A 72,089-nucleotide genomic window follows, 5' to 3' on the forward strand; every position below is an offset into this window, starting at 1 on the left:
CATAAAAATGAGGCCAATTTGTTGCAGAGGTTACATGTTCAGAAAATACTTATTCATAGGAAACCTACATAGCAGGTAAAGTGTAGGGCAATAGATTTTTGAAAGCAGAAATAATGTATATAGTCCTGTCTTTTGTATCTGTTAGTGTCGTTGAGAAGTAAAGGTGTGCAACAACATGATCACAGCTGGTGAGATGAACTCTCAATACGGTCACAGTAAAGTCAACACTTTACCCTATTCTCATCTTCTTAAATAGAAGAAAGAATGGAAAGTTCACTCTCCCTGACCTATTTTCTGAATCTTTTTTCAGTGGAAATATTCCTGCTCCTGTCCTTATACCTCACCCCTAAGGATACTAAATTGAATTTTTTTTTCTTCAAGCCTAAAGAGGTTTTTCTTCCCTTTTACAGAAGAAAAAATGTTAGATTCTCTGTACTAATGTTCTTCCTGGTAAGAAATCCCAAAAACTGAACCACAAACAACATTCCAAGGTAAGATGCAGTCTTATATGAACAAAAATGTCTGTCCTTACCTCGAAAAACAAAGCTTAATTTGGTCTGCATTATCTGACTGAATAAGAGCAAAGTAGGAGTCCACATCTGCCTAATAAAAAACAATGCTAAATAAATTTGTATAAGCCCATTCCTCTTTTGGAAAGAGAACCAAGCGAGTCTGAAGTCATGCCATCAAAATTACAAGACAAGCTATTGATACAACATGCTGAAGTGATTAGAAAACACCTCTCAGTGTATTTCAGCATTTTTTATGTACCTCAGGTAGACATTTTTTAAAGAGAAATCTGACATATCTTCTGAAGAAATCAACTTAGATATAACTATACATTTTCTTGAATAAAGGGGAATTTTCTGTAAACTCCTAAAATATAGGGGTTTTAATTTAGGAAATGGTATACTCCTTACTCTGTTGATTGTATTTTTTTCTACATAATGTGTTTATTTTTACGGTGACTAATATGAACCTTACATTTTTTAAAGTTACTTTCTAAAAATAAATGTCTGTTTGGAAATAGAAGCCAATAATGAGATCATTGGCAGGTGTGGGTTTGTGTCTTCTTCCCACTTTGACAGAAAGGCTGAAGTGGGTTCTGTAAGTAATAGATTGCATTTCTTTAATGTGCTCTATTTGCTCGGTGATAATAGTGTGAGCGGAGACAAAGAGTATGGTTACGTGGCAGAATACCAAGCTAAGAAAATATACTCAAGGTGGTAACTGCGTGTAACAGCACAGATCTGTCACACTTTTCCTGAGCTGTATCTGCGGTCTATACAGATTTTTCCAGCTTGTGTACTTACAATTAGAGCCCAATACTCTTGTGCTCTTTACTCATTCATGCAACATCTGCATCAGGGAACAGTGAATTTACCTACAGGCTTTTGGGAAATATAGCCAAAATAAGGAGTTTGGGGTTCTGCTTGCAGTTCTACCACTTCCTGAGAAGTCTGGCTACATGGATATGGTGTAAAAGAAGAAATGGCCACTAGGGATTTAGAGACAGGGAGCTTTATTGTAGCTCTGTGTTGTGGGTTAGCCACCTAGGCAGTTAAGCACCACACAGCCACTTGCTCACTTCCAATCCCTAGTGTCATGGGGAAGAGAATAGTAAGAGCAAAAGAGAAAAAAAGAGAGACTCTCACAGTTCAATAAAGAAATGAGAGGGGAAAAAGTATGTAAAAATAATCACTCAAAACCTCACATGAGTGGGCCACTGCCCATTTTCTCCCTGAGCAACAGGTACTTTCCCAAAAATGGCCCTCCCCTCATTTTTTTCTTTCTGAGCATCACACTATATGGTACAGCACATCCTTTTGGTCAGTTTGGGTCAACTGTATTTGTTGTGTCCCCTCTCAATTTCTTGCCTACTCCCAACGTTCTTATGGTGGGGCAGAGTTGGAAGAACAGGAATTCTTTGTATGGTACAAGTATTTCTCAGTAGTAGTAAAAATGCTGTCATGTTATCAACGCTGGTTCAGTCACAAATCTACAATATAACACTGTACGTGCTGCTGTGAACATCACCCCAGGCAGATCTGGCATACACTGGTACCTGCCATCTTAGGATAATTAAGTTCTAGAATCACAGTGAATTTCAATGACCTCCAGAATAGTGTGTTCCAAAGATTGGCATCTTAAGGTAAACAAGACAAATTAACCCAAATACGCCCATACATTAAAAAAAAAAAAAAAGATAATAGATCGATGAACTTGTACTTAATTAATGATTAAATTAATTTTTAGACTGAAAATTAGCTCACATCAATCCTGTATTGGGAAGGCAGAATGGTGAGAAGCATGCTACCAGCCATCAAGGTCTACTAGTCTGTTGAGCACTACTTATGACTTTACAGATCCAAAGAGTGTTCTTTGACATGCATGCTCACGTTCTTCAGTTCCTGCTTGATGTATTCAAAGCTTTAGTTCAGAACATTATAAAGGGTATACATTCTCAGAAAAAAAAAAAGATAAAATCTTTCTGAAAGCAGAGCTTAAATACTAATTCACTACTTCATTAAACTAATGCTGGGTCCATGAATCTTACTGTGTATATAGTACCCTCAAGAGAAAGAAATTGAATCCTGTGGCTACGTGCAATCTACAAAATACCAAACTTTATTGGCTGCTGGAGACTTTACTCTTCAGGTGTTTTTCCAAGTTGCCTGATATATTTTAGCTGGATTTGGTGGAATAGCAGTAGCATGTAATGTGCAATTAGATTAGGCACAGGCACACATTACCATGCATAGGCTTAGGCATAGTCAGAGTGTAGAAACTCATTTGTGTTTAACAGGATACTAATGTTAAATATCAATACATTATTCATAGAAAAAAGGAAAGGAAATTGTTTTATGCAGCAGTTTCAATATTTCGTTGTTTTCTTATTCATATTTATTGAAAAATAATAAAATAGGAATTTTGTAACACCAAAAAAAAAAAAATGGAAACATATGCAAATCATATCACATCTTCTGATTATTGATTGCTGCACACCCAGTGGTAATTTCTACTTCTCTTGAAGTACAGACGAAGAAAATGTTCCATTACTAATTTCAAAAGATTTACACAATTCTTATAACTTTGGGCTGCATTAACTATTGGTACTGAAATTATATTTTTTTTAAAGTTTTATGTGCTAGGCAGTCAGCTGCTCTCAGGCATAAAAGTCAGAAAATCTGACTATACTTCAATTGGAATGTTCGTAACTATAATTTGAAGCTGACTACTCAAAGGTGCAGTTGGTAAATAATTGGCTGACTGTAAGACACGGTTGAAAAAATAGGTAAGTAAAACATAACTAGCATATATAAACTTACAAGTATTTTATAAATGGACACTAAGTGGAAGCCCAAAGTGATCAGAAAAAAAGTCAAAGTCCACAGAAGTCCAGGCAAATTCTACAGGTTTCACACTAGGTTTTCTCTTCTACTTGGACAAAAGGTATTTACCCCATTCAGCTTCAAAGAAAGTTTTGAGTGGCTATGTGGTATTGGAGAGCATCACTTCAGTCTAGACCTACAGTAGCTAAGGTCAATGGACAACAGTGCTTCTGGGGTTTCAAAAATTACCGAGAAAAGGGAGTACAAATTGATTAGTAGGGATCTTTCTGTGCTATTAGCACTCTACACAATGACTCATTTTTTTGTGTGTATGTTTGTGGATCATTGGAAAGCAAAATACATTTTGAAAAATATGAAATTGATTCATCATAACTGAAGATTGCAAGTACTCAGGTGACTTTTATTATCTACAGATCAGTCATCTCTATACTTTTTTTTTTTTAATTGAAATTCAAATATTGCCAAGTTCAGGAGGAAAGGCAAGGAGAATCTGTCTGTTCCAAAAAGTTGATTCAGATCAAGAAATATTTCTCACTCCAATACCAGAATTTATGAACAAGATGAACAATCCCAGAATAGGATAGGATATTTTAACTTTGATATTAAACTTTTCTTATGTTATGTAGAACAGGAAGTTCTCTGTTGAGGGGTTAAAGAAACAAAAAGAAAAACCCAAAGCCAAACAAACAATCAAACAACAAAAAAAAAAAAATAAAGAAGATTCAAGACCTATTGCACAGATACTGAAGAAGGAAATTGAAAATTTTAGAAATGTTTACACATTTTCAGTGATCTGTCTGATACAACAAAAAATGATTACTAAAGAGGTACACAATGGAAAATACCTGGTTTCAGCTGTTTCCATTGCATCACATTTTATTGAATGACTAAGAATCCAATATATTGTAAGGAATCCTGCTCTAAAGTATAGCAGTATAAAATGGATTTTCACTCAAGCAGAACATTTAAAGTACCTTATGACTTCATAACTTGAAAAATAAAATTAAAATACTATTGACTTCAATATGCCTTTCTTTGATTTTTTTTTTTCAGAGAATGTGATTTTTGCATGATGGTAAATACCAGTGCATACAGTGGCACATATATGCAGGTGCAGCCTAGAAAGCCAACCATATCCTTGGCTGTATAAGATGTGTGGCCCTCAGGATGAGGGAGGTGATGCTCAAGGTGATCTTTAAAGTTTCTTCTAACATAAACCATTCTATGATTCTATGATTTTATGATTTTATGATTTGTATACTTATATATTAGGTATACAAATATGAGTCTAAATTAATTTAGTTAAAAAATCAATTTATTTAGAAATTAGGGGTAATAGACATTTGTTCCTTTAACCTGACTGTTTTCTTACAAATTGAAGATCTTTTTCAGCAGCTTTTTCAGAGAATTGCCTCTCAATAAGGGTCATATAAAGATGAAACTAAATGCTTAGAAAATAGCTGCTAGGTCTGTGTATCATGTGTAGGGGGGAATCCTGACCTTTATTTACACAATTGAGATGTGTTCATGACTGCAAAAAAGCCACACAACCAGTGTGTTCAGAGCAGAAGGTTTGGAGTAGGACCTATCTCAATAAGTAAAAAGGGACATTACTTCTGTGAGAGAAATAGTTGTTCTGTGTCTCAATTAAATAATATGGTAGGCACTGGTAACTTCCATAATTATAGCACATCATATTATTTGTTTTGTTTTGTTTTGTTTTGTTTTGTGTGTGTGTATGTGCATATGCCATGTTCTTAGTTAAGTCTTAGCCTTGGTGACAGTTCTTCCATATACAATTTTAATTTATAATATATGTATGAGTTTGGAGTTCCTCAGCAGACTCTGTCATGTGTGAATAGTCTGATGCTACTTAGTAGTTCCAGGAAAATGCTTCCCTTCAATATGGTATATTAAGCTGTCAGACCTGTACTTGTACAGAGTTCAAAGGGTTCATGTTGCAAGAAATATAGGTAAAGAGCTGTTGGTACAGATATGAAACTTCTTGCAGGCAGGGCAAGATATATTATTTATCTCCTACATCTTGTGTGTTATCAATGGCTCCTCATGTGCATTCTGACAAATGACAATGAGTTGTGAATGATGGGGAAAAATATTTTCTATCCATTAAAATAGCAAATGCAGATGCTTATTCCTCCTTTCATGTTTAAACAATGAAGTTAAGAATTAACTAGTCATCATGAAAATTAATATTTTGAAGACTAATCTGTAAATCATAAGCCTGCAGTAAACATAAGCCTGACAGTTTTAGATTTTATATATCCAGGGTTCACAGAATTTAAAATTGTTAGAGCAATTGATAAAGATTTGAAGTACAGGGTAAAAACCCTGTTCAATTGACATGAAAATGCTCTTGCAGAATCACATTCTTTATAATAATCTGCTTAATGATTCATAAAATTATGGTACAGAAACAATCAATAACTATTTTTATAAACTTGATAAAGATGCAGTTTTTGAATGACAAATATTGATAAACATTCATGTGGTTTTTAATTCTGTAGGCTTAGGTTAGGAAATCCTGTTCTATTTTTAGCAACTGATTTCTGGAAACACTTCTGTGATCATGTTTTACTCCTGTGGATGTCAAGTCAAAAGCAAAGAATGATGCTGTTTTCACTTTTAATGTGAATATCTATATTTAGAGATATTCTCTATCTCATGCAGCCAACCACAAGTGCTAACACTTGAAAAATGGTTAGTAAAAAATAGAAATAATATGACTTAAAATTCATAAATTCAAAACTAATAAATAGAATAATGATTTATTTGGCTGGTCACAGATAGCTGAGAACCTTTGAGCACTAACAGTAAAAACAACCTGCAAGCTGAGATTGAGTAATAAGGTTGATTAAAAATAGCAAACTGCAAAAAACAAAATAAAACAAAAGTATTGTGCTGAAAAGAATGGAAATCAAATTGCTGCTATTCCTCAGGAATATTTTCTATTTAAAAAAAATAATATATATAGCATGCATATATAAATATGTATATATATACATTTTCTGAATATATATATATAAAAGTTTATGTATATCTGTGTGAGTATAAATATAGAACAAGATCTTGATAACCTTCATCACATGGAACAGTATATTGTAATAGCCCTTTTAATGTCAATGAGGCCACATAGAGATCTATCAGTGCAAAAGAAGTTGCTGGAATCTGATTGGTAATGACAACTGATAATGAATTGGTAATTCCAAAAAAATTGGAATCTGATTGGAGGTTGTAGTAAACAGTCTGAGTAGCAATCCGAGGCACAATAAGAACAAAAACAGAAATGTTATGCTCTAGAGGGCAAATATGCTGCAGCACCTATTGTTGCTCACCAAAAGGTTTTGTGACTCTGTGGCAGTGAGATGAACAAGGAAGTAGCATTGCCACTTATAAAACCATCCCTTGCAATGCAGGAGGGATAAGGAAAATCCTCCTTGCATGGAATAAACATTTTCCTATAGTTGTATTTGCTAATTAATTGTTTATGAGCACAAAGTAAATAATAACTTAAGCATGATACATGCCTTTAAAAATGCCCTCCCCCAAGCCAGACTGTTTTTTATCGAAGCAGCGTTTAATGGAAATGCAATTCAATCTCACATGGACAGATACCAACACTGTGCTAACATCTGTAAAACAGAAAATTACAATCAACCCAGTCTTCTTCCTACAGAACATGATGGGCAGTTTTAAAAAGGGCTGACAGCAGTCATTGTGCAAGCATAAGCACTAATATTCCAAAATCTTATTTTCCCAAAAGTAAGTATGTACAAGTGTGCATACTCACCCCTACCCCAGGTTCACTGAGTGGACTGGATTAAAAGCTTTTTAGTCTCATTTATATATTTGAATAATTCTGCACTTGAACGTAACAGACATATTTTCCAGGGGACAAAGTTTCCCTTGTGGTGTGTTTTGTGGAGTCTGTTTGGACTGGAATGCTTTCAGGTTTCTAAAGCAAGCATTTGCAGATACAAACTAAGTGCAAGGTCTGCCCAAGAGAACAAACTGCAAGAGTGGATGTTTACTGTTTTGCAAAATCGGGCATTAAAAGTCCTTAAGCAATCTAGAAGATATTTAGCTGAATTTTACTTTCTGAGGCTCACTTAGATAAGGGGAAAAGGAGGTGAGAGAAATTGCAGGAGGAGGAGCTGATCTGTCTCAAGGTGGAGCTGTATCTTGTATTAAATGACATTGGCAGATTAAAGCTCTCTGGTGGGGAAGGGCTTAAAGGCTGAGTCAAAAGCCAAGAAGTCTCTTTATTTACGCCTACCTCCCAGCCCCTGGCAATCTGACTAATAACAAACTGAGCTAACAAGAAAGACTAGAAAGAACAGAGAGAACACAGGAGCAGCTTGCATCTAAAAATCTGACAAACCAAGTGATCAAGTCAAGCTCTGCTGAGCATCTTGTTTGTTTACCGCATCCAAATGCTTGCAAACAGTTAACTATATGCAGAAAAGTCAGCCTAGCTGTGAAGTATGCTGTGAATTTTAATTGAGGAAAAAGGACAACTGCTTACAGGATGGTCTGACGTGCACGGCTGCCTGGAAGATTTTTCAATCGAACGCTTTGTACTTTGTCTTCTGAGCAAGGATTTTAACTTTATGGAGCTGTAGTATTTACCGGAGCTTACAGCAAAGGGAAACTCAAAAGAAAGTGTGCATTTTTCAGAGGGAATAATTACATTGCATGGAAACAGCTGCTCCAACTGTGCATTACTGAGTGTATCAGGGAGTGCTGCTGCTGTACAGGTAAGAAAGACTCCAGTCAGTTAATTAGCTAAGCACATGAGAATTTCATTTCTCAGTATAAGTTGCACTTATTTTTCTGCATGATTTTGTATAACTTTTATGTTAAATGATGGCAGTTTATGCTGTATTTTAAACAGTTTGCAGGCACATTTATTCAAAGTGATTACTGTGTAGAATATGTGCATTAAGGGAGTGCTGTTTGTGAATCCCTTGGGGAAGAGGAATGGGTGTTTGTTTTTACTTCTTCAAGTGCAAAAGTGGTCTTAAATGCATCATCTGACTGTGATTCCCTTAAGAATTTAATAAAAAAATCCCAAAGGCTTTTAGAAATTGTTAATTCTTAGCCTGGGCTTTGAAAATCATCAACATATAAATATATATATATATATATATTTAACTAGCTGAATTAAAACATCCAAACAAATAAACCCCCAAGCATAAAGAAACAAGTTATTTCAATGTTTTAAAACCAAACCAATTATTACTTAGTAAGCATGAGATGCCTTTCCTGTAAGGTGACTACTTCTAAAAGTATTCAACTTTGCCTCATAGAAAGAACTGTGACATTTTTTAGTCTTTTAGAATTCTTACAGAGTTTAGTTTGATGCGGTCAGCAGTGACTTACATGAAAGCAGATAAAATGAAAAAAACCTTAAGTTACTATGTAGAATTTGCTGAAAAACCTCACCACATGAAAAGGTCAGTTTTTCAAGTCTTTCAAATTACATTTTGTTGTATTGCGAATTCTTTCAGTTAAATGTTAGACATCTGTTATATGAGAGCAGTTATTATTTTACAATAGTAGCCCACTGAGAACTTCATTACATGTTTCTGAGTGTTTAGAAAAAGAAAAGAAAACTGGAGAAAGGAAGAAAGAATACAACTCTCCTATTAATTTTTACTCTGTGTGTGTATATATATGTGTGTGAGAGAGTTCTGGCAGTGCTGCTTACAGAAGTATGACGATGATTAAACTATGAATGTTTTCCAATTGCTTACAAATGTTGTTACTTTCATCTCTGAGAGGAGGGCTTTCATTTTTATAACCTAATTTCTCCATATGAAATAGAATGCAGTATGCCTTGCAGATTTTTATTTTTTTATTTAATTTTGCTCAGGGAGTTTATAAGTGTTGTTTGAATTTGATGCAGATTGACACAGGAATTTCTAATGAGAAAAAGTGTACAGAAAAAAAGTTGAATTAGTCATAGTGTAGCTTTGAAGGCAGTATCTGTGTCAAGAGCTTGTATTTTTTTACCTTGGGTCACTGGAAAGGATAGTGATGCATGTAAAGCAAGAATAAGTCTCTAGCATAATATGATTCTAGAATTATTCTGCATACTTCAAAATAGCATCTTGACATGATATGTCTTATCCAATATTTTTTTGAAAAACAGACTTAAAGGCATATATATTAATCATAGGCAGCTGGAGTTCAAGGAGGGTTATATGAGACAACAAAATTATATTGCAACTACTAAAATAAAGATGAAAGCTCATGTGTTTAAGGACACTACTCACTCTGTGAATTGCACTTATTACTTCTAAACTCATATTTCTACTCTCACTTATCAGAAGCTAATAATGGATAAAAACAAAATTCACTGTGCACACATTTGTTGTTGTTCTTTTTGTATGTGTCTTTATGTGTGTAATACTCATGCCACAGCATTTAAGTGCCTGCATGTGTAAAGCTTTGCAATCTGTTCTCAGGGAAGCCTTGAAAAATAGTGTTTCTAGTAACCAAGGTGCATGATATTTAAAATATGCATTGATGAAATGCCAAATCATATGGCCACACTATAAAAATGTTCATTCATGTGGTTGAATTGATCCTTGTAAAAGGTTCTAATCTTTCAGAAACTAACACAGCTGGTTATGTAGTGACATTCTGTACTTCATGTTTCAATAGCTTAGTTTGAAACATTCTGACCTTTGTCAGAGAAATTACTTAGGAATCTTGCTTAGTTCAGTCCTCAAATAAATAGCACACCCCATAAACCTTACTGTTTTTTAAATCATCCACTGCATTTTAGATAGGTTATTTTTTTTGCTATTATTTACTTTTCTGGAAATACTTAACCTAAGATTATAAACAGTGATTTCACTCTACCTTATAGATCAAGAGTTAGCATTGGTCTTGCTAATTAGGTAGCCTTGACAGAAAGAAACAGAGAATTTTCTAATAGAATTTAGGATAAATTAATTCAAACCAATAATAAATAACAGATTTTAACACCTAAATTTTGCTTGAGACTCCATAGCTGTACTGTAATGATGCATTTATCAATTGTTTCAAAGTTTAAGATCAGATTGAAAGGTGATAATTATATTACATAACATATGGTTGATACTGGTGATAATTTCTAATTTGTAAAGCACAGTCAATTCTATATACACTTCACTGTGAAAATTGATGATTACAATCATTGAAAGGAGTCTAATATTAATCTCAAAAAAAGTTTGCCCTTGCTTTCTTCTGTCTTCTGACATCTACTGCATTGTCAGTTCTCTCTTTTTAGTATTAATTTGTATTAAATTTTTTTGTATGCATATTATATGCAAATATTACACACTATTGTGTTCTGTAGCCCCACTTTCACTGACAAACTAAAATATATGCATTAGAAATTAAGCAAAGAGAGATGAATATTTTGTCTACTTCCTTTTCTGTTTGTGGGTACAAGAATTTCAGAGGAAATACCCTCTGATTTCCATAGATAATGCAGAACCGTGGAGAGATTCCCTGTATCCTGACAGAATGAACTTTTTCTCACAACATATTACTGATCCAAATCAAATCTTATTTCTTCTCTTCAGCAGCTGAATAACATTGAGTTAATCTTAGCAAGGTACTCTTAAAATTGGCAGTGCTATGTAGTGACACAAAGCAATGATTCAAAATTAGCTTTGATATAAGTTGCTTGGGACAGTAAATTATTACTACTGTCCAGTGGCAGTCTATACAGTAGAGACATATAAATAAATAAGTATATAAATAAAGCCAACACTGATTGTTCCCTACGTTGGATATCAGCATGAACATACTGAAGATTTCCCCTTATGACTCTATTTTTTCATTCAGTATGGTAAACTAAATATATATTCTCTAAGTAGAAAATAATGCAAGTGTTTTACACAATATGATATTGTTTGGAAGGTGAAGTAGCTCAATGACAAGCATTAGGAATGTTTTTTTTCTCATTGTTGCCCCAGGGGGAAAAAAACAAAACAAATAACAAAACTCCCAAACCCTGTGAAATCATGACTATTATTTTTCTTTTTTTGTTCTTTTTTTTTGTTTGTTTTGTTTTGTTTTGTTTTTTGTTTTGGTTTTTTATAGAATCTGCTGGACAAGATGAAGCTTTGGATTTTTGTTCTATGGTCAATTGTGGTTGCATCTGATCCTTTCCAGTCACAGCCTTCTTTTTCTACAGTCAGAGGATCTTGTCAGAGTCTGTGTTCCTGTGAAGAAAAGGATGATACCATGATTATCAACTGTGACAAAAGAGACATCAAGATGATATCAGAAATAAATGTCCCACCATCACGGCCTTTCCATCTTAATCTGTTAAACAATGGTCTGAGTATGTTACACGTGAATGATTTTGCTGGCCTTGTTAATGCTGTTTCTCTGCATCTTGGTTTTAACAATATAGCAGATATTGAGCCTGGGGCTTTCAATGGTCTCAGCCTTCTTAAGCAACTTCATATCAATCACAATTCTTTGGAAACACTTAAAGAAGATACGTTTAATGGATTGGAAAATTTGGAGTTTCTTCAAGCAGACAACAATTTCATCACAGTGATTGAAGCAAGTGCCTTCAGCAAGCTCAACAGGCTTAAAGTGCTTATTTTGAATGATAATGCCATTGAGTATCTTCCTCCAAACATATTTCGTTTTGTGCCATTGACCCATTTAGATCTGCGTGGAAACCAGTTGCAGACACTGCCCTATGTTGGCTTTTTGGAACACATTGGAAGAATACTAGACCTTCAGTTGGAAGACAATAAATGGGCCTGTAACTGTGATTTGTTGCAGCTGAAGATATGGCTAGAAAACATGCCTCCTCAGTCTATAATAGGGGATGTTGTATGCAACAGTCCTTCAGTTGTCAAAGGCAGCATATTAAGCCGGCTGAAAAAAGAATCACTTTGTCCCACCCATCCTGTTAATGAACTTGAAGATCCTTCAGGATCACTGCCCTTGGTTGTAACCACCTCTATCAGTGATAACCATCTATCAACTAAGGTGATTCCTCTCCTGAAAGCTCCTACTAAAGAACCAAGTTTAGTGCTTCATACTTCCAAGCCTACTACGTTTCCAGTAATCTCTTGTCCTGTCCCTTGTCACTGCACCAGCCATATGCTCTCAGGAGTTCTTATGCACTGCCAGGAGCGAAATATTGAAAGCTTGTCTGATTTAGGACCCCCTCCTCCAAATCCTAAAAAGCTTATCTTAGCTGGAAATATTATTCAGACACTATTGAAATCAGATCTTGTGGACTATGCCAGCCTGGAAATGCTTCACCTGGGGAACAATCGCATTGAGATCCTTGAGGAAGGTTCCTTTATGAATCTGACTAAACTACAGAAACTGTATCTCAATGGGAATCATCTTACAAAGCTAAGTCAGAATCTCTTCCTTGGCCTTCAGCACCTTGAGTACTTGTACCTTGAATATAATGCCATCAAAGAAGTTTTGCCAGGGACATTTAATGTAATGCCAAAACTGAAAGTCCTCTACCTAAATAACAACCTTTTGCAGGCTTTGCCACCCCATATCTTTTCAGGTGTTCCCCTCACCAGATTAAATTTGAAAACAAACCAATTTGCTCATTTGCCAGTTAGCAATGTCTTGGATGAACTGGATATGCTGGTACAAATTGAACTTGAAGACAACCCTTGGGACTGTACTTGTGATTCTGTTGGACTGCAAAAATGGATACAAAAATTGAGTAAGAATACCATGATGGGTGACATTTTTTGTAAATCTCCTGGGCACTTAGCAAAAAAAGAATTGAAATCCCTAAACAGTGAAGTTTTGTGTCCAGGTTTAATAAACAGCCCTGCCCTACCAACTCATGCCAGTTTTGTAGTTGTGACAACTTCTTCTCCTACTGCCAACACAGCAGACACCATCCTGAGGTCCCTCACAGATGCTGTCCCACTTTCTGTTCTAATATTAGGACTGCTCATTGTGTTTATAACTATTGTATTTTGTGCAGCAGGAATAGTTGTTCTTGTTCTGCACCGGCGCCGAAGATACAAAAAGAAACAAGCGGATGAGCAAGTGAGGGACAGCAGCCCTGTCCACCTTCAATACAGCATGTACGGGCATAAGACAACACACCACACCACGGAGCGCCCAGCTGCCACTCTCTATGAGCAACGAATAGTTACGCCCATGGTTCAGGTGTACCACAGCCCCTCCTTCAGCCCCAAGCATACCGAGCAGCAACAGGAGGAGGGAAGTGAGAAGGAAGCTAATGATTCCAAATATCTTCGCCGAAGTCTCCTGGAAAGAGAGAACAGTTCACCGCTCACAGGTCCAAATGTCAAATACAAGGCTACAGATCAATCTGCTGAATTTCTGTCTTTTCAGGATGCTAGCTGTTTGTATAGAAACATTATTGAAAAAGAGAGAGAACTGCAGCAACTAGGGATCACAGAGTATCTAAGAAAAAATATTGTCCAGCTCCAGCCAGAGGTGGAAGTTCGTTATCCTGGAACACATGAAGAGTTGAAGCTAATGGAGACACTCATGTACTCCAGGCCAAGAAAGGTTTTTCTAGAACAAACTAAAAATGAATATTTTGAGCTCAAGGCTAATTTACATGCTGAGCCTGACTATCTGGAAGTCCTGGAGCAGCAAACGTGAAGTGATACATTGGGCTGGGGCTGAATTTCTGTGATTTTACTTTAAGGTGGAATCATTGTAAATGAAAGTGCCTTATAATAACATGTCAACAGTCAGAACTTAAGCACAGCAGTAATCCTAGCAAAGAAAAACTCAGGGATCACTGTGGGAAGCCATGGGGTTGTGTGCAGGCAATACGTTGCACCCGAAGTTAGACAAGAATTTTGTGTGATTGAAATGTGGGAGGAAGATTGCTTATTGCACTATTCCTCATCATTTTGAAAAGGTGTTTATGCCACTCTCTGTTCTGTTCTCTGTTTCCCAACCTATGGAAGAAAATGTTCATTACCTTAATCCCTTCTTTTTTCCCTCCATTTAATTGGATTCCTTTAAAAAAACAAAAACAAAAAAAAAACCAAAAAAAAGAAAACCCCGACAACTGTGTTTGTATTTATAACCTTAGAGTGTGTATGTTAGGTTAGTACATGCACTGCATACATGACCACTGTCTACAACTACACCTAACATACCTTTGTAATAAATATAAAAGGAGTTGAAAAGTTGTCATACTAAATGTCAGTTAAAAAGGAAAAAGGCTAAAATATTTTTTGTGTATTCACCCAGAGCCTGCAAATATTTAAGTATTTTACATGGAACTTCATGTGTATCAGTATGTGGAAGGAAAAATATGTAACTATGTTTACCCGACATCTTCAACAAAGAAAACTGCAAGCCTTTTGCTACTTTCCCTATCTGATAGCTTTACCTAAGTTTGGACAATCTTTTCTTGAGCTGCTGCTATAAAATATTGTGCATCACTGGTGTTTCAACTCATAATCCTGGGCAATTTGAAAAGCTACTGAGAATCAGCTGTAAATATGTTACTGTGTTGAATAAGTTTGATTTTTTTTTTAATCTATATATATACATATGTATATAAATAACTTCTGTGCTGGCTTTAAATATTCTTGAAGGAAATGAGTTTGCTGTGGCTAGGAATTTCCAGGTGCAAATACAGGTCCTTTTCCACCCTAACCAAAAGCAACACTCAGACAGAATAACAGCAACAATACACACATGAGGAAGAATAATAGTATTTAGCTATTTGTACAAAAATATATTTTCTGAAATTAGAAGAAAAATAAAGTGTTGTGGGAAAAATAGGTTACAAACACGTAGAACACTGCAGGTTTATTTTTGCAATGAATTCTCGCTAGATTTATATTTACTATTTATTCTGTATAATTTTGTATTTTTTTTCTTTCCAACTCACAAGAAAAAAAAAAGCTTATTCCTGGCTGATTTTCAAGCTAATCAAGGAACTGCTCTCTATTAATGAAAAATAAATAAAGAGTTTTTTAAATGTCTTTTTCTTAAAGATCACTTTTTAAAGAAGGCAGCAACTTCTGCATGCACAAGTTTAAAACTATTTGGGAATTAAACACAACTCTCACTCTTGTCATGTGGACAGAAGCATCTTATCCTGAGTGCAGTAAGGCCATTCAATTTCTGTGCATGACTGACATGGTGCCAAAACACAATTTATGACCTTCATTTATCTTCCTCCAAGCAAATCTTTTGTAAACTGACTATGCATGAGGTTTTCTAATTCTTATTTGTAAAGTGAAAAATCAGCTTAATTATTACATGTATACATATGTATGCTAAATTTAGCATTGAAGTCTTGATAAAGTAAAAAGATATATTCTTTGGTTCAAAATACTGTCCATGTCTTACCTATTTGTATATACAAATGAGAGTTCTTCATATTCTTCTACATAAGTTTCTGACAGAAGAATTTACTACATTACACATGAAAGTCAGATTCTCAGTTCTTTCAAATTTTCATAGACATAACAACTTCTATGGTGCTATACTAATTTCTGCAGTTTGAGGATCTGACCGCATTTTGTCTCTGTTAACAAATCTACTTCCTTATTAATATTTTTGAGGTGTTACCAGTTTGTTATGGAAGTAAAACTTGTTGGCTTACAAAAAGAAATATTTCAGTTATTAGAGAAGAAATATTATTTCTTCTTTCTATATCTGAGAATAATTTATTCAGAAAACCTGTCTATTTTGGAAGATTATGTGGTGACAACATATTTGTTTCATTGCTATCTTTATTCCAGACAATGAAAGACAATACTGAGTATTCCTCATGCAGGTAAGAGTGACAAAAAAGGAAATATGTAAGTGAAATAATTTTGCATTAGATTAGATATATGACATTATTTTAGATGTACTTGCACATGTAAATGTTGCACATGACTTGCTATAGAACCTATGGAAACCCATGCCTGGATCTGTAGGAGTAACTGGGGGCCAGGTGGGAAGGCTTAGAGCATAAAAACAACACAAGATGTCTCAATTTAAAGAATTTAGTTTCACACAGGAAAAATTTCAAATAAATTTATTATATGGAATAATTAAATGTAGTTTAAAAATTGAATTTATTTCATGGAAATAGCACTGTAAAGCTTTGAACACTGAATCAGGCCCATTAACTTGTTCTTTTTCAAATTCTCAGAGATCTCAAATTAGTGTAGAGAAAGAAATCAGAATACAAATGTAAATGGCACTTGATAACAGAGTTTGTTATTTCGGTGGCTTTGATTTCAGTAGTTATTTCCAAATAAAAAATGCGTGTAAAAATAACACCCTGCAATTGGCAAGACACGGGGAAATGGTGATTCAAGCCCTCAGGCTTAGATTTAAGAGAAATAGCTTCAGACTAAAGACAATTGCCACATGCACAGATGTCACTTTGCTTAGCTGCTAACAGTTATTTGGCAGAATGTTGAGGACAACTGTGTGGAAAACATTCTTTTCCCTTGCAGTCTGAAAGCATCAGAAAGAAGAGTGAGCTAAATTAGTGTCAAAGCAAGTCAGTTACACAGCTGTATTGGAGCCTCGCTCAGCAGGATTAAAGAGACCTTTGCCATTTAGCTTTCCTTCAGGAGGGAGAGTCATGCCTTTCACTTTATAAGGACAACTGTGCTCTGTGGCAGTCCATAACACTGCAAGTGGTGTGGCAGTATCCAGGAATCTCTAGGATGTGGCTTGCTGTCCACTCCGCTTTCCTATCATCATGTTGCCTACTGGGCTGCCATGTAGTGAGTTTTTATAATGAGAGAGAGGGGTCTGCCTATTGCCTTACATTCAAATTTTTCTAGCTATGAGGAAAGTTTACACTACCATAACAAAAAAGGACAAACATTTGACCTTATACGATCATTCTTCAGCTAAAGAAAATCATTGTCTGCCAATAAAAATAAAATCATGATAAAAGAAAAGCATCACACAAGAAAGAAGGTTGAGGTATCTATTTCTAAAAAGTTCTTCAGAATATTGTAACAACTGGAAATGTTTCATTAATGTTATTGACGTTTGCAGAAAGCTGTGAAGAGTATTCATAAATTTTCTTGTTAAAACCCTATTGTCATATATATTTATTTTTTTTTTCAGTGACAGGCACAGTTAAGTGGTTTGATACATTTTTACTTAGCTAGAATAATGGAGGTTGGAAGGCAACGCATGTTTGACAGTGTGCAACAAAGTGGATCCATTTTTCTCCTGTCAGCATGATAGTTTAATTGAGTGCAAGAACAGTGCTTCATCAAGCTCACTGGTGTAAGTGGCAGCTGTGTTATTGTTGCTAAGGTACCTCAAGGTAACCAACACTACCATTTTTTGCCTCATATTTGAGTGAAGAAAATATACTAAGTAACATGACAGACCTGTTCCCTAAATAAATATATTTAAACAATCAATTACACTTTTTTTTTAATTTTAAACTGTTCTTACCTTTTACACTTCACAAAAGACAAATGTATTTCCCTTTCTTTTTTTTTCCTGCTACAGGTAATTTTTCCACAGACTTTTAGTACTGGTACTTTATTATATTGCCTGCAGTGATGTCTCTCCAAGCTTTTTAAAAGAAAAAAACCCCAACCCACACTTCAAAAACCCTATCCAATGACTATAAATGCACACATCAATTAGTGTATTTGCCTGCTCAGAAATGGCCTGATATTTTTACAAATTCTTTTCCATTTGAAGGACAGATCAACCTTCCCATTATCTATTCCAGACTGAAAACTAGTCTATACTTATTTTCAGTGATGTGTCAAACCTATCAGATTTGAGTATAATCCTTTTTAGCTTGCAGTCATTGTTTCTCTGATTGAAATCTGAGGATCAGTTTTCAGGCCCTCTTTGCATGACAAAAAAGTTCCCTATATGACTCCAAATGGAAGATATTTGCCATGTACCACTTACCTACAAAGACCTTATTAATTGTACAGTACAATAAACTGAAGAAATCAGTTTGACCAGGATGGGAAACCACACCATGTTAGAACGATCCATTTCTTGTATATTAATAAAAAATTATATTTACCACAAATAAGATATTATTTCACAAGATAAAGTAATAGTGGCAAGAGCAAAATGGGGACTGATTCTCAAAGTCATCACCATAAGGAATTCTGGATTATCATTCTGAGGATGTCAGTGTCTACAGCAATACACTTTTTCAGTCACACCTAAACTGAATCTTCACCTAAATCTGCATGTTCCATGTAGATGTACTGAAATCAACCTGAGATTAAGGACCAATCAAACACCTAATTCAAATGATCAGAAACTTTCTTAAGACTGGCACATTTGTCTTCTGTTGTACTCCCTAACACAGAATACCTGCATTTCCATCAATGAATTTCATGCTCAGCCATAGACTGCCCTCTGACATTACAATCTGTTGCAATTGAAATCTACTCCTTGGAGAGTTTCTTCAGGGTATACATTGCCTTCAGTGGTGAGTTCCTCTTGGACCTGATGATTGGTGCACCACTGGGGATTTGAGACTGGGAAGATAATCTTGTTTTATAAGTCAAAAACTGCCTTTTATTTTTCAGTTTTCTGAAGTTTATGATATTCTTGATGTTGTTTGAGGAGCCAAATCCTTTTGTTCCTTAAAACAGAAGTGAACTGTAGCTGGAATCAATATGCTGAAGTTAATCTCCATACTGAAAAGATAAAGCATGGTGTTTTCTTTCCTGCACATCCCCTAACAGTCAGCCTTGGCTTTTTGACACAGCAGAACAAATTCTAAAGAGCCACAGTCTAATGGAAAGCAGCTAACGTCTAGGAAGAACATAAAAGGCCAGATGCTCTTCAGCTCTATGAATGCAAGATGTGATGAAGAATTTTTATTTTATTTATTTAACTTCACCAAGATGCAAGAGTGCAAGTACATGTGCACTGTACATTTCATAAAACATTTACCAAGTTTCATGTTCTAAGACATTAACTTCAAAACAGTATGTGAATTTTACTACTGGAAGGACTACTTCAACTTGATTTTTACTTATAGTCTGTGAAATGGAATGTTGGAATAGAGAAAAGAAGAAACAATATGGTTTCATGTTTCTAGGAGAAATGTTATTTATTGTAACTTCAGCTGTTTTTGTTTAAAAATTCATCCAGATTATTTCATCTTTGGATAATTGTTCTAAAAGTTGAGAATCATTAAAATTCTAGTTGTAATTATTTACCAAATAAACAACATAAGAGTAGATAATTAATTGTTCAAATAGAAAGAAATCTAAAACCTTTTATTTATGAAGAAATCCTATAGCATGCTAGCATAAACTTGCCTTTTAAAAGAAACTATGACTTTTTTTGTTAGCTCCTAAAAGTTATTAATATTTTTAGTTTTAAGAGACAGCTCAGCATTTTTTGCATTTTTCAAAATTCAAAGCCAACTTAACACTTCCAGGATGACACATATTTAAGTTGAATGCATATTAAACAGTTCAATTCTAAGACATATTAACAAAAAAAATGTTTTCAACTATATTCTGCTACTTTCCCTCTTTTTCCCTACTGAAATGGTGTAGTGTACTATGCAAAAAAGAAAGAAAAAAAAAGTACATTTCCTGATCAAGGAGACCAAACTAGACAAATTCTTTTGTATCTTTGCTATACGTCCTTTTTGGAAAGTTGAATATAATGGATTCCCATCCCTAAAGCACAGTGTGTTTACACAGCTCATATGGCATGTGAAACAGGATTTGGTCTAACTAGTAGTCTATGCAAGCATGCTCTTTTGCAAGTCGAAGGCTGTTGACACTGCACTTTTAAAAATTTTGTGTGTCAAATAACTTTTAGATATACATGTTAGATCAAACCCCATAAATATCAGATATTTATGAAACTTGGTACAAGAAGTTTCAACTTGATACAAACAAAATTCCAGGCTGACAATTCTGGGCTACTTTATTGGAATCCAGACACCCTGGGATTTTGAGTACTTGGAGGGGAGTGAAAAACATCCATGATTTTTTATAAAGGAAGGGTTCCTGAGCAACAGTTAAAGGCTTAGATTGTTTTTCTCATCTTGCTCATCTTGAGGTGTTCAATGTTCCACAATGTATCACATTACTTAAAAATGTAAAACATCACTAAATTGGAAATGCAGCATTTAGACGCCATTGTTCATAAAAAGTAAATATGAAAAATGAAATAATAATGAAATGAAGATTAGCATTTGGAGATTTTACTTGCCTTATGTGTTACACAAGTGTCTTCAAGTAATATATCACTTCAGGAGAGATGGGGGTAGATGGAATTGGTGTCTATTGATCATTCACACATTCAGATTTCCTGAAGGGAAATGTTTTGCAGAGGATATCTATTTTCATGCTGCCATACATGATAGTATGAAAGCTGAATCATATTTTATAGATTCTAAACTAATTGTTTATTATAGGCTTTAAGGACTGAAATGCCATCTGAAGTTTGACTACTTGCAGTCTCAGACTACATTATTATTTTTATTCATAAAAGTGATGATAGAATATACAGAAGCTTTATTATTTTCCCACATAAAAGCAATCATGCAAAGAAAAAAATTCCCCTCTGAATTTTTGATTAATGCCCTGATTAAAGGGCCATAAAAGCTAAGGAATTAGGTTTTTTAGATACAGAATGATGCAGAAGAATCTTAGAAGACTATTGTTTTGTCTGCACAGATAGATATAGAAAGAAAAGTGCTTACAAAAGCATTGGGGTGTTGCTGCACCAAATTTTTTTCCAAACAGCATAAGTTGGAACTGGACAAGACTAGCGCCTATTCTTAACTTAAGACCTGACCTGACCTGACCTGACCATATCCTAAGAAATACCTCACAAAATTTGTTCTGAAGACTCCCACAACACGGTTTCCTGAAAAACTGAAAGGTATGTGTCTGTTTCTTCCACTAATTTTTTTCTAACCCCTGAGTATGCTAAGAGGATCACAGCGTGGGTTATAAAGATAAATGTGATTTAGTAAACACCTAAAAGATATTTGAATAATAAAAAAAACTTTCTTCAATAGTGCAGCACTGAGATACAAAACCTAAAGTAGCCTTAGCCACTTGAAGCAGGAGGATGGACTAGACAGCCTCCATAGATCCCTTCCAGGGACAAAATCTGTGGTTCTAATACGATTCTGCAAAAGATTTTTTAGGGCAAAATAGTCTACAGACTTTCTTTTCTATACACAGGCTTCCTGAACATGGAATGAAGGAAGAAGGTAATATTCACCAAACACTCATGAAATAAAAGGTTTTCATGTAACTCTTGCAAAATGCAGAGATGCAGTAATATGAACGTTGAATCAAATAAACAGTACTTCTCCAATAATGCTATATTGATGATGGTGAGCTGTGGCTACCTAAGTTTATTATTAAAAGCACTTTCTTCCAGAATAGATGAGTTCAGGTTTCTAAATAAAATACTGAAACATTCTGAAACGCTTGAAGAGTGATCCATTATCTGTACTGGTTGAATTAATGATCCTTGTTTTCTTGACATACTGCTGGTATAATTCTTCACTCACTTCAAAGGTAACAATCTTAGTTTTTCAAAGGTTCTTCCAGGTTTTAGAAGTATTTAATATGTTCTGTTTGTCAAAAGGACAAATTATTAAGACATATATGAGTACTTTATGCTTTAAATTAAAAAATATTTTTATATAAAAATTCTACTTTAAATCTTTCAAATTATGAAGCAGCACTTGGAACAAGATTCTTTGGTCTAAAATCATTAAAATATTTCTAGTATGTATTCATTGCTCTCTGCATAACTTATATATTTCTCTTTATCATTCACCTCTTTTACTTCTTTCTTTTTCTTCTTTTTTTTTTTTTTTTTAACTTTCTTTTTTCATGTATGTAAAATAAAAATAAATTTAAGTTGTGGGGTTTTAGGTAGCAACTGTCTAAGTGTTTGTTGTTCACCACTGGCCAATGATCTCTATTATGGGCTTTTAAAACAACACAGATATTTAAGTTTCTAATAAACTTACAAGTGTATAACACCTTATTTTTGTTCTTTTCTCTTTTGGGGTAAAAAGATCACAATGCAAACAAGCAAATAAATATTTATATGAGGAGGGAGAGAAAAAGAATTATATCTCAAGTTGACTTGGAATTTTCCATTGAAGTACAGCTTGATGGGAAAATATGTAATCAAAACTCTCAATATTTCACACAGGAAGACTTCTCCAAAGCTAACACCTATTTCTTAGGTTGAATACAATTGTCAATAATTAAATATTTCAGTTTGTCAGAATGTTGTATTATGATATTGCTGACTTCTAATCTTTCCTAGAACCCTATAGAAATTTTACAAGGTAAGCTTATAATTAATTTTTTCCTCTTGAAAAAGTTTATTCGACACTTTTTATTGCGTCTTTAAAATTTTCCTTCTTGCTAGATTTCTGGAAGACCTGGTTGCATAGAAGTTATAAGAGATTGTGAAATACAGATTGCCAGATAGCAGATTATTATGGAAGTTCTGATATGAGTTTTAGTATCTCTTACAGAATAAATTTGGCAAAATTAAAATGGAATGTTTTGCTTTAGGAATTATATGCTTTTCTACTCCTTATAATTGAACATATTTATGAACAACTTTTAATAAATATTTTGCTATTTTACTTCCTATTTTCTTACAATCCTTAGCAAATTTGAAATTCCGACTTTTTTATTTGACCTAATGTGTGTAAAATACAGCAGCTCGTTTGCATAGCCTACTAATATTATCAGTTCTCATTACCCTAGTATAAGAATACAAATTGCTAGGTTTGTGTGCCAGACTCTTAAAATGCATTCCTGGATAGGATCTCTCATACCAACTGACTGCAAGCCCTGGGAGCCTCTGCAGGAGCTGCTTTTGGATTGGTTGCTGATGATTATTCCAACCTTCTAAAGGAGATTGTGAAGGAAATAAATTGCATCATATATTCAATGTTCACATGGCAGATGAAAGAGCTAAGGAACTTATTACCACAACCTGGAACTGCTGCTAGGTGTGGATCAAATTTTTTTTACTGCAATTCCCTTCTAACTAGTTTAGAGACATGAGATCATAACTACTGAGAAATGTTTTTTTTGGTTTTTTTTTGTTAATGTATTTAGGAAAGTATAAAGTCATCCTCTGTGTAAGATCTTGTCCTATTTCCTCAGGTTTTGATGGGTTTGATTTTTTTTTCCTTAAATATTAATTTTCTTTTCTTCTTCTTAAGTATCTAAGTCATAAAAAACTACTTACTTTTCCTTGATATGCAGAAATAGATATAATTATTTGAAGACTAATTGCTGTGGAGCAAGAGGAAACTGTCTAATATATTAATGTTGCATAATTATTTCTTCTTTTCTTTTTAAACATCATCCTCTGACTCAGTCTTCAACTTTGCCTATGAGACTTTTCCTAAAGAGAATATTTTTTCCTGTTTTCACCAGCAAAGCAGGAACAAACAATTGAGAGGAAAAGATTCAGAAAAGATTCACTCCTAACATATCTGTGGCAGAGGTTTGTGTGTTTTTCTACCCATTTACCTATTAATCTTTGTTGAGGTGTTGGTGTAATGATAGATCAGTTTTTCCACTCCAGCAGCCATTACATGTGTTTGTCAATCATTCCTATTAAATATGCATTGGAGTACACAACTGGCCCATTGACAGATTAAGCTTCAAATTCAGGAAGTTCAAGAAGTAATTCCATCTTTGGTAAAAGGTTTGAATTGTTTGTATGAGAGAAATGTGGCATATCAAGTATTTCCTTTATGGTTTGTAGTGAATATTAGGTGTATTAACAAAGATGAAATCCCAGTACATAAAAAAATTACAAGGTCCAGTGGACCTTCACTAAATCCAGAGAGGATCCTCCAGCTACTGATTCTAGAACCTCAACCTGCTTTGAAAATAAACCTGTGCTATTAGCAAGGATTTTCTGGACAACTAAACCATTAATTGAAATAACAATAAATGTTAGGCTTTGTGCTCATGATGGACTCCTTTTTGCCTGTAACAAAGTTTTAGTAGACACTTTCACAAAAATTTCTGGTGAATTAGACAGACAGGTATGATTAACAGGACTGAGTAATACATACAAAACAGAAAAAAAGGCTAAGGCTTAAGCACTGACACAATATTTAGGCAGACTGTCTTTTCCATTATTCCTTTAACAACCTCTCATCAGCAGAACACGAGGGTTGAACATGTCATATTCTGCACCATTTTAATTCAAAAACCACAACTTATAATAATCTTTCTGAAAGAACATTAGTTCGTAAGGCAAACAGCTTTTTTTTTTTCATTTTCATTGTTTCATTTAGTTTAAAATGTGGATTTTCTATGCTGGTATTGCTTTCTGAATCAGAATTTAATGGTTTCAAATTTTTTTCCAGAGCAAGAAATTTTCCCTATTACACATCCCACTTTTTAAATTATCAAGATAATGTTTTTTAAGAAATAAAAGATCTATATTTCCCTTTAATTTATACTGTTTATCTAGATTTGCTCCTAGAACTCTATTTTCCAATTAAGACTGTGACGTGCATTATTCAAATGAAGAGCTACTTCTTTCCATATATATGGAATGGAGTATAGTGAAAAGAAGGGTAATCCTTCTTAGTGGAGGCCGTGCAAGCGTTAAAACACAAGAAATAAAAAAATTACCTAAGGGACCTCTGTTCTGAAAATTTGAACATCTAAACAGTTTTAACAAAAGTTAGAAATTAAATAAGGTACAGAAATTGAGAAAGTGCAGGACGTATCATTTTTTATAATAAAGGAAGGATTAAAGATTTGCTGTTTCTGAAGTAGTCATTGAGAATTTAAGTAGAATAGTTAATAATTTTCCATAATTATTAATATTTTGCTCTTACACTAGTCATAGTCAAAGACTGTGTCACTTCCAGAGACATTGTAGGGACTGGATAGCCCTCTAATAAACACTTAATCAAAGATTGACTTAATGTAAAATGGACTATCTAAAATACATGGAATAAAAAAGTCCCTGGGATGATAGGATAAACCCTTTGTTTATCTTCATCTCTGTGTGGAGGTTGTGTCCACATGAACATGTTAGTGAGAAAGAAAAAGAGGCATTTATTTTTGGTGCTTGTCCCTTTTGACTTGCAGAACTGAATAGCATAATAAAAAAGCACCTGTAAATGTACATTGGGTTCTTCTTTATTTTGCCAAGGCCCTTTGATAAAACTTACCTAAATGACCAAAGCCACAAATGCACTGTTCATTTATTTTTTAAATATTTCCAGAGAGATTTCCTTATAGTTTATAGCAAATAGCTTAACTGTCATCCTTGTTAGCTTACTCTGGGATCTAACAGCAAATTACATTTTCTCTGATTTGTGGAAAAATCCCTTAGTAAAGTTTGAATTTAGCGTTCTAATACCAAGAATTTAACTCAGTCTCCCAGAGAGGTTATCACCTGTGTATTTTCTAAGAAAGAACTGTAACTTCATGGTCTTCAGAAGTAATAAGTCATTATATTACATAAAGGTATATTTGCAGAGAAAAAAAAAATAAATTAAACAATCTAACTCCAGGATGTATTAGTTTGTTTATCCTAGTGAAAAATCAGGAATTCCAAAACTTCATTTTCATTGCAAAAAAGTTTATGCTTGCATCTGCCCATATATATTGGCACATGACACATTTGTGTTAACATATCCTTTGAAGACATGAAAGAGAAAGAGGCTCATTCTTTGTGATAGAGTCTGGATTCTTCAGCAATGAATCACAGGTCTTTTTCACCATAGTTGAAGAGAGGTTAAGGCAGCACAAAGCAGCTGTACAGTGCCAAACCATTTATTTGAGTGTGATCACATGTACTCTCTAGTAACAAGGATGAAAATAATTTTGTTGATATTAAGGGTAAAACAACCAGATGTTTGAAAGAAATAAAACATCCTGGTCAAAATCACAGTCTAAAATATGCATATATACATATATAAAATATCCATGGTCTGAAGTATGTGTATATGGACATGCAGAAGCATGTATGCATGCATAAACTTCACATCTAAACAAAAAAAAAAAATTTTGAGCCACTTGGTGAAATATTAGAGGTGAACTGTGATTAAAGACTTCTGCAAAAAAAGCAGATGTGCAACAAGTAGAAATATTTCCTGTTTATTCAAAACCATTTTTTACTCAAAAAAGGGTTCAGCTTAAAACCTGCTGTCAGGTTTGTGCCATAGTTAAAGAACTATTTGGAGCAGCTGGAAAAAGACGAGACATCAGAATGACTGAGTGGCTAGGAAATATGATTTCTGTGAAAAGATTAAATGAACTGGAACTGGTCATCCTAATGAACACTATGAAAGAAGCAAGATGACAACCGTTTAAATACTTAAAATTATAATATAAGGATAAAAGGATTTCAAAAGTAATAATGGTCCTTAATATTTAATGAGGGAAATCAGATTAGTTGAAGCTAAAAAACCCCCATGAAACTTCATCAGAAATGTACAGAGCATGAAATACACCGAGATGCTGTTAAGCCTCTCTTATAAGTGTTTTTAGATGAAGCTGGACAATAATCTGAAGAATAGTGTGGGTACAATTATTCCATCTTTGGAACAGGAACTTTAGGCTGAAGGTTATAAGATTGATGGCTAGATTTTCAGTTTTGCATAGCAAACAATTATAATCATTGCTGCATTCTAAGACACAAAAGACCAGGAAAAAGGGTAAGTATTTTTTTCTTACAGTCATTGTGACTAAATATATGTGTATAATACAACTTGAATTCTTTAGATTGGACAGAAAGACACAGTATCATGGTTCAAGTACTATAAATCATAGAATCACAGAATAGTTTGGGTTGGAAGGAACATTAAAGATCATTTACTTACAGCCTTCATGGGCATAGGCAGTTTAATCAGAGCCCCAACCAGCCCCGCCTTGGACACCTCCAGGAATGGAGCAGTCACAACTTCTCTGGGCAACCTATTTCAGTGTCTCACTGCTCCCACAAAAAAAGAAATCTTTTCCTAATTCTTAATCTAAACCTACTCACTTTCAGTTTGATTCCATTCCCTCTTGCGCTTTCACTACATGCTCTTGTAAAAAGTCCCTCTGCATCTATCTTGAAGGCTTCTTTCAGGTTCTGGAAGGCCACAGTTAGGTCACGCCTAAGCTGTCTCTTTTTCAGGCTGAACAAACCCAATTCTCTCAGTCTTTCCTAGTAGGAAATTAAAAAAAAAAAGTGTATATGCCACATTATTATCAGGATTAGAAAATTCACATCTTTCTCTTGGAAGCAGACTTTTAACCCACAGCTCAGTACATTGTTGACTCTGAGTCAATTCCAAAAGCATTAGACAAAATTAATTAGGAGGGTTTTACTTATTCCATTTAACATTGTATTTTCATGGAAATGTTAAACACTTTGGTCAGTGGTAGCTGTGAGATTTTAATAAGGTTCAAATACTCACAAATTAGAAGTTGGAGCTGGAACTTGTGTTCACGTGCACAGAAACGTGTTTGTACTATAATTGCAGTCCCTTCTGTATTTAACACACATCTGTTTCAGTTCTGTCTTTTTGTACATGATGACATTGCCTTTCCAATTCTATTCAGAGGAGCACTCACTTTTTTCATGTCAGATCAGGCATCATGTTAATATGTGATTCATAAATAATACATTGAAATAATCTATTATAGAAATGGAATATTAAGGGTAAATATGAAAATATTTAAATCAGTTTTAAAAAGCAACTGAAATGTCTTTCTTTGAGGACTTTTTGAGTACTGTGACTTTTTCTTTGGCTACATATTCTTTTTTTATTTCAATCATAGTCAGTCCCTGACTGTTTTGAAAACATTTTTGAAACCACAACTGTCAAGTTCAAATTGTGCCATATGTATTTTTGTGACATTAAGTTTATAAAATTTGCGATATTTGACAATAATCATTAGATATTTTTGCTATCATAGTAAGATTTTTCCTGGAAATTTACATTTATGTTAATGATATGTTTTCTCTTGCATATAAATATGAAAGAGTGGTTCAACATCATTAAGAATGTTTGTTTGGACTTTGTTTCATTAACATATTCTCCTTTTAAAGAAAATATATATAAAGGTGATGGATGCTACAGGTTATGTATTCAGCTTAGAATAAATTTTGTGATAATCAGCATTATTTTGTTCCAAAAAAAAAAAACCTCTTGTACAGAGCATATTTATTGGAATGGAAATATAAAGCTTTGATGTAAGTTTCTTTAGAAAGTGAAAAAGAAGCTGAACCAGACACGGTGGTTTGTACCAACTGTGTGTTCCCAAATCTTTTTGACATGCTGTCCAAAAGAATCAACCAGACTACCAAGGGGTTTGAAAGGAGACTTCGTAAGTGATTTTAAAAAATAATACAGTTTCTTAATTCATCAACTGTTATTAAATTAGTGTGTTTCCTTAACTGTCACCTTGGGTTTCATCCAAACACAATTCTACAGTTATGTCTAACCACAGGGCATGTATTCACAAAACCATTTAAAATGCATCTATTTTTTTACAGATGTTCTCTGTGTATTGTTCCACACTACAACTTCTTCATAATGATTGCAGAACAGAAATACTGCTAAGAAGATAAAGTTTAATAGCATGTCACAGCTTAGAAATTGTTTAGCGTAACAAACGGGTGTCTTTCTCCTTCAAAGCAAGTGCTGCTGTAAAAACTTTCCCTCTGACTGAAAATGAGTGAACAACACATTTAAAGAAATTATTTGTGTGTAAAATGTGTAAAATATGCACAAATATTCATATGTTCATCTATACACTTCCACCCACTGGTTTGTCCCTCATGTCTTTTTTTGTAAAAAAGAGCTGCAGTCCACATCTCTGTCCTTCAGGTGACATCTGAAAATCCATTTTCCATTTTGCCTCACAAAAGTTTTAAAGGTTTTATTTCTGATTATGGTGAATAAACAACACAGTTTTTTTGGATTTAAACATTTTGAAAGAAGCTGATCCACATACAGGCCAGTGGACAAACAGGGTTCTTTCTCTCCGTCTTTGTTTTTCACACTCAATAAGCCACTTCATCTGCTTACCATCAAGAGCAGATTGATCTTCATTAGTGCTCACACATTCATTCACACACACTCACTCCAGTTTCTGAGACCACAGACACCAACCTTTATTGATCAATCATCATCTTAAAAAGAACTATCCATTCAGTAAAAAATTCAGGTGTTCAGAGGATAGAAAAGCTCAGGTTTGTGACCACCTGTGGAACCTGACTATACAATAGTCTACAGGATGTTATGAGATGAACCCCAGTGTCCTGAGCAGATTAGCTGATATAGTTGTCAAGCCATTTTCCATCACACTTTAAAAGTCGTGGCAGTCAGGTAAGGTTTCTGGTGACTGGAAAAAGGGAAACAATGCACTTATGTCTAAAATGGTCAGAAAAGAGAAGACCCTGGGAGGATCATGGAACAGATCTCCACAGAAGCTGTGCTAAGGTAAATGAAGGACAGGGAAGCGGCTTGAAATGGGCAGCATTGCTTCACCAAGTGTTTGATTGACCAAACCAGTGTCCTATGATGGAGTGATTGCATAGGTAGATGGAGGGAGGGCTATGGATGTCATCTATCTGAACTTATGTCAGGCCTTTGACATGCTCCCTCACAACATCCTTCCCCCTAAATTGGAGAGAGATGATTTTTATGGCTGGACTCTTTGGTGGGTGAGGAATTGGTTGGATAGTCACATCCAGAAGGTAGTGGTCAATGGCTCAATGTTCAGATGGAGATCAGTGGCAGGTGGTATCCCTCAGGGGTCTGTATTTGGATCAGTGTTTTTCATGTCTTCATTAGTGACATAGAGAGCTGGATCAAGTACACCCTCAGCCAGTTTGCAAATGACAAGTTTAGTGGTTCAGATGACACACCTGGAGGATGGGATGCCATTCAAAATGGACAAGTGGGCTCAGGTGAACCGTATGATGCAAAGTGCTGTATCTGTCTAAGGACAACCCTCAGTGTCAAAACAAACTTGAGGTTGAAGGGGCTGGGAGAAAACCTTCCAAGAAGGACTTGGGGATGCTGGTGAATGGAAATTGAACAGAAAAGCAAGAGAACTGTAGCCAGAAGATCAATGGAGGTGATTCTCCTCCTCTACTCTGTTCTTTTGAGACACCACCTGTACTGCATCTAGTTCTGAGTTCTTCAGCTCAGGAAAGAGGTGGACCTGTTGGAGTGGGTCCAGAGGAGAGCAACAGAAATTATCAAAGACCTGGAGCATCACTCCTATGAGAAAAGTTGGAGATGGTTTGGTTTGATCAGGTTGGAGAAGACTCCAGGATAACCTCATTGTGGCCTTGCACTACATAAATGGAGCTTGTAAGAAACATGAGGATAAACCTCTTATATGGACCTGTTGAGATAGGACAAAAGGTAATGAGTTTTAATTAAAAGTGGGTGGATTTAGACTAGATATAAGGAAGAATTTTTTTACCCTGAGCATGGTGAAACACCAAAGGAATGTCCAATCCCAGGAAAGATTCAAAATCAGGTCGGATGCAGCTCTGAGCAACCTAATCTAGTTGAAGATGTCTCTGCTTATTACCGGAAGGTTGGACTAGATGTTCTTTGAGGTACCTTCTACTCAAAACTATTGTATGACTCTGTGATCTTGAGTACTTTACCAACTCTTGTATATTTACTTTAAATTTATTTGTAGAAGAACAAGAATAGATCTGATCTTAGGACACATTTTTGGGACTGAGTTTCAGGTTCCTTTTATTTATGGTCCTATAAATCTGGCATTTCTCTCTGTCCTTTAAGCTATAGAAGTCGTCATGTCATGGATCATTCATTAGTGGATTGATATATCAGAATTATTGGTCGATAATGGGATCTATCAATTCTATATCTACATCCAGATATTCATATTTATCTCATTTAAACCCAGTTAAATTCACAATGCTTCAGATTTAAAATTCATTATTCTTCTGAGGAGAAAGGCAGGACTGCATTCTTCATTTTACAATTCTCAAAAGAAAGACATATAAAATGGGATTCTTCCCAGGGTCTTTTTTTTTGTGGCTGAGAGAAAGACATTGTCTCTTCACAATGTAGATATTTAAAGTAAATCAGATGAATCTGCTATAAAAAAGTTCTCTCATGATTATAATGGGTGACCAGGTGATGTAGACACCTTTATCATAGCTCCTTAAAGCTATCATGGAATTGTCACAGAGAGATGCCAGGACTTTTGCAAGTTCACAGGAAATATCTTACAAAGGCAATTCAGTGCAGGTCCTTTGGGTCTCATTTGTAGAAATTCTTTCCTGCCTAAAAGAATTGTACTGACAGTCTATAAATATAACATTTATGGGGTTTGGAGGGGAATTACTGAAAGTGTGTTGCTGGGAGGTAAAAAGGCTTTCTGTGATTTTATGGTCACTTCAATTTATTTCTTTCCCTTCTGTAATTATTTTCATACCTCTGATTAGTCATTAGGTCATTGCTTTCCTTTTTAAATGATCAAATTAATTTCCATACTGATTATCTATAATTTTTACCAGTTGCTCAATTTCCATTTACTGTGTTTCTAAGCTATACTTGTAAAACACTAAATGTGAATATCTATGCTAAATCTGCATTTGCCTCTCATCCTTTCAATGCAAATAGAGGAAAACAAGTTGTTTATCAAAATGTAAGGGTTACTTTGGCTTCATTCTGTAGAGACCTTTCACCAAAATATTTATTTTTAAGTACATACACAGAGTAGAAAATAATTCTGAACAAAGATTTAACATCCAATTTTCATGACTGCCCAATGACCTGGCAAAGAAAGAATTAGGACTATGATTATATGAGATACCTTTACAAATACAAAGCATTTTGGAAGACTGACTTCTCATATTCCAGGGTGTTTGTTTCCCTGTATAATGCTTCATGTGCTGAACCAAAGCATTAAATATTGAGTATAATATATTACATCTTTTGGAAAATAAATTCAGGCAAAATACCTTTTGAGAATACACTATAGCATATATTGCTTCGGTGTTATAATCTGAGTTGAACAGTTAAAGCTGGCTTGATGTATAAAGCTCAACTAGATTACTGAGCTTAAATCATGAGATTTTAAAGGTAATGACAGCCAAATCTTTATATTAAAACTGTGTATTAAAATATTCATCCAAAGCTAACTGCATCTTTAAAGGGAAGGAATATATATATATTCGTATACACACACACGCACACACACACACACACACACATATATATATAAAAATAGACATATCACCAAATTTTTAAAGATCTATATTATAGCTCTCTCCAAATTTATCTTCTGTCTCTATATGCTGCATCACTGCATTTCATGTAGCTGTATAATTGGTAATATTTGATTTGAGTTTAAGCATTATGGAAAATAAAAAGCAGATATTTCTATTGGGAAAAAAACCAAATCAATGACAAAGAAAAAAACATGTGCCACAGAAACAGGATAAATAATAGAAATGCTGTTTAAAAGTCCTGGAGCCTAGGACCATATATTTAAGTGGATTTGCCATACCAGGAGAGCATAAATAGCAAATTATTAAAACATATATATTTATAAGAAATGGTGTACTCTTTTGTCCTTTTCGTGTATTATTTTCCAAACTACTTTTGCAGTGAATATGTAATCTATCACATTTGCCTAACAGGCAAATCATGTGTTTATGCTTACAATTTTGTAATTGTTTTGACTAATTCAGGCAAGATTAAGAAGCAAAACCACACACAGAAATAAGGTGAGGCCACACAGAGAAAAAAAGTGTGTAATGGATCTGTTTCCCTCTCCTTGTGCAGGAGTACATTGCTCACTTTTCAGAGCAGTTCCCTGGCAAAGGACAGGTAAAGAAAACTGAGCCAGCCAAAGCTGAAAGGAACAAACTACTCCAATTGAATGTGCATTCTCCTAAAGCCATGACTGATCCATGGGCAAATCATCACAAAGTACTTTATACAGAAAGCTTTATACATTTATTTTAAATTATCTGAAAATCTCTTCTAAGTAGAAAATAAAAAAGATAAAAAATTAGGGGTTTTGAGCCAGTAACCGCAAAGTTACTCATGCTTTGGTAGCTGAAAGTGGGCAGCAGTGCACAATACAGGGACGTTCACACCACTCACCAGAGCATTGTCTATGCTTCAGTAAGCAAGGCGTGTGTAACTTTGAAAAGTAGTTTGAAATATTTTACAATATTATGCAGTGTTGCTTAATCTATATGCATTCAGCCTTAAAATCTTTCATTGTTTTTTGTTTTTCTCATATCTATCAAAATTACCAGCTCTTTCCTCTGGACTTCCCCAGATGTAACTTATAGAATCAAAATCCGTTTTTTATACAAAAGAAAAAAAAAAATCATAATAAGGTGTATTTTTTTGAAATGTTTTTTGTCTAGATCAGATGACTTGAAAGTCTGAATAAGACTCAGACCTTAACAATTAAGGTTAATAGACCTCAACAATTTTAGGTGTATAAAATATTTGCAAAAAACCCTTTTAATACAAGCCCTGGATATATCAATTACTGAGAATATAAACTTTGACCAAAATAATTACAGTCTTTAAAATTTTTTGATTCTGTACATGTTTGTCAGTTGACAAAATAAATATTTATTTTTTATCCGGAGGAATTTCCAAATACATTCAGCTCTGAATATGTTGCAACATAGTGACAGGGGAGATGACTTCAGACTTTGAAAGTAAACATGTATCATAATCCATTGAATGGACCCATTCTCCCACTATATACACACAAAGAGTCGCACAAACAGAGTGCTATTTCTGGTAAATTCACTTGGGGTTGATGCTACTAACAAGGGAAATATCGCAGTTGCTCCCCACAAGAGCATGTATGTTGGATATTCAGGAATAAGATGTTTGTTTTGTTCTTCAATTTTCTCTAATATAAAGTTTGTAGAAATATGGAAAACTTGTAATGGTTTTATGGCCACAGAGTATTCTAAAAAAAGTAATTTTAGGAGGGTGTTCCTCCTTCATCTGTTTCTCTTCTACTAGTTCACTATAGCATACTTTTTTAGTTATTTTTTTAATTAATAATCCATGAAAATTGATGCAGCATTAGACTAGAGAGACGCCAATTTAAGTATCTAAATGTAGTTGTCTGACCATCCATTAAGGTCAGTGAAGAGCTAGGTAAGAAAGCCCTTGGAGCCAAGAGACTAGTCTGTTGATCAAATGTAGGTGATTATCTTAACATGCTACATCCCTCTAGCCTCCATTGCCTGAATTGTCTTATTATCCCCTGACCGTAAAGTAGCCTTTGACAGCTCTCAAGGCTGCACATCTTCGCTTCCTCTTTCTCTGGTACAAAGAATTTCACCTTCTCTTCTGCCCACAGGGCAAGCTCAACACCAAGTGTGGAGAAGCTCACATTCATTATGTATTTTTCATGATAAAGCTCACAAAATTTACACCATTCTTTAGGAAAAATGAGGAAAAATTGCAGTCTAAAGAACTGGTCCATAACAAGGGGTGTGATTGCTTGGGCTTGTTTATATCGAAGATCAGTATGTCCTCCAGACTGATGTGGAGAAAGCAGGAAAGAATTGAGGTGAAGCAAGAATGGCTACTTCAGCTGTGGCCAGTGGCCTGAATAGCTTGAATTTAAGCTTAATATTATATGTCTTTTGGATCACCTGAATTTTTTTGGATGGGTTAAGTTTTAGTCTCTTCATTCATTATATTTACCTGTATTATATGTATATATATATATATATATATATATAGTATATATATTCTTCAAACAATGTTACATTTTCATTAAGCTTTAACAACTAACTAAAATAAGCATGAATGACAAACTACATCTGCTGCTTTCTGTCTGTATGTTTCATACTTCCTATGTTCATAACCCCTGTAAACAGGATATTCTAGTCAATATTCCCAATACAGCCAGAATAGCTTTCCACAGAATATGGGAATATGTGCTAGGATCTCACCTGCTGGTATTGATGTATTCTGGTTCATCACATGCTTTATGTGTTGCAGTTGTTTTGCCTGTCCAGACACAATCTGTCTCTTGAGTTATATAATTCACAAACAGTTGTTCCATTATTTCAGAGACATTAGTATTGCTAAATATGTTTTGTCATGTTATTTAAATCATTTTATATAAGCATTTGCTGTCAAATACATGCTTGAGATTTTCTGAATGATTCTAGCCTACAGAACAACTGTCAGCATCAACAAAGTTATCTAAAACATAGATGCCCATATTAAAAGTAAATGCCTTTCTTATTCTGTGGAATATGCAAAAAATTTAACCACATCCCGCTTATTAACTGATAAAAAGTGATGAATTTTTCTCCTCAGGATTCCCTGGAATATTGGTTCTGGTTTAGCAATAAAAACTTCATTCTAGTTATGGAAAAAATCTATTCATTACAGTTTTACATATACAGGCACAATGATGGCATTTGTAATAGTTTTGCTCTAGAGATTAGGAATTGCTGTGGACATTGCACCACATTGCAGTTAACTTACAAGTCTAAATTTTACATACATATGTTTAATATAACATTGAATTAGCATGTATTCCATGACGTATATAAATTAATCTTTTAAATGTTTTAAGTTTTGTAAGCAGCGGCATTTAAAGTTCTGGAATCCTTAACAAAGTTACTAGCAAATGCTTAATTTTCAGTGTTAACATTAAAATCGAAAACAGAATAGAGCAAAAGGTCGCTAAATGAAAAAGTTTTCTGATTTTCTTCATATTGGCTAAAATTACATAGCACACATTTCAGAAAAAGTCATCTAAATTTAAACTTAAGTTCTGAATCTGTACCCTGAATTTGCATTGAAATGACTGAACAAAGGTAAAATATATACGGGTTGTGGTAGTTAATGATGGCTATTATGAACATTTAATTTTCACTTCAATATTGTATCTTTTTGTTGTATGTAACATGTAACAAAATTCCCTCCCAGGAGTCTCATTCTAATAATTTCCAGTCTTATCTTTCACTGGCGAGCTTGAAGAAAATGCATAACACATCATATCAAATATCTCTTTGGTGGTAGGCATGACTACACCATTTTTATTTTATAGCTACATGATGTGATTTGCCTAAGGGGCCTCAAAAAGCCAGAGGCCATTCTGCTTTAACAATCCCTGGATGATTGAATAAAATAGAAAAAAAAGACTAATTATGGATTGAAGTTGTGTATTTGAAATTGAATTAATGTATTCAGAAAATTTCTGCTCTGGACTTAGTTTTAAAAGATTAAAAGGCCAAACCATGACAAAGTTGAGTACTTTGAAGGCTGATTTAAATGGTAAGGCTTAATCATCTTGTGGGTATGGAGGCATAATTCAAAATGGATTAACAGTTTAGTGTTTTAGTCTACATAAACTTTGCTGGATATTTTTCAAAGTCAATGAAGAGTGATGAGCCCTCTAGCACATTCTTTAACAGTGAAATGAGTTACGCCTAAATATTATGCCTGTCATTTGAAGGTTCATGTCTGAGAAAATGAAGTTTACCTTTTTTGATCCGCCACTCAGCTGTATCCAACCCCTGAGCATTCACTGTGGCAAGTATGTGTGTTTGTACATGTAAGCTATTAAATGTAAAAAGAAGAATGAGTGTCTCTGTGCTCAGAGTTATCCATTCAAGGGGGTTGAGGACCCTGTGTTAGAAACCAAAGGCTCCTACGCAGTGCACAAGAGGTACTTGTTTCAAGGTCTTGTAGTGATTGGAGAAGGGTGGATGGATTCAAACTGAAAGCATATTTAGGTTAGATATTAGGAAAGAAGCTTTACTGGGTGGTGAGACACTGGAACAGGTTGTCCAGAGAAGTGATGCCCCATCCCTGGAAGTGTTCAATGCCACATTGGGTGGAGCTTTGAGAAACCTGCTCTTATGGAAAGTGTCCCTACTGACAACAGAGGGGCTGGAACTGGATGATTTTTAGGGCCCTTTCACTACAAACCAGTCTATGTTTCTGTGAAAGTGTTACTACTCCTTCTCTTACCTAACTGACAACCTCCTGTTTAGTGCTTAAGTGACTGTCATGAGGATGAGAAATGTACATTTGCAATCCTTCATGCATGTAGGGAAACTGAAGTGAAGATTTTCATTGTACAAAAAAGATACTTCAGCCTGTCAGGTTTGTTTAAAGGCATTTCACAATCTTTCATCAAAAGCATTGTAGAAGTATACAGAAGGCTCAACCACATTTTATGTATCATATTATTTCCTAAACTAGGATTTTCAGGAATGATTGGGCAGATGCTATGATGTTCAGGATTTTTAACTTGGAAATGTTTAGTAATGCTATCTGTAAAGTCTGCTTTAATATAAACTCCTTTCACTTCAGTAACAGATGAGCAGGCATTAAAATTTTATATTTAGGTACCTACTTCCTGTTTAATTTAAGTGCTTTGGTATTTTCTTTCTGTTATTTCAAAATACATATATAAAACACAGAAATTGCCCAAAAACAGTAGTAAAATTCTCTTCAAGGCTTTACTGACCTTTGTTTGAACCTGATCTAAGCTGTTAACAAGACTCTTAAACATCAAATCCTGTATGATATTTTTTTGGCAATTTAGTAGTGCATTTAGTGACTATACTACAATAAAAATATTTGTTGTCAGATTGCTGTTATATTCATACCTTTTGCTACCGATAAACTCCTTAATAATGGTAAAAATTGCTAAGGTTTGTCAATGTAAAAAAATCCACATAAAAAAATGAATAAAAGCATTTCAGAGAAACCTACAAAATGCAGAACTACAATTTTGAGATAAGCGCATTAAAATAACATCCAGCACAGTCTTTCTCCTGCACATACTCTAAATGAACATCTCTTTTTCTGATCCATGAGAAACAGGGAAGATTCAGTTGTTCTTCTTTCTAACTGCTGCTCAGCTGCTGCCCAGAGCTGCTTTAACTTCTTTGCATGAGAGACTGGTAGAGCTGTGCTGTGCTGCCCCAGGGCTTCCTGGGGATCAGAAGACATTTCTTCACCAGCCTGGACTCTTCACATTTTGACCTCCTGCAGCCATCTCCTACACCACAGAACCAGATGGCTTTCCTGCATGCAAGGACTTTCTTGCCTGAGGAAAATGAAGATGGAAAAACATGGGCATTTGAGCCTGATCCAAAGCCTGCTGAACTCAAGTTATGTCCATGATTTTGTGTTGGCTGAGCTGTTAAGATTCAATCTTGATCTGTCCAGTGTCAGTGAAAGCTGTGTCTGGTTAGAAAGACAGGTATTGCTTTGTACTGCCAACACTACATGTCCAGAAACTTACTTCTGCTAACTGCAACAGAGGCAAAAAATAAAGATAAAAAAGTAAATGATGTAAAATATAAATGGTGCAATTATTATCATCATGGACATAAATATGTATATATTCTGTATAAAAATTATACATATGTATATGTTCATGTATATATGTATATATTCTGCATAAAAATAGATATTTTAGTAGCAATAATAAAAAAATTGACTACAAGAAGTGAAAATAAGCCATACTATTACTTGTCAGTGCAACAGAAAATTGGAAATATGTAGTAAAAAGAGTATTTCATACACAACTATGAAAATTGTTCCTGCTTAAAATTAGGCGTAAATCTTTCTTGATTTCTTCTATAGTAACAGCTTCTTGAATATTCTGTGATACAGTCAACAAAATAAATCAGATTGTGAACACATTAAAGTGAACCAGATCTATTCCTTACCCTAGAAGTGTTTAATTAATGTTGACAGTCATGCCCTGAATGGTTATAGCTGGAAAAGTAAGGCAAATTACAGTCTGATCTTGGAGCATATCTGTTTCCAGTTTCCAAGATGAGTGCATTTAGCTCAAAAAACTATTTGTTACATTGAATTTGAAAACTGAAATTTGTTGTTAAAGAAGCATTAATTAGAAGTCATTAATAGAAGTGATTAAATTAAACTCATATAAACATGCCCAAACTTTACAGAAACTTTACCTAGCTCACCTTACTACAGAAAATTTCATGAGTTTTTTTTTACAAAAAATACAGCGCTATGGTGGAAAAGTGGTAATAATTGTTGTGTACCCTCAGAAACCCTGAAAATTCACATAAAATTATGTAGATTTAAGATAACTACCTGGAGGCAGAAAATATTAAATAAAACAAAACAAGACATTTTGTTCCAAGGTCATGATACAATGATATTGTTTAATGAAAAATAATTAATTATGCTTTTGGTGCAGTTATTACATTTCCCAATTTCAGGATGAGCAGATATCAAAGAGGAACTGTTATTGACTGACTGCAACCTTCATTTCCCTTCCCCCTGAAACACACAAGCTGTGTCTTTATCTTGATCCATGAGCTTTTTCATCTTATTTTCTCTGCCTGTCCTGCTGAGGAGGGGGAGTAAGAGAACAGCTGAGTGGGTGTGAGGGGCTAGGTGAAGGTCTGGCATCTCTCCAAGGTCAGCCCACCACACAGACCACAGCTTAAAACTAAAAAAATCCCAAAGACAACTACAATTTACATGAGTGCTAGATTCAAGCTTGTACTTGAATGTATCTCTGCATAAATTCTGCATGTATGACAGCTGAGTGAAGAATCTTGCTTTCCATCTATACTTTATCTGTACAGCAATTTCAATTTCAAAATAGGCAAAAATAAAATTGCACAGTAGTGTTATAGGGATATATATCAAATTAGAATCTGTCTTGCTGAAGTGTCTGCTCTGAGTATGTTAAAAACGCAGAAACTACTGGCTTTAGCAGATTCAGAAGATGAATTCAATTTTATTCCATTCCATGATGACTCACCATTCCAGATTATACTACTACAGAAAAACAAAACATACAAACAGAAAAACAAACAAACAAACTCAAAACAACCTAAAAAAGACCCAACAAACCAACCAACAAATAAACAACTATACCAATACCAAAAAAAACCCCATTAGATCACTAGTGTTTTTTTACTGTTACAACTTAGAAAAAATATTAGATTTCTGAGTTCCTGTCTCCTAAGAGACAAACAAAAGAAAGAAACAAACTTGCATTAAGTAGATGTACATTTAAAACACCAGAAAACAGTACAGCCAAGCAGAGTTGTATTTTCTCTAATTTGGTAACAAGTGGGTTACTCAGAACAGATTAAAAAACTTCTGGCCATTAGATAATAAAGCATTTGGGTTTGGAGGTAGGTCTAAAAATGCCTGATATGGAAATTTCCTGTTCTTCCATATATTTTGCCACAGAGTAGAATACATACTCTGTTTTCAGTGTCCAAGCCCCTTTGGAGTGCTTAAGGACTATTACAGACCTGAAGCAAGCCATGAGGCCAGGCTTCTGAACTAAGCAGAAATAATTTGCTGGAAGAGAGTGCTGAGAAGAGCTGCAGGCTTTATGTTTCATTTCTTAAAGAGACTTTATTCTGGTCTGCAAAAAGGCTTCGATCTCCATTTGGGATTCATGATCCGTCTCCTGACATTAAGGGCCTCTGTCACACACAGAGTAATTTCTCAGAAGTTGTGATAGATTTGGTCTTCTTGTCCTTTCCAGTTTAATGGTTGAAATATATATTTTTATGCATATTTTGTTGAAATCCATCTTTTGCCTGAGGGCAATTAACCTGTATAATCTATGAAATTATAGATAGGATATTTTCTCTCCCCTGTTTTTATAGTATAGTTTGGATAACATTCTCATAATTATTGACAATAATTTGAATGCAAATTATTGAGTTGAGTGTCTCTCATCTCAGAAGTCTAAAAAGCAGGCTCTTTTTCTGTTTGTAGTCTGATATTCTCACCTTAAAATATGTATTCAGTTTATTTCCTCCAGGACTACATAGAAGGAAGAGTGGATAGTAAATGTGACTGAGTTAAACAGTAAGTAATTGTAAACTGATTATGGCACTTATTCTTGACCATTATATTTTGAAATGCTAGATATTTTTAAGTTTGACATATGATTTATTTCAAGTCTAATGGATCTAATGGATCCTCTAACTGAGGATGGTGAGATTAGGAAATAAATGCATAAATGCTTTTTAGAACGTTTTTCAATTTGAAGAGGAGGGCCCTGCAGTACATAGACACCTGGCATGATGCCCATGCACTGGAGTGATAAGGGTAAAAGTTCTGATAATTACCATAGTTAGATGCCAATTCACCAGGACACCTTGTAATGCATATTGCTCACACTTTGCTTCTAAACCATGCTGATTTGATGCTGCTACTAAAAAATGTAAATTCTTATTTTAGAAAAATTCTGTTTTATGAGATACTAGCCTAGAAATATTGTTAAAAGAAACATCTCATACACCAAAAGATTCTTAATTAAAGAAGACTTGTATTTAAAAGTGAAACAAAATATGTCTAATTATAGTTTAGAACAATATCACATTATCAAAACAATTCCTTTAGGTTAAGTGATTTTTTGTTTGTTTGTTCTGTTTCTTATTTGCTTATTTGTTTTTTACTTTATTAACATTTCTTTAACAGAAAATATCACTACTTACTTAATTATAAATAAATTTAAATGTGAGGAAAAATATGATTTTAACTAAGAGGAAGGTTTCTTACACTTCAGTTTTCAAATTAAACTATGAAGCAGCAAGAAATTTGTCATCTCAACTCTCTTTTCCTCTCATATGTAGTTATGGCATTGGTCTATAAAATATTTCAGTGATTCTTATGGAGATTCATGGTTGTTACATCAAAATGGTGCATCTATTGAGAGAAGTACCTGTCTAGAGAATTTATCCTAAGAAAACTTAAGGAACACAAGTTGATATGGCTTAATGAGAGAAGCTAATAACTAATTTTCATATTTTAATATTTAGAAAAAAAGAAAAACATTCCTATACAAGAGCTATTCTTTTCTCAAGAATTTATTTTAATTTAAAGGAAGCTACAATTATTTCCACAATTCTATTTGACTAATAATTTTTTCAAGGTTCCCCTCTCATATCTTCTAAAAATGTGGATGTGTTGTTATAACATCCTGTCAAGGAGAGTTGTAGTTTGAGTCAAGAGTTGTCTTTTATCTTTAATGTGTTTGGAGTGATCATAGAATCAGAGAACATGCCAAGTTGGAAAAGACCCATCTGGATCATTGAGTCCAATTCCTGGCCCTGCACAGGACAGCCCAAAAATGACACTTGCTGCCTGACAATATTGTCCAAATGTTTCTTGATCTCTGTCAGGCTTTCTGCTATGATGTCTTCCCTCAGGAGCCTGCCTCAATGTACAATTTTGCTCTGGGTGAAAAACTTTCCCAGGATTCATTTTCATACTATTGAAGATTATCTTCTGGACAAAAGATGATATAGGAAAAAACATTGAAAATATGTACTTTTCGTTAAAAAAGAAACAAAACAAAAACAATACAATTATGATTAGCACAGATTTGAAACATGAGATATTCTATATTCTGTCTTATATTAGGTGTGACTGTCTATATTTAGTTGACATTTGATTAAATAATCCTTATTGCAAACTTAAGCTTCAAACTTCATTAAAATAGGGCTCTTCTAAAATGCTGTTTTCTAATATCATACAGTCAAAAATAAAATAAGTCAAAAAATAAGATAATTACGTTTTTATCTTTTAAATGTCTGTAATGTGCAATTACTGAAATAGCTTTTTTTAATTGCAGCTTCACCTGGTGCGATTCATACAGTGCTTCATGTAGTTCCATAATGAAAAATAAGATATGACCCAATCATGGTTACTCCTACGGAGTACTGCACTTGTCAGCATGCCTTTAAAGTGCAAGTGTAAAGTTTTCTATTCAGATTACAAAGTTAAGAACAACTTCTATTTACAGGCATTATTTGTGCTTGCAGCACTTAGGTACAAGACCTTAGCACAAAATTATTTAATTTCCAACAAAAATGTCTGCTTAGAAGTTAGCAATATGTGTATAAAAATACCTGTATGATATGGAGTATATTATCAAACATTAAATCTTAGAGAGTGTGTATAATCTAACTTTTGTATTGAATATTTTCCCAAATAAGAACTTATGTATTCACTTATTTTTTAATTTACAGGACATTGATTCTTTTTTGTGCAGTACTTTTGTCTTTCATTTAGAAAGGAAAGCTACATGTGTAAGCCTTTGGACTACTTTCAGAATTCCAGGAAGGAAATGGTCCTTCTGTTCTTAAAAGAGAGCCATGGTAACTTTGTCCTTGTATTTCACATTGACACAGATGTCAGCTTGCAGCCACCTCTATTTAATTTTAACAAGTTGTGCATCTTATCTGGGGGAGGGGAGTGCTGGAAGAAACCAGAAGCTATTACAAAAAAATCTAACACACAATAGAAATCAGTTATAAAAGATCTCACTAAGGGAAAAAAGATTTTGTTTCATGAAGGAAAGATAATGCAAAGCTTTAATCTTTATAAAGGCTTTTTACGGATATGAAAGTGTGTTACATTTTTGTGTTAGTTTTTGTGCTGAGACTGGCAGGTGGCTGGAAAAGGACTCAGGAGAGGTTAACACCTGTCTTTTCATAGCTTGAAAAATTCAGGTTTCATCTTTAACTCATTTGAAATCTCAGAATGTTGAAAGCTATAGAATTTTCCCAGTCATTTTCCTCATAACAACACTATGACAGATTTATATAAACTATGGTCCCTACCTGAGACAAATTTCTAATGAGAAGTATATATACACATACGTATGGTTTCTTCCATTGAGTGTTCTCTATTCAAGTTGATTATTGACATAAATGATATAAAGGCAGAACATCAGTTCATATGGTAAAATTTCCCTCATACCTGTTATGATTTCTGAATATTTTTTTTAAATTTATTTTTCTCTGAAATATAAATAAATGAAACAGAGGTGAAAGCTCCAGACAAATGTCAAGCAATTTCACATCACTGTTAAGGATATCCCAGAGCCTTAGAATGGTTTGGGGAGGAAGGGACAATTAAAGATTATCTAGTTGAACCACAATGTCCTGGTGATTTTCATTGGATCAGGTTGCTCAATCCAATATAACATTGTGAACATTTCCAGTGATGGAGGATCCATAATTTCTTAGGACAACTTGTTCCAATGTCTCACCACCTTCCTTGTAAAGAATTTCTTCCTTACATACCATCAAAACTACCCTCTTAATGTTTAAAGCTTTGACCCTTCCACTGACACTACAGGCCTTTCTAGAAAGTCTCTGTCTTTTTTTGTAAGCCTTCTTTGACTATTGAAAGGCAGCAATCAGATATTTCAAGAGCCTTCTCTTTGTGCTAAACAACCCTCACAGCTTTTCTTCATAAGAGAGGTGTTCAAGACCTTTGTTGACTGCTGTGATCTTTCTCTGGGCCTACTAAAACCTACTGGCTGGTTACACTGTGATTGCTGCATCTCAGGATGGCTGTCAGGGCACACATCTGGCCTACACTGAACCTATCACGTTCCTTTCTGCAGTGCTGCTCTCTAGATACTCCTCTCCTGATTCATACTTGTGCCTGGCATGAGTCCATCCTTGGTGAAGTTGGATGGCATTTCAGTTTCTTAAATTACTGTTAATTGTCCAATGCTCCAATACATTTAGATCCCTCTGTAAGGGACTTCGTCACGCTTCTCGTAGCACCATAGAAAGGTTTGGGTTGGAATGGACCCCAAATACCATCCCATAATATGCCCCCCACCATGTGCAGACACAATACCCAACACCAGCAGCAAACTTTTTAATGGTGCATCCAACTCCTGCGCCCAGATCATTGATAAAAATCCCGAAGAGAACTAGTCCTAGAACTGGCTCCTGAGGAATGCTGCTGCTGACCAGCTGGCACTCAGGTGTAGTCCCATTCACTACATTTTGAGCCCTGACCATAAGCCAGTCCTTCATCCAGTGTGACTTGTGGAATAGTACATAGAGTAATGTGTTACTAGGATAGAGACAGCATGTACAGTAAAGCTAAGAGTAGATATGACAGGTATGCAGTGTATAAATAGGATAAATATCCTATAATGTAGTATGTATTTATACTATATCTATATAAATATCACTATATAAAGGTGCATCAAACACAACTTTGCCAGCCAGTCAAAAAGTGATTATCTTGCAGTTTATGATGTTGCTTCAACCTCGCCTTGAGTGCTGTGTACAGTTCTGGGACACACATCTTGGGAAACTTCTTAAGGCACTCAAATGCATCCATAGGATGGCAACAAAGCTGGTGAACAGGCTGGAAGGAATGTCCCATGAGCAGCATCTGAGGACTTTGGAACTATCTAATTTGGAGAAAAGCAGGCAGAGGGATAACTGCCTTGCTCTCTACAGCTTCCTGGAAAAGGTGTGGAGAGGGAGGTGCTTCTCCCTGGTTTCTGGTGTCAGGACATGAGAATGGTTTAATGATGTGTCATAGGTTGTTCATACTGGACCTTATGAAACATTTATTTACCTCAAGGGTGGTGGTTAAACACTGGAACAGGCTTCCTAGAGAAGTGGATGATGCCCCAATCCTGTCAGTATTTAAAAGGCATTTGCACAGTGCCCTTAATAAAATGCTTTAAGTTTTGGTCAGCTCTGAAATGTTCAGGCAATTGAATGGCACAATCATCATAGGTTGATCCTTCAAACTGAATATTCTAGGCTATGCTTTATGTGCACTACATGCATGGTATATTTACTATATGCTATACTAAATATATATGTGTTCTAGAGTATAAGATATATATCTGTAAGTGTGATTTCTAGAAGATGAAAAAATATGCAGCAAAATGTGAGAGAAGGCAGTCCTTATAGTTTTAGACTGTATTAAATGATGTGAAGAAAAGTTCCTCCTTACTTTCAATTTGCTGCTTTTTGCATGGTATTTAAATCTTTGTTATGGAGTGGACAACATTGGCTATAAATAAATGTTGATGGTAACTAGCAGAAGTGTATGCTTTAATTTCCTCAGTCCAAGACTGCATGGGTGGAAGAGAGGACTGCAGAAGTGATGCTCTTACCTGTAGCCACTTGTACTGCAGTAACAAGAACCATGGTGCTGAGCTGAGCAGACCACTGATTTACGGCAATCATGGTCATTTCTTCTGCTCTTGTTGCACTTCTTCCTATGATGACTAATCAAGTCCATAAGTGAATGACTAAATTAAACTCTTTGATCATATTTTTGGAAAGCACATCATCATGTGGTTTCTCCTTTTCCCCACAAAGTGCATATATGCCCAAATCCTGTGATGTATGGTCCAATGAGGTATCATATGAGACTTACAATTAATCTTCTCACTATAACTTTTAATTATATGGCATATAGAATAAAATTAAACATTAAAATGTCTATTTATACCTCCACATTGCAAAAAAATGTATGATGAATACCATTAATTTTCTGGCTTTCACATGAGCCCTGACTTTTTTTAAAAAAATTATACTCTAATGTGTACAAAACTAAGCATATATGTAGTCTACCATGTTAAAAAAAAACATAAAAAACCCAGGGAGGACCTATCTGTGGTCAGATGACACCACAATCTCACTTTTTCTCTCATATTCCTTACAGAAGGTCTAAGCAGTATGTTCTGTAGACATACCTGACTTGTAAAAGAAGTTAGTTGAAGGGGCTGTAACACAGACAGCAAATGTGCAATCAGGAAAGCAGTGAAGATGATGAGATGACCAGTGTCTCGGCTTATTTTCTGGCTATGCAGATGTAGACTGCAGATGTAGACCAAGAGATTTGCTTTTTCACAGCCCGTCAGGGATACAGGGAAGGAAGGCGTTGCATGAAACACTTGTTCCTAGGCAAGATGTAGGGAGGTATTTGTGTTTTGACACTGAAGCAGCAAATTCTAGACTCCCATCTTAGTCACCAGACTATACTTCTTTCTTCTTATATAAAAAGGTTCAAAATTTCCTGTTTCTTGTCTTATTTTTGTGTTATTTTGTTTTTTCTCACCCTCTATCCAACAACTCTGTATCTTTACTCCTGCCTTAGACTGTTTTCATGACACATGATACGTAAAATTGTCTAAAGAAACTTTGATCCCTTTAAATATGCTGCAAGGCAAATAAATTATAGGTAGATTTTAACATTCAGTCACTTCCTAATTTCATCTCAGAGGAGGTGGAAACTTACCACTACAACTATTAAATCTCTAAAACTCTCAGCAATGGATGTCACAGACAGAAAGGGGGAGTTTCTGGGTGAGCCCTGAAACAGTAATTAATGATAATTCTGTGCAAGATTTTGTGGGAATGAGAAGAATACTTCTCCTCTGTACCAGTGAGAATTGAGATCCCACTAGTTATGAGTTCTCCCATCATTTAGATACAGAGGATGTTCTCTTTACCAGCACAGCAAGGAAAAAAATATTCAGTGTGAATGTTTCCCAGTTTCCAGAAGCTACAGTTTACACACAAAGACAGCATTGGACGTTCAGGACTGTCCAGTAAATCTAATATATCTTGTCTTAGCACTTTTTCACATTTCAATTCAACTAGATGATGAGTATGAACAGTCTTAGTCTGAATTTGTAAAACATAAAGCAGTTCTCTTGCCACAAGTGGAAGTGCAAATGAAAACATATAAACTGGGAGTGTGAGATTGCCTGGAACTGTTTACACAGAAAAAACGATGTGGCTATTGTATCTGTTTTATATCTCTCTCCACTACATAAACACTCACTATCTGCATATACACAGACATAAATAAAGGAATAAAAAAAAAAAGCTGACCTGCATTTTCAAGTGCTACTAATAGGTGAATTTAACTTGAGCACGCTGAACAAAGCTTTTAGCAGCTGCTGGCAACATTATTAGACTACGACTAGATTTATGGCTAGGTATGTGGAAAAATCCTTGTAAAGCTACAACAGCAGAGAGAAATAAGATGATTTAAGGCTGAAGGAGTTAAGAAGAGTAAATTAGAACAGACCCACTGAAGTAAACAGGAATTCAGTGGAAAATCATCTCTTAAAAGATAGATCATTCCATTTTGTATTTTACAGTTACTAGGTACTAGACAACATAAGAAATCTTAGGCATGAAAAATATACTCATCATCATCTGTTTTACTTTTTAACTGCTATGACCAATTTATTTTTGTTTTCACTTTTTTTCCATTATTTTTTTCTTCCAATAACAATAACTGCATCCTTTAAGTGTACAATATCAAGTTTAAAGGACTTGCAGTGCATGGCACATTCATTTCAGGCCAGCCTTTTGTAGTTAATCTACAGATTGCAGAAGCATACTGCCTGTGTTACCTAAAAAAAAGCACAATAAAGAAAATACTTCAGCTTGCAAAGCTATAGATATCTCTATATAAAAAAAGTATGAGACTCATCAGTAGAAGGAGAGGCAAGTGTGTGAAAACTCATGGGCTGACATAAAGACAATTTATTGGGTAAAGCAACTACTGGCACATGCCAGAAAAACAAAACATGGAATTAACCCACTGCTTCCTGTGAATAGGTAGGTATTCAGCCATCTCCAGGAAAGAGGGAAAAAGGTCTCCATCATGCATATCAGACACTTGGAGAAACAAACGTGATGACTCTGAACATTCTCCCTTTCTCCTTATGTCACCCTTTTATTTCTGGGTCTTTTGGTCCCAGCTGTGTCCCCTCCCAACTTCTGCACCCTCAGCCCACTCACTGGAAGGATGGGAAGCAGCAAATGTCCACTAAGAGGAAAATTAAATCTATTCCAGCCCAAGCCAATGTAATTTGATTTTAAGTTGGACTTAAACCCTCTTTGAAAAAAGAGAAATGTTTTGTTTTCTTTGAAACAAAAGAGGTATCTTTAACATTTCCAAGCCACTTCTTCCTTGCTGTATCTCATCAGTACTGGTTTAAAGAGCATTAGACAGATTTCAGTCCAAAAACTGGTCCTAAGATGTAAGAGAAGGAAATGAGAAATTCTGGAGATCTACGTATTGCTGTCACTTATGTCAATGACAAATTAACAGTGAACTTTGAAATCATGTCTGTCAGCTATAATAACTTAATTTTGCAATTCCATTCATTAACCTTTTAACAGTAAAGATCCCCAAAAATGTAAAATGATTCTACATTCTGTAGAACAATTTTAGGTACGTAAAAAACATTTTGTTAGGTTTGTAAGAAAACCTGTCAAAAGAAGCAAAGCATGGACATGTGACTGCTATTTGTTCTCTCTACCTAGCCATAATGTTTCCATACAAACTTCAATGGAATGTAAAACATTGGTCATTACTGGCATACGGTGTGAATATAATTAGTGTATTTTTGGTTTCTTCCAGATGTGCAGCTTGTTAAAAAATAAAAAATAAATAAAAAAAAAAAAGTAACAAAGAAAGATTAAAGATATTCTCTTATCTTAAAAGGAAACTTGCTCCTGTTTTAAATAACCAAATCTTTTGACGCTTTTAATTTTATTTTATTTCCAGTGTACTTAAGAAATCCAAATTTCATGCTACCATGTAGTATTGAGTACTTAGAGAACATATTCAACAATGTAATATTGTAACAATAACAAATCTTCAGAGATATATGCCTCTGTTAACAATCTCCTAAAAAGGCAACGATGACATGATTGATTTTTGTTCATGGGCTTCTTAAAAAAAGGTCATATACTCAAGATTTTAGAATGGAAATGCAGCACTAAAACAATGACAAAGAGAAATAAAGCCAAGGCCTTATATAAATCTTTTCCATTAGTATTTTGATATAAAGGTCATGGCCACGCTTGTTCTATACCATCATAATCATCATAAAAACAAACAAATAATCAGAGAGCTTTTTTTCCTTGACCTATCTATTGCTGAATTAATTTTTCTACATTCCTCTTTAAACTTTAGTAACACAATTTCTGACAATTTTAATCAAAATAATTTGTCTGATGCAAAATATTTCCTATATAGTTTTGCATTTTTGAACTGTTTATGATTGTTCTACCCCATGATATATCCTCAAGTTTTGGATATTTTTTTAGTCAACATATGAATATTTAATTCTAGAAGTCCTCATGTGATAATGTCTTCTATCAAAGTATATTCTAAAGCTTTGTCCAGTTATTTTAAGATTTCCTCTAGACAGACAATTTGATAGTGCATTAGTTTCTCTTCTCCTCATAAGAAAATGTGGTTTTATTCCTAAAAAATCTGATTATGTCTCTTTCTCTGGAAATATTTGCTGCATTATTTTAGGGCTTGATTAGACATGATTTAGAAATTGTAACTGTCAACAGAGAAGAAATTTTAGTGTCTGACTAGATGACATTAATAGACTGTTAGGCTAAAACTTTGTCTTAACTGTTCTACAAAAGATTCTGATCCTGTGTTGGTCCTCACTCATCCATGTTCGTGGGAGGCATGATCATGGAGAATAATTTTTTAAAACCAAAATGATTTAAATCTTTGTCAGCAGAAAATGTTGTGTTATTTTCCTTTGCATGTTCAACCTGTAAGGTTCTAAATAATTAATTCTGAACTACATCATATATGTTCTGGAGTACATCATACACATTACCTCTGAATTCTACTTCAGGAGGGCAGACTGCATATTTGAGTTGCAACTCGTAAAGAATCTTTTCTGTTGAATTTTTTATAACATGATGGCAGTGTCTATTTGTATTTTTGTATTTGTATTTGCATTTTTGTATTTTTTTTTGACCATGAAATTAAAATCACGTCCAGAAGGACATTAGACCAGCAGGATGGGAATAATGGCAGGGGAAGAAATACATAAAACAGATGTCACTTCTGAAATATTTCATTCTATCTTCTAAAACATGAAATAAAATTGAAGTACCAAATGCTTTGAAATGCTTCAGCTTCTTTATATTCTATTGTCTAAAATATAATGGACTTTGTGTCCACTGAAATTGGAAGAAGCAGTAGTGCATCTTTTAATGGGTAATTGGAAACGAGTGAAAAAGAATTAGACTGTAGTAATAAGTAGAAAGATATAAACAAAGCCAAAGTCAATGAAAAAGGAACCACTATCACAAATACTGCAGGTCCTGCAGGGAAGAACTTGAAATATTATCAATGTTTTGCACAACAGACCACCTTTCTACTGAGGAAAATGGCTGTCATCATGTGCAGCACCAATGAGAAGGGTAAGTATTAGTTTTACCTATTCCAGAGTGACACTTTATTTTAGAATATTAATTTTCTGTAAAAAGGTTATATTATTGGGTTATTTTTTTGTATCTGGACTCAAGATAACTATTTTAGTTACATTTGGTTTTTAAATTTTTATCTGAGCTAACAATAAATTGCATGTTCATGTACAAAGAGGGTTAAATTTTTGCCTATATAAAATTATAGGTATACAAAGAACAGTGGCTTTCATTGTGAGAAAGCATTAAAATAAAGAGTTCCCTGAACAACATCTCTTCCACCAAGCTCTAAAACATCTCAATTAAAAAATGTAAACTGTCTGAAACCAAGATTAGTCACTCTTTCTGTGAAGAGACTTCAAGAGTTTTCTTCCTCTGAGTTGTTCCTGATCTTTTCTTTATTGTTTACTTCCTAGCAGATGTGGCAAATTAATTCTTTGGAAATGAAAAAGCTTGGAGTCTTTCTTTATTGTCCTGATTTCCTACAGAAACACAATTTATGACATACCCCTGTTTGTATGTCTTTGTGATCATTCCCCTCACCAGCAAAAATGTTGCCCACTTTTGTAAATCAGTTAAGATCTCAATGACATTAAATAAAATGCAAATTTCCTAAAACTTGATGGAATTTTGCAAATTTCTTTTGCCTGCCCTAGTCAACACTTTATAATGTATAGTACTAAGCTGTGGGGCTTCTTTTCCCAATTTACTTTTTTAAGCAGACATACCAATCATTATATACATATACATTATACATGTGGTGGTATAACCACAGCAGACAAGGGGAACGGATTCAAACTGAAAGAGAATAGGTTTAGAATAGATGTTAAGTGGAAGTTCTTTGCTGTCAGAGAGGTGAGGCACTTGAAGAGGTTGCCCAAAGAAGTTGTGGATGTCCCACCCCAGGAGGTGCTCAAGAAGAGGGGTTGGAACCAGATGATTCTAGGGTCTGCCTCGGAGTGAGACACCTCTCAGTGCAAGCTAATTTCTAGGTTTGCTATACTTGCAGGACAGCTGTCAGCAGAGCCTGGGTTGATATCCCCAGTCTTGCAACCATTAGGAAGATGCAGACATCTGATGTGAGTGCTTCAGTGAACTCAAGGGGAATTTCTCACAACTACATACCTTGCATATGCTCCTTTGGGTCTCTGTGGGTCCAAACGTGAATATAATATGAATGTTGCTGTCTTAGATTCTTAAATACATTAGCTTTGTAAGTTAGGCCTATAAGCAAGCTACTGCTGTGTTATAGTAAATTCTATAGAATCTTTTCTTAAATTGTTTAGCTTAGGCTATGGATTGGGTGCTTTTAACTACTATTAAAACCTTTAGGTTTAAACCATTGATCAAGTCAGGGGCTAGCTTTGTCAAGGGGGTCCACTCTGAACCTGGTGACTCTACAGGGGGCCTCCCTTCTTCCTTTCTGTACTTACCCTTTCCCATCTCTGCCCTTTTTCTATCCACACAGATCACTTTATGGTGATTTTAATTATAGATTAATTTATTTTAGATTTTAGTCTGATTTTTTTTTCTCTTTGTTTTTACCATCTAGTAGATAGTAGAGAAGATGTTACCAATGAACTTTGTCACACTCTCCCTTTTATATTAAACTTGTTTCTGGCAGTACCTTTGCTGGCCATTCTTTGAATGACCTTAAATATTCATTCATGACAACTGCCCAAGAGAGTATCAAGGCTTCTCCAGTCATTGTATCTAATATTGGGTATCACTCCTGTTTAGAGTACTTTCATTTTGTCCTATTTGTTTTTTAACTTGATATTTTGCTGAAAATCTAAGATTGCTTACAAGATTTAGTCTTAATATTAAAGATATTCTGTGCCAGCTGACAGCCAGTGAATGCCATATTGTTTTTATTTTCCCTCTTAAGATGGGTCTGAAAGAGTAAAGTATTGCATCTGTAGATATATGTAACACAGCATTAACCAAAGGAACTGACTGAGCTGCTAGAACATATGTCAAGAAAATGCTAAATGTGTACTTAACATTAAAAGATCCATATGGAAATGTTATTATTATTTCTGACAAAAGTTAACTTTGCAGATAAATGACAAAAAGCAGACATTCAGCTTGGATTCTTTCTCCCTTCACAACACCCAGCAATCACAGAGATATTTAATTCTGAGGATGGGAATAGCTCAGTCTTTAAAAGCTTTTATTTCATCTTACATCACTGAAGAAAATGCAAATCTTGGCTTTGATTGTAATGAGCACAGATGTGCACCAACTGCAGAGAAATAAATTAGTTGTTTTCCATCTAATGCAGATGTGTCACCTTCCTAATTCTGCCACCAAAACAGTTGTGCATTTGTACATATCAGAAGTAGCTAGAATAACACTATAGAAGCTGATTGTTTCTGAAATGTTGAGATGTAAAAAGCCTCACTTATGGCTTATTCACATCCTGTGATGGTAAAATTCATCTTATATGCAACAGGATTTTTTTTTTTTTTGGCATAAGCTCCAAATAAGCAAAAGTATTAGTAAAACCAAAATAATATCAGTAACATTTTGTAACTGGATACATATATGCACTGTATAATTGAGAACGGATTATATACTAATGGTCATAAAACCATCAAAATCTAGCCTTGTCCTCAAAAACATGAGTCAGTAAAATGATATTTTTATTACAGGCTCTATTCTGACCCTTTAGGATAGTGCTTTTCACTACCTTATTCAAGCAACCATTTGAAGATTTTCAACACAACTATTTCTGTTTCTAAAGGGACGATGAATTTAGAATTAATCCTGAACTTTTTGCTTCATATCAGAGAAGAAAACACCCAAACCTTTGAAATGAATCTATAAAAAAAATCATTAAACTTATTTAGAAGTATTTTTGATCAGCTTTCCTGTCTCATCTTCCTGTTTTGTCTCATTTTTCCTCTGTATACTTTATGCAAAATATATTTTCATCACATCCATTGCAAAAAATATCAAGACTATTGACTGAGTTATGTTGAATTCATATAAAAAAAGAAAACCAGGTTTAGTACTGGTAATGAACATTATGTGCCATTTGGTTATAATTTTTTGTGTTGAGTGTTTTTGTTTATAGCAATTTTACTACTCAGTATTCTTCTTATTTCAGTGCTGACAGCCAGACACAGGATTTGTCCTCCCACTTCTGTCTTCTAATTAGATTAGCTAAATCTCTCAGAAAAGCTGGCAGTGTGCCATACTCTGAGATTTTAATATTAATTCACTATAGGGTGTCCTGCTTTATCTTCAGCTCCACTGCTCTGTGCATCTCATCTCACCTTGGACCATCACCGGAGATAGCTAATGAAATTTCTTTAACACTTTCCATCATACCAATGTCATTTTTACTTGTCATTTATTTGAAAACCATTCAACAATTTGATGCCTGATTGCTTCTCTGAATGTGAAGTCCTAGACTGCTGATATAATTAACTTTCCATAAGCCTCTTCAAACAGATCTACTTTTCTAGAAGTGCCTGTGTTTTACAAAACAGACACAAACCTTAAAAGGTGACCCTTTATTGAGAAACAAAAGTAGATAGTTGTCACTCTACAGTCCCAAATTTTTTGTAAAATCTGGGACAAAATTTGGTATAAGTTTAGTATCACTTAAATATTGCTATGTTACCTACAGATCTGAAATTTCATAAGATACCAGAACTATTGTTCCATGTTCATTTGATGCGAATGTTATTATGAGCTGAATAAGAAACATTACTGTGTTGGGTTTGCCTGTGTGTCAAGGTTGTCAGGGGTAGGAGGATGGTCTCGGGTCTGTGACAGAAAGAGCCTGTTCCAGCTGCCCCCAGCTGAGCCACTGCATGGCTGAGCCCCTCAACCAAGATCATGGCATCTCAGGGAAAGCATTTTTGAGAGGTCAGAAAATGCCATACAGACAGAAGAGGAGGGAGCACAAAATCAAGAAACTTTTCTGTGACCACCAATGTCAGAAAAGAAAGAGTGGGGGCTGCAGGCCGTGGCAAAATCTCTGAGGGAGGGGTTACTCCCCTTTACCCTGTGAAGGAGGCTGTTAGAGCTGGTATTCCCTTGGAAGAGCACACAGAGGAGACAATTGCTGCAGCCTGTGGAGGACTGCACACAGGATCAGTTGAATATTTCCCAAAGGAGATGATACCCTTAGACACCTTACATGGGAGCAGATTTCTCTCCTGGAAGCTCACCCATTGGGAAGAGTCTGCACCGGAGTAGGATAGCAGAAGAGTGAAAATGCAGTGTTCCAAGCATACTGCTCCTTGTCCATTCCTGTGCTGCTCAAGGTGGGGAGAGGATTTGGCAACAGCAGAATGAAGTGCCTGGGGGGTGTGGGGGGGAGGTGAAAGAAGGGGGAGGGTTTGGTGTTTTTAATTTCTCACTACCCAAATCTATACTAACTGGCAATAAATTGAACTAAGTCTGTCAAACTTAGACTGCTAAAATATCTCACTACCTTTATCTCAATCCATTAGCTTTCTCAATCTGTTCTCTCCTGTCCCACTAAAGAGAGTGAATGAACAAGTAGCTGGGTGCAAGTTAGGCCCTCAGCTCTGTTTCTTATTAACTGTATAGTTACTTGAGCCAAATAGTAATGGCATCAAAACACAGAGCCTTGATATGTAACCTATCTTTACTGGCTAGTTCCAGATATCTACAATTTAGAATTCTATGTCTGAGCAGGCCTCCTTCAAAATCCATAGAGAAAAATGACCATGTTATGAGGTGCTTTCTCTGATTTACTAAAGTAATCTCATTTATAGTAAGATAAATTACATCATCCTTTTCACTGGTTTGAATAAATGTTTGCAAACTCTAATTCAAATTATAGAGATACTACTGGACCTTAAATCTCTCAAAATTTGGGGTTTTTTTCCTGTGATTTCTATTATATATTGTATGATTTGCTGTAAGGTATTTTTAAGAAATATAAAATAATTCTTAACTTTTACAAAGCTCTCAATGTATATGAATTTCAGCAGAGACTTGCACTTCTGGTTTACCAATATCTGCATCTTCTCTACTGAGATACCATAAAACACTGCTAGATGAAACATGTCTGAAATATGTATCAAACTCAAAATGCTGACACTCTCCATTTGTGGAGATAAAATCATCTAATCATCATGTGCCTTATGTTTGCTATGTATCAAAGTAGGTCTAGAGTAAAAGGAGGCTAGTGATTAAACACATTAGGTAACAAACATATAATGTGACAAACCACTCTGACAACAGTGTTGATCTATGCAGACTCAGCTCATTGCATTATCCCATTAGTTGTACTAATAGTTATAGGGACATAATAGCTGTAAAGTACTACAAAGAAACTCAAACAGTTTTAATTTTGAAGAACTTCAAGATACAGCTCCACAGTCAACTAAATCCTTATGACAGAGGAGTTCATGTTAGGCTAGAGCTACTGAGAAGGGGGTGATGCATATCCCCAGAGAAGCAGGAGAGAAACAGAAACATCAGGCACATCTGTCCAGCCAGAAGTGCACATCTGCACACCAATGAATACCATGAGAGAGCATTTTGCGGTTGAAGACAAACCTGGCTTCAAATTCCTGTACGTCTGTCACCCTGTATTTTCTGGAAAGGGTTCTTTCATGCTTTTCAAGGCAGAGCTGTAATCAGACATGCTGTCATACAGTACACAAGTCTACCCTTCACAGTTGTTCCCCTGAACTGCCTTCCCTAAGATCTTTCTTTGTGAATGCAATAAATCTGTCCCTCCTCCTTTAGTTTGCGGCACTGTTATTTTGTACTATAGGGAAGGTTTCTTTAAGGTGGTGGAATCTATTAAACATAAATGGTAAAGATATTATGGCTACCTCTTATGTATGACAGCTGGCACTTCACCATCTAAAATTTAGGACCTCAGAAAATTATTTTTCAAACACTCTGTTTCAGAATTAAAGCAATGCTTAGGATTTCATGTCTCAGATATTTATTTTTTTTCAGGAGCATAAGGTAATGCCAGAATTTGCAACCAATCTTTTGACAATTTGCTAAATACAGTGCTCTTAAATGACCATAGACAATGGCCAACCAAACAAAATTATAACATATGTTAATCTCCCTCAAAACCTGCTGCTGTCTGCAAAATAATTCAGGATTATATTATCAAAGAATGTTCTTCTGTAACACATGGAGCTACCTTTTTTAATGATCTCTTTTTCATCAGAAGTTACTATGAATATGAAGATTTGATGCATCAGCTTCATTTCCTTATATGGGCCTTGAAAATATCTTTTTCATTCATCCCAGAGTCTAAGATTGCAGTCAACATTTCAGTTACGTCATTCTCTGTCTGGAAAATTTTCCAACACTTACAACTCTTCAGAGAAGTTGAACCAATATTTTTCCCCTAGCTTCATTCAATTCAGTGTCCCAAAGTGTTACAGATGACATTGTCACTCTTCTTGAAGCCCTGTACTGCAGTTATATGACCAAACAGGGATAAGTTGACTATTCAGCACAGTCAGTTCATGTCTCAGCTTCCTAATATTTGTTATGTATCCTGATCTACTATTTTAAGATTTCCACATAGCTACAAGACTCCCATACTGTCTCCATGACTCTTCTATTTTCTGGAAAAAAGCAGTAGAGAAAAAGAATGACTTATTTTACTTTAATTCCTCAGGGTAATTTATCCTTTTTTATATTTCACTTTAGACATAATCCAAACTGAGAACACAAGGTTTATGAGATTCTTATCTGATCATGAGCAACACAGTGGCTTCCCAAGAAATAAACATGCCAGGTTTGGCCTTTCCTTACTTTACAGAAAATTTAATATCAGTTTAAAATAATTTTATATTAGTTGGGGAAGGCAAAATAAAAAAGAAAGAACACAGAAAATGTATCATTGTAGGGGGAAACCCAACCCCCAAAAATTTTGCAAAAGAAAGATTTAGTTGAGAAAAAATTCAATTCCTGAAATAAGAAGTAGGTCAAGGCTGAGGCTCTAAAGTTGTACATCTGATCCAGCATATTATAAAAATAAATTCTAGAGAGGATATCAATGTATTAGCTCACTTCCAGAATTCCAGAAGTTTATCCTACCTTGTGGGTGAAGGCTTAATCTGTACAACAACTACAACATATTCTTTGCAGCATAGCAACCTCAAATTATATGAAATTCCAATCAAAATATAGCCTGAATGAAATATAACTCTGTACCTAGAATTTGTAGAAGTCAATTATTTCTGTTTCTCTACAGATAATGGAGGAAATATGAAGTAATGTAAAAAGTGTACTAGAGAGATGTATCCAAGAGTTATCCTTGGGGCTAAATAATTCCTGATAAGTAAATTTAAAATCCACAAACATAATATTTGATTGAATTCAAATAACTTAAAATTTCAACTGTTCAGATGACAGCCCCCTTGAGCTGTACTCTTTGCATTACAATTCAAATGACTTCATTTAGTAATATAATTTACTGGTAATTAAACCTGTTTGCTTGAGAAAACTGTTTGAGTTTGTGACTGAAAAGACATCTTTACAGTTTTGTGTTAACTGAATATAATACAGATGACAGAAACCATAATGATGAAGGAGGGGAAAAAAATAAAGAGTTTATGATTGACATTGATAATATTTGGAGCTGGAATGGAAATATTTATATCTGATCTACCTTTGTGCTGCAATTGCTGGTTCAGTTTTTGTCAGAACTAAACAGCAGAGTGCAAAACTTTTAATCAATATGAAAAATGGTGCCAGAAATTGTAAAATTAGAAACAGAGTAGATAATGTATACTCTCAACTCTCTCTGCTCTGTTGTGCCACAATAAATTTCAGGAGCTGCTTGTACCTGTTGTCTTGTATTTCAGAACTCCTTATTTCCTGCTCTGGACATGAGAAGAAGTATGCATGCCTACAGAATTAATTCTTGTTTTCATAAATCTCTCTGCCCTTGTGATGTATGACTGAGTTGTGATACTCCTCCTTACAGCCAATACACCTAATACATAGTTAGGCAAACTTGTTTTTCTATGTACGGAAAGTCTCAAAGGTAAAGTAAGTACTTTCATTACCACACCCACATTGTGCAATCCACTTTGTATAGTTCCAGGGAACTATTGAAATAACAAAAAGGACATGTACTAAACCTGGTTAGGATTTCAGCTAAGTGAATTCCATTAGAAACCTCTTTAGCTGACTCACATCCTTAATGTACAACTCCTCTGTTGTACTGTATTTTCAAAATTTATCTCTTATGATGACTATGGGGGCTACCTAACTTTTGCCTGTAATGAAATATTTAGTCATTCATGAAGCTGAAGAAATTAAGTGAATCATTTTAATAGCATGTCACTATTTTTTTATATTTGGTAGTGAAGACTAATATATGTATCTATAAAGTTTTTATCTATTTATGTTTTAGCAGTGGATAAGAGTTGCATGTGTATGTAGCAAGCAGCAGTAAGTGAGCTCTGCTTTTGTTTTTCAGACTGAAGACAGAAAACAGATGAGAAAATAAATACTATATAAATACAAATAAATAGAAAACACAGCAGTGGTGCATTTCTTACCAAAACACGGTTCTTGCCTCTTGGTTCCTTCTTTTGTGGAAAATTCAGTCATTTGAATAAGATCAAAGTAGTAGGCCTCTGCTGCACTGTTTAAATGCAGTCTAACAATTTAAGACTGAGTGATGATGAAAAGGGGGCTTTCAGGGAGTTTCTCCTTAAGGAATTAAACTGCTAAAACTTTCAGAGGAGAAATTTAAAGTACACAAAAATACAAAATCTGAAAGACATATCTGCTGATCACAACCTTATTTTTAAAGAAGACAATTTAGACCAGCAACCATGGTTAACATGCTACATGACAGATTTTAGACTGTAATGCAGGTATCTTAAAATTATTTTTTAAATGTAAAGATTACAATTTTTTACTTGTATAAGAAATAGCCAGAAATTCTAATAGAACTACCCCTCAGAACTCTTCTTGACCACATTAAAAATTCCTAGCTCTCCAAGACAGACACGGATCACTGGTCTAATTTTTTTCAAGCTGTATACTCCTTAGTAAGTTACCATTACAGAATAAAATAACATTTTAACTGGGGGAAATAAATGCCCTGTCTTTTGGCCAATACTACAATGATAAGGAAATACAAAAGTCTTTTATAATTTTCTTTATTCAGTAGCAGAGATTTTGTATCATATTGCAGCACCTCCAGGTTTACACCAGACTTTCACAATTGCATTGTGTCAGGGACCCCATTGAACCTTTCTCTGGACTTGAGTGGCCTAGTCTCACTCAGCAAGCATTGATGATTTTGTAGCCAGTGATAAAAGTACATAGACATATGGGTGTGTTTCAGCAATGCCTGCGTGTAAGCCAGACATCTAAACAGGATATATGCAAAAGGAAAGTAGACACTCAGGCATTTAACTTAGATGACTCCTAAATACATTATATTAATGTTTTTGTTTGTTTGTTTGCTTTATTTATTTTGGTTTTTTATTAGTTTGTTTCTGAGGACGAATGAGAAAGTACTGAGCATGACAGGTGACATTCCTGTTTGCAGTTCTGAATGTCTCACTTGGAGTATGCGCATTCTGCTGGAAATTCACCATCTATTCACTGTCAGGAATACATGAGCATTGAAGTTCATAATAAAAATATTTTTAGGAGAACAAAAGCCTCAAGGAGGTTAATGAACTGCCAACTTAGATATCCTTTATTTTCACACCAGAACTGAAGTACTTAAGAGTTCTTTTTAAAGCTTCACAATCAAGTGACTCTTTAAACTTAGAAAATCCAATTCATTAACTAGTAAATATTAAGAGGAATCTTGTTCCCTAGGTGGGTAACCTCTGATAAAGCCTATAAATACTAAAATGAAAGAAAGAACAGAGGTCAAATACAACCTGAATATTAAATGACAAGCCTTTCTGAAAAGGACTTTTTTGAAGATGTTTAACTGGTGGAACTTGTGGAGATATACATAGCTAAGACTTTTGCATTTCACAGTCACAAACTAGTCTGAGTTGGAAGGTACACACAAGGATCATGAAGTCCTACTCTAAGCTGAATGGTGGATACAGGGATCAAACTCACAGCTGTGGCATTATTAGCACCATGCTCTGACCAACTGGGCACATCTCAGGGTTTCTTCATGTCCTTGTGGCTGTGCTACATCAGAGTGAATTTTCTTCATTCACCAATCCTGTCAAAAAAAAAGGACTTATGAAAAATTAGACTGAATTAGCTGAACACTAGAACAGTAACCTATACAAGGGAAACAAGCAATCTCCATCCACCAAATCTTCTCTGCTGTTTTGAGACTTTTCCAAGATAATATTTTTAGATATCTCTCTCAATTCATGTATATTTCAAATTAATTTCAAGTAAACTTTTTGTTAAAGAATAAACATTTGTTGAATAAATGAGGCAAGAAACTTTTGTCTGAATGCAACAGTGACTGCCTTCAAGCCTGAAATCAGGATGACTTGTAGTGCTTCTATAATTCCAACCTGACTATTTTCCATAGAAGTAACTGACATTCCTTCAGGTCATTCAAGATATAAAATAGTAGATTGTGACAGCTCATGCTGAGATCCATAGATTAATATATTTGGACACAGCTAGACCTTTGTGACTTTGTTTTCCACCAGTCTGAGATGGAATGAAACAACAATCATTTCTATTGCTCACTTCTTTTTATGGACAAAAATTGTTAGACTTATCCTAAAGAGAGGAATCTTCCCAAAGATTTTAAATTCTTAAACAATATTTTGAAATGGTAACTCCTATAAAGATTATTGACAAATTTTGCTTAGATAAAGAAAGTCCTGGGATTAGATATCATCAGACATTATTCCGAGCACTGAAAAGATGGTATAGAGTCATCATTCTGTAAAACATTACAAATGATAGAATTTTCTCCATAAAATTAATAAACTCAATTCTATTTCTGTCTTCTGTTAGTTCAAGAACACTTCATCTTTTCAGGAAAATGGAATGACAATTTTTTCAAAGATTACGTGTTAAGGAAGTTATAGAGATGATTAGGATGCTGATTAGATGGAATCAGCTTTAGAAAGGAGTCCTGTGAGCTGTGGCCATAGATAATGACAATTATATCATCTTTCCAGGTAGAGATGTTCTCTTATGAAGAACAATTAATGTTCCAATGTTCTAAACTCCTCCATTTGTCCATTCCTTCAGGATCACATGCTAAAACTTGGAAATGGGGACTAAAAATGTAGGCATTGTATTCAATACATTGATGGATTGTTAAAGCCTCCTTGAAGCTTACCTCAGGATCTAGGCACGATTGCAAAGTAAGTTTTACAAATGTCTAGATTCTCATATTATAACAAAGTATTTTCAGGGATTTAAATTTAGGCCATATATTTTTGACTCAAAATTTCTAGAAATCAGTCTAGAAAGAAGAAAAGATTGATTTAATAAGTCCCTAAAATCTGCGATATGATTTCCAGTCATTCTACTAATTTTCATTTTTAAATAATGACTGAGTTACAGTGATGAGGCAAGTTTAATCTAGAAAAAGGAAAAGGAAAGTAAGGAAGAAGACAGCTAAGATGATTCTGATACTTCTGAATGAACATTACGGAAGATTTAACAAGAGCAGTGGTTTAAATGGCAAAAAACAGATGGATGAACACCTCACTTGAACATTCAAAAATGCTGAAGTGCATTAAACAGCAGAAAGTTGCAATGCTTTCTGTTTTCCTGTTTTTTTGTTGTTTTTTTTCTCCCAATGACCAGTTTTGGGTGACAGATTGCAAGCTTGAAGATATTGTAAATCTTCTGTCACAAAATGTATTATAATTGCTGCTGTTAACTGCAGGGGATGCTAGCTGCTGGAGAACATGCAACCACACAAAGCAGATATTCTCCTGACATGTGACAGAATGCATGTCCTAAAGATAGTAAGGAATGGAATATAATTTTTTGTGTCTAGACAGCAATGTTTCACCCTGTCCCTTAACTCCAATAGTGTGTCTAAGAGATCCTACATTAATTTATGAGTTTAGCTAGGATGTTGTGGGTATGTAATGGTAGATGTGATGGTAATTAAAAAGAACTATTTTTTCTGTCTGTGTAATTTTGGGTTCAGAATTTGATTGCCCAGTAAATATTATCAATTACCAGATTTACCAAATAAATCTTTCATTATAAAACATCTTTTATATCTCATTTGATATGATACAACTGGGACAAAAACATAAAATTGAATTATTTTATTGTAAAATAGCTTTGTTTTGTACTTTTGGGAAAAAAGTAACACTATCTTACTGATGTGCTTTAAACTGCTTGTTTAAAGAAAACTGTTGTAAATGTTTGTTACAAGAAAAAGTAATTTTATTAATGGAGAGAGAACAGCGATTTGAGAGGAGTAAAACTAAAACTGTACAAGTCATTCTTATGCCATAAGGTCTACCAAAAGAAAAAGAGAAAAAGAGAGGTTTCTGAAAGTTGATGTCTGAAAACTGAAAAAACTTTTTTCAAGCATGAAAGTGGCAATGTGCAGCTTCAGAAAGTTTTTAATTTTGGAAAAGAAAGAAAATTATTTCCCTTTCTCATGATAAAGTACAGAAAACAGAATATCTGTATGGATGAAAAATTTTCTTTTTTCTGCAGTAAGTGAAGCTGGATTCAAAGTTCATTACAACAACCACCATTAATATTTATACTAGTGCTGATATGATTATTCCAAAAAATATTATTTCTGGAAGTAAGATAGTGTGAAGTGTACAACTTACCCTCATACATACAGGACTATATCTTGCAATGGCAAGAAGTGGCAGTCCTTGAGGAAAAAATGTACTGTGTCCATGTCAAGATGTTTGTCAGCCAATGATTAATATAAAACTTTGGGCCTTGTTTTTATTAGTTTGAAAACTCCTTTTCATGGTGCTGGTCATCACCTCTGCTAACGTTGGTAAAATTATACCATATTATGCCACATTATCCTCAGCACATTATAAGCACTTTTTAAATTGATTTATCTATTTCAAATAGTTTTTAGAGTGACATATAGCATTGGAATAAAGCAGAAATTTTCTGAGCAGTGGCAAATAAAAATAAAATACATGTACCTCAGCCTGTAGGTAAATGTGTTTGAGTATTTTCACCCTGATCAACAACTTTACAGAGAGATGCAATAAACTGTGGAATTTGGAATAATGCATTACAATTTTACTTTTTCAGTTCAGAGCAAATTATTATAAAATTTAATATTTCTCAGTAAGAAACAGCACATTACAATTAACAAACTTTAAAGAAAAGTCTAATCCATTAAAAAAAAATTCCCAAACTCTACCTGTAACAACTTTAAGTAAAAGCATACTATTAAAAGAAGTTAAATGATTTGTTGTTTTTAAGGTTTAAACTGCAATTTGAATTCTAATATCTAGATATGCTCTTCCTGCTCCTGCTTCTGCCTATAGTAGTAAGTAAACAGGAATTATTACTCCATGTACGAAAAATATCCAGACCTCTTGTTTGTGTATGTTTGTTTTTATTCTGAAATTGTTTAACTCAGAAAGTCTGTGAAAAACAAAGTGAGCAATTGATTTTCTAACTTTGTATGTATATAAAAACTAGGGTGGTTTGACTAAGTTATAGAGACACCATATTTGCTGAGGTATAACAGATGTAGGCCTGTTTTTTTTCAGAGATATGGGCCTCTAAATGTGTTTCAGGAGTTATATATTAGTCCATGACTGTTGTTCACTCTTATGTCTGTTATGGAAAAGGAGTAATACAAAAAACCCCGAAAAACAAAAACAAAACAAAAACAACAACAACAACAAAACCACAAAAATGAACCAAAAAAACAGGAAGAGGGAGAAAAATAAAGAGAGCAAGTAAATTTTACCATTTTACCTTCATTCAGATTCTGAGATTTTGTGCAGAATCAGGTGGACACTGGTTCAATCCTCTGTGCATATCCTATCCATGAAGAGGTTTACCTTCACCCCTGCCATGGCTCCTTACATCTGATATAAGAAAAAAATTATGCATCTTGTCTTGACAGGAAGAAATCTGGTCTTTTCTATGCCTATTAGAACATGTCTAGCTACACATATCAGAAAATCTCACGAAGGAACAACAGTTATCCAGGCTGTCCCAGCACATTCCCTTACTTTTTATATATGGGAGGCTTGCACTCTGGTCACACACTGTCTTGCAGACTTTTGAAGCCCTAAGTACAAGCCCCAATGGACCAGATATGGGTCACTCAAGGTCACTAACTCCTCAAATACAGTATCTTAAGATTTTTAATACAATCTCATTGCTTGCATTGATGGTTTTATAAAGATTTGGACTTGCAGGTTAATATTCAAAGTGTTAACTCCACTGTTTTTGTAGCTCCTAATCCTAGATTTGGGGATGAATGGCTGGCCTAATGTAAATTTTCAGTTAGAAAAATCAGTGACTGCGTCAGAAAAGTAGAACTGTCCTTCATTTGTAAGTCCAATGAAATTCCTGTGTGTATGAAAGTGGAAAACATTTTACTAAAAAAGTGAAACAGTACTGATGCCCGGTTCTGTTCATGTCTCCCTGCTTAATGATTCAATTGCTATTCTTGTTCTTCTATGAACAATGAAACAATAAATCTGTCCACATAATGAAATCCAGACTAACAAGCTTCTGTTCTAATAAATGTTAAGACTGTTAACTTCAAACCATATTCCAGGCATCTGCTTAATATTTGTGATTCTGTCAATGAAAAGAAATTAAACTGGTAGACATCTGAGCGTCTTTGTTCTTGTTGTTGCTAGATGGTTAGTGGGTTGGTTGGTTGGTTTGGGATTTTTTTGAAGGACTTTTGCTTGGGAGTGGCTTTGCTTTTGCTTTTGCTTGGCTTTTTTGTTTGGGAGTTTTGTTTTTGGTTTTTTGTTTGCTTTGTTTTGTTCATAAAGAATCACTGAAATATAGGTAATGAAGAACAACTTCCCCATTCATATAAGAGCTACTGCCATCACAGGACCAGTTCAGCTTTAGCTTTCTCTTGTTGGCTCCTGAAAATTTCCAAGGATGAATGTTCTGCAACTTCTTTGGGCAACATGCTCAGATTTCATCCAAACGCTTTGTGCAAAAGTCTCTTTCTACTGTCCAAACATGCCAAGCTGGAATCTGTTGTAGTTATCCATCATTATATCATCTGCTACCACAAAGAAGCATTTGCTGACACTATCTTAGCAGCTTTTTCAAACTCTGGTAGGAACTACTAGACTATTTTGAACCTCCAGTTCCCGCAAAATATGTCAGGTATTCAAGGCCCCTGACAGTATGTATGATCTGCTGATGATAACCATTGATATGTGGTCCATTGATATGTGATTTGCAATATTCCCAATCAGAATGTTTTATTACTTTGTAATAAGTGTGGTCTGCATAGTGACAGGATTTGGGGCAATCATTTGAAGCTGAAAGACAGCAAGTTTAGATTAGATATTAGGAAGAAATTCTTTACTCAGAGTGGGGTGAAGCACTGGAACAAATTGCCTTGAGAAGTTGTGGATTCCCCATCCTTGGAAGTTCAAGGCCAGACTGGACAGAGCCTTGAGGAAACTGTTCTAGTGACTGGCATCCTTGTCCATGACAGGACGACTGTAAACAGACAATCTTTAAGGTCTCTTTGAAACCATTTTATGATTCTATGATATTTTCATATAAATAAATTCTAGTGGTGAGTTATTTGCTTGAAACATATTTATATATACAGAATAAAGAAATTAGCATTTCAGTAGTACTAATGTCTGAAGCCAAAATTAAACTTTATCTAACAGTGTATGCTAGCTTGGCAGTGCTCTGTGGCTATTTATGTCAACACAAGAATGAGTCTGTTAGAATTCTTTTGTATCTTTACTACAGGTTTTAATGTATTTCTTCGTATAACTGTGCAAAGGTCAGTAACACACGGGCAAACAAAATAAGATAAAGTCAAACAATTTAACAGGGTTTAATAACATGATTTGCTTACTTTAATTTGAATCACAAACACACAGTAAATCTCTAGATCAAATGACTTTTTCTATTGGACTCCTTCCATATCTAGAGAATCTACAACCAAAAAAAACCAACAAAATCAACAGATCTTTGCTCAAAAGAGACATTGTTTTTTAACCACTCAAACTATTTTAGAAGATTGATCTTGTTCTGTGACCTTTTAGCACCATGCATAGAATTCAGGTTTCTGATATTTAATTTCTGCTAAATTTCTTCCTACTATCTTTACAGCCAAATACTAAAGTGTGTATTCTGGAAAGGTTTTTGTTTCAATGATGTTTGCTCTCATTTAAAGTGAAATACATGCACTCAAGGAAGTTCCCTGAACACAAGGGATCTGGAAAACATTAAAATGAAAACAAATATTTTAACAGTTTTTAATCAAATATTTAATTGAATAAGTATTACCATTGGTGATAGCAATAAGATGTAGTTTTAACATGTATGCACTTTTGATTTCTGCATATGTTTGATGACCCACTGAAAAGCCAATGAAATGAAGACCTGATAAGAAGTTCATCTCATTTCACTTGATCCTGTCAGCCCACCCTAGTGTTCCTGCACATTAATTACCCACCTGTAAAAGAGAAATAATAAAGTCTCTTTAGCTTCTAGTTCATCAAGTACATTAATATTAAAATAATATTAATATTTTTATCTCATATGGAGTGCAGCAATACTAGGAATTTAGTTGGAATATATAATATATTTGAAATCTAAGAAGCTGTCATGATTTATGATTATTGAAGGGCTGGTGGTATTTATTTATTTTTTTCTAAGAGGGGGTTGAGTAAAGCTTCTGACACTGATGAATGATGTTGAATAAGGCGTAATGTCAATTCTAGATTAGAAAATGCAAGAGTGTTCAAAGAAACCCTCCAAGCACAAATACCATGGCTGAACTTAAGTGCTCTTTGAATATTCACTTCAATGCATGTGCACCGAAAGAATTAATTTTTTAAGAGAGCCCATGTGTATTTTTTGCAAAGTTACCTCAGAATCTATTTGCGGTTAAAAAAAAAACAAACAAAAAGCATTTGTATCGAGCTAAGAATTTATTGACAGCCCAATAAATATTTTAACAGAATGATAAAAATGAAGCAATTATTATAAATCTAATTACAATAACACTATCCCTCACAGGATCAATATAGAAAATTCACAATTATAATACCCTTATTTTATTCTATTCACTAATTTCAATTGCCAGATTAGGCCAAAGCAAGTTTGGGAAAGCCCTGAGTGCCTGCACTGTCAGGTCAATACAAAACTCTTGTTTTTTTTGACTATTAATGGCTGACTGATTTACTTGTATATAACAAGATCTATGTGGACCTATTTTTATACAAGTCCTTGCAAGCTTGTTTACTTCCTCATGTGTTTGGGCAATCACCTATCCAACTTTAATGTGCAGATGCCCATTTTTGCTGATATATTCAACTTTCTTTCAGCAGAATTTGCATCTCATGTCTTTATTTATTAATAGTAAAGCCAAGCTTAGATGAAAAAATTGGAGAGAAATCTAATTTTTTTGAAAGAAAAGGAACTCTAGGGGAAGTTGAAAGACAGTAACATTTCAGCAATGCAAAGGAATATAAATAATTTTGTTGTTTAGACAATTAAATTTGACAGAGCATGTAGACTCTTTTCCCTTGTGCAAGTCAATTATATCATATTCCTTTGCAAGAAACTCTCTGCTAGACTTTTTGACACAGACCATAATGAAGAAAACAGCCTGGCATTATTTTAGCAAGAAATATTCTCATAATCAGTAATAAAGCACAAATTTCTCCAACTTGTCTTCCCCAAGAAGACACCAAACAATTGACCCTGGAAAAGAGGTGTCTTTTCTTTTTCTAAATCTTTCATTGCTAATGAGAATCTCTTTTATTTTCAACAACTGTAATTCTAAGGTAGTTTTTAATGAAAAAACCCAAAACATTTAAGAAATATCTTTATTTTGTTGTAAGTGCAGCAAGCAGCTGCGCTGTCAGGTTTATCTGTGTATTACCCCTATATCTGTCTTGGTTTAGAATATGCAACTGAGCAAGCTTTGCACATGCTGTTCAAGAACACAGTCCAGGAACAGACTCATCTGTTTTCTTAAGCAAGTCTCTCTCTCTGTCTGTGTATTCTGCTTGTTCTACAGTTTAGGACCAGCTGAGCACCAGCTGGACGAAGACATGAACCTGTTTCCCAGCACATGACTGAGAGCTCTAACAAAAGTCTACAGAACTGGTGCTTTTCCTTGACCCTTTCCAGTGATATGAAAATTTAATTAAATAACTGGAGAAGAGCCAAGGTCACAGTACCAGATTGTTTTGCACTGCAAAATTTAGAGCACATTTTACAGGCTTATAGGAAGCCTTAAATCATTAAAAATTGAAAATCAAATAAGCGGAGGTCTTCTTTGACCAATATTCAAAGTAGACAAACTTTATATATAATAGTGTCTGAGATGGATTGAATGAGATCATACTCTGCCTGATGTTTCTTAATGTTTAGGATCTATTTATTCAAAGATTTAGCTCCTAACTAATGCAACAAACATATCCTTATGACAAAGAACTCAAATCCAAAGATCTACTTGTGCCACCCCAAGCCCTTAGCTCTCCATCCCCAGATAACCTTATTATTAATATTCTATGAGTGTTAATTTAATCCCAGACCCCATATTTAAGCTAAAGAACAGGTTTCTAGTTGAAAAAAACCAAAAAACCTCCAAAAAACCCAAAAAACAAAAATAAAAACAAAAAAATCCCAAAACAATTCTGTATGATTCTTATGACTGGAGTTCTATATATTGTTTAAATCTTCAAAATCCTCCAGTGTCCTTCTACTCATCCTGGCACCCTTAAACATCACACTCCATCATATTAAATATGTGCTTAATTTTCTGCTGTGAAAACAGCACTTGTGTTTGCTCAGTACTATTACTTCAGACATTCTGCAGTGAAAGAAATACATAAGATATTAAAATTACATTCAGAGCTACAGCACACCCCTGTAACATGGATGTGGCCTGTTTCCTCTAGAAGATACTGGCCCTTGACTTGCAGGCTTGAAGAAATAGCCAGTAGAATTCACACATCTGGAAGTGTATTTAAGTTTTTAATTTAAATTAAAAAAAAGTGGAACTAATTAAAAGACATTCAAAAGAGGAAAGAAGTGCAGGCATCTTTAAATGCAAAAGGATGTTACAGACACAAATTTCAGTATGTTAAATGGTCAAATATTTCCAGAAATATTTACAGATCAAGGCACCAAATGAACAAACCCATTTTGGGGATAATGCTGCAGATTCTTGGATGACTGTTTGTGTTCATAGAGTGATTCCCACTTGGATTAGTAAATCCAATCATTTCATTCAGAAATGACATCAAAGATTTTCAGGTCCTCTTAAGATCAGTTGAATATGCAGCCTCTTATTTATTAATTTATTCTTTGATTTCTTCCTAATTTTTAACGGTCTCATTGATTTGAACTGTCCCCAGGCTCAATAGGCAAAATTTTATTCTGTTATTCTGTCTTTCAAATTTTGGTTGGTTGGTTGGTTTATTTTTTTTTCCTCTTTTCCTTGGAAGCATGTTTACTTCAGCTTTTTTTTTTTTTCCCTAAGGTTTTACTGTTCCACTCACACATCCCTTTCTATTAATGATGGTGAAACTATTATGGCAATTAAAGGACTGCTCAACTTTCAAAGAATATGAGCTCCTGGTCATTAAAATGACTTCTCAAATTTTTAAATTTAAAATGAAATTTGATGCAATTAGATCTTTTCTATTTGTTACCTTTTGTTCTGAGTGTGGACTGCTCCTTCAAACAAAATATCTTCTCTCTTTTTAATATACCAGAAAAGACCAGGGAAATGCTGGACATTCCAAATTTCTGTATTGTACTTTTTACAATTACAGGATCTTAAAGTACAAGGGACCATGATTTATCTTCTCCTATTTCTTATCCTTTTTTTAGTTTACCAGATGCAAGCGAACGTAACCAAAAGTCTAAAGAAAACATAGGTTTCTAAACTTTTGTTGCATTTTGCTTTTTTTATTTTACCTTTTTTTATTAATATTTAGCATATTTGCTGTAAAAGTGTTTTCTTGATACAACATTCTGTTTTTGTAACTAAATTTGATGGGATATTTTGTTTGTTTGCTTTCTTGTTTATTTATTTTTACATTGCATAAACAGATGTGAGACTATTGATCTGTGTTTTATGTTTAATACCTTAGGAGGAATGTTTGAGAAGTTTACAAAATCAGACCTTATTAATGAAAGAAAATGGTATTACTTCTGTAGTTTCAGCCCTCTGCATAGTGTCATTTGTTTATCAGCAGTTTATAACAGCTGCCCTTGAACTTGTAAGTAGGACATAAATTGTCTCACATGTTGAAGACTGTAGTCCATCACTGTCCCTGCTCTACCTGTTCTGTTACTGGAAAGATTACTTTTCCCGTATTATGATTCTAAGCGTTTTCATAAGTATTATATTAATTTTTGAAATAAAACCAGTAGTGTAATATTGTGCTACAACTCCAACACAGAAGGCCTGAGTATGCATTCTTGATTGCCAAAAACCTGAAATGGACTTTGCTTTCATTACAATCATTCATATATTCTTACATAAGGGCTAGTCCATAAATCAAAATTTTCAATGCAATGTATGCTTATTTTCCTCATCTAACACCATAG

The 72,089-nt window shown here is 34.5% G+C and overlaps 1 protein-coding gene across 1 annotated transcript; it reads left to right on the forward strand.

Moving 5' to 3' along the window:
• The first annotated feature begins 8,033 nt into the window (after positions 1-8,033).
• Positions 8,034-15,012, forward strand: SLITRK6 (SLIT and NTRK like family member 6). Its single transcript, XM_005516438.2, has 2 exons — positions 8,034-8,128; positions 11,472-15,012. Exon 2 carries the CDS (start codon positions 11,487-11,489, stop codon positions 14,007-14,009), a length of 2,523 nt encoding a protein of 840 aa, XP_005516495.1. The 5' UTR covers positions 8,034-8,128; positions 11,472-11,486; the 3' UTR covers positions 14,010-15,012.
• The last annotated feature ends 57,077 nt before the right edge of the window (positions 15,013-72,089 follow it).

The sequence above is a fragment of the Pseudopodoces humilis genome, chromosome 2 (genome assembly GCF_049639895.1).
Source record: "Pseudopodoces humilis isolate 2021_Gansu_Grassland_sample_001 chromosome 2, ASM4963989v1, whole genome shotgun sequence".
Classification (NCBI taxonomy): Eukaryota; Metazoa; Chordata; class Aves; order Passeriformes; family Paridae; genus Pseudopodoces; species Pseudopodoces humilis.

Excerpts from the sequence above, each read along its gene's own strand:
- SLITRK6 (XM_005516438.2), top strand. The coding sequence starts at position 11,487 with ATGAAGCTTTGGATTTTTGTTCTATGGTCAATTGTGGTTGCATCTGAT.